Here is a 72089-nt window from a genome sequence, read left to right as displayed (position 1 = left end):
GTGCTCGGTAAAGCGTTATATAGGGTAAACTTGTTGTCCTCACCATCCCCGGGGGACGCTCCTGCCTCCAGGGATGGTGAAGATATGAAGTTATGAACTAGTCACCGCCGCCGCCGTAAGTAGTCACCTGGGCGGGGAGCTCTTCTCATCTACTCCCGTTCTTCGGCCGGCAGCGACGCCCCTCCGCTTGATTGATGGGCCGCGTCATTGTTCCGCTCACTGAACAGACAAAGCAGAGCGATGACGTGGCCCGTCAATCAAGCAGAGGGGGCGTCGCTGCCGGCCGAAGAACGGGAGTAGGTGAGAAGAGCTCCCCGCCCAGGGGACTACTTACGGTGGCGGGGCTTTGCCAATCATTATATAGGGTAAAATCTGATGATTGGTTCCCTTTAAACTTGAACATTCTATCATGGAAACCAAAAGGATAACATTTCAGCGAGATGTGAATGATTATAAGCTCAACCAAGTTTGAGTGGGGTAGATGGGAACGAGTTAATAACACACCTAAATCTATTCTGAAAAGAAATTCCAGTTTCTACAAAAAACTGCAAGAGAAACCGTGAGTCATATTCAGTTCGTCTGAACAGAGAATGTTACAGAGACAGAGACGTGAGACAGAGAATGTTACTTCCCAAATATTGCAACAGCCAAAAAAAACCTCGTACCACCGCAAGCCCAAAAGGAACAAGGCACGGGCAAAAAATATCGTAGAGGGGGTAGAAAACATGCCAACAACTTCAGGAGACACGATACGGCAACTGAGGAATCGAGAAACCCCTGCAAGGGGTCCTAAATTTATCTTCTAAGTCATTGACGGATAATCACATTGCAGTTCTCTCTAAGGGACTTAATTATGCTCCTACTAATAATTTTGATGTATTTTCTTCTATTTGTGAAGTAAACAAATTTATGCGCAATTTAACTGTTAGAAAGCATTTTTTTATTTTCCTTCCTCTGATTTGCCGTCAGTACAAGATAATATTGTGAACGAATATAAAAATATGGATTTTAGGGAACAACAGTCCCTTTGTATATTACAAGAATTAAGTAATGTTCATGACACTCATGAACGCACTGTTAATACCAATTTATATCACAAAAATAAAAATCCATATTTTTATCCTGTTCACACCCGATCTGAATGCATGAATATTTTTCAAGAAAGGGTCATGAGTGAATTCTTAGCATTGGGGGTCTCGCACATCACACAACTCCTTGTGTAAAAATAATCTTAGACCGGGAGAACAAGAGTCCTTAGCAGACCTCAAATCAGATTCTAGTTTGATAATAAGAATGTCGGATAAAGGAGGTGTAGTTACGGTATTAGATAAAACTATGTACATAGCACAGATTAACGAACTACTTAGTGACACACATACTTATAAACTTTTATCTAGTAATCCATCACATAACTTCAAACTAGAGTTTGCTAAGGTTTTACAAGATGGGGTAGTCATGGGTGTACTCACAGAAAGTCAACATGATTACTTAAATGTTCAAGACCCCATGATCCCCATCTTGTATGGTCTTCCCAAAACCCACAAGGGAACTTCTCCCCGCCGATGCGCCCTATTGTATCCAGCACAGGGTCTCTTTTAGAGAGAGCATCTGTCACGATTCGGCTTACAGGTAGTGGATCCTCTGTGTCAGCGAGGGATTGGCGTGGACCGTGCTAGTGGACCGGTTCTAAGAGGCTACTGGTGTTCACCAGAGCCCGCCGCAAAGCGGGATGGTCTTGCTGCGGCAGTAGCAACCAGGTCGTATCCACTAGCAACGGCTCAACCTCGCTGACTGCTGAGAAGGCGTGGGACAGAAGGACTAGGCAGAGGCAAGGTCAGACGTAGCAGAAGGTCGGGGCAGGCGGCAAGGTTCGTAGTCAAGATGGATAGCAGAAGTTCAGGTAACACAGGCTTTGGACACACTAAACGCTTTCACTGGCACAAGGCAACAAGATCCGGCAAGGGAGTGCAGGGGAGGTGATCAGATATAGCCAGGGAGCAGGTGGAAGCCAATTAAGCTAATTGGGCCAGGCACCAATCATTGGTGCACTGGCCCTTTAAGTCTCAGAGAGCTGGCGCGCGCGCGCCCTAGAGAGCGGAGCCGCGCGCGCCAGCACATGACAGCAGGGGACCGGGAAGGGTAAGTGACCTGGGATGCGATTCGCGAGCGGGAGCGTCCCGCTGTGCGAATCGCATCCCCGACGGCCATGTCAGTGCAGCGCTCCCGGTCAGCGGGACCGACCGGGGCGCTGCAGGGAGAGAGACGCCGTGAGCGCTCTGGGGAGGAGCGGGGACCCGGAGCACTGGGCGTAACAGTACCCCCCCCCCTTAGGTCTCCCCCTTTTTTTGTCCGACAAGTGCTTTACCTGGGACGAGGACACCGGGAGTGAATGGAGGGTTTCCTCAAAGGCAGGGAGTACAGCAGGAGTGGGAATGGGGATGGAGGGCAGAGGGTGAAGCTTGGCACGGGGCAGGGTGACACAAGGACGGGGGCCATGAGGAGGCACAGAGGCTTGCCTGACGGGACTGGGAGGGGGGGAGAGGCACTTCCTATGGCAGGCAGAGTCCCAGTTCTTGATCTCCCCGGTGGTCCAGTCAAGGGTGGGAGAATGAAGCCGGAGCCATGGCAGACCGAGGAGGACCTCAGAGGTACAGTTGGGAAGGACGAATAACTCAATCCTTTCGTGGTGGGGTCCAATGCACATGAAGAGGGGTTTTGTGCGGTAACGCACAGTGCAATCCAATCTGACTTCGTTGACCGCGGAAATGTAGAGCGGCTTGACGAGACGGGTCACCGGGATGCAGAATTTATTCACCAAGGACTCCAAAATAAAATTCCCAGAGGCACCAGAGTCCAAGCAGGCCACGGCTGAGAGGGAGGAGTTGGCTGAAGGAGAAATCCGCACGGGCACCCTGAGACGTGGAGAAGCAGACTTAGAACCAAGAGACGCCACACCCACGTGAGCTGGGTGCGTGCGTGCGTTTCCCAGACGTGGAGGACGAATAGGGCAATCCACCAAGAAATGCTCGGTACTGGCACAGTACAGACAAAGATTTTCTTCCCTACGGCGATTCCTCTCTTCCTGGGTCAGGCGAGACCGATCCACTTGCATGGCCTCCTCGGCTGGAGGCCCAGGCGTAGATTGCAACGGATACTGTGGGAGAGGTGCCCAGAGATCTAAGTCTTTTTCCTGGCGGAGCTCTTGATGTCTCTCAGAAAAACGCATGTCAATGCGGGTGGCCAAATGGATAAGTTCTTGCAGGTTGGCAGGAATCTCTCGTGCGGCCAGCACATCCTTGATGCGACTGGATAGGCCTTTTTTAAAGGTCGCGCAGAGAGCCTCGTTATTCCATGATAATTCGGAAGCAAGAGTACGAAATTGGATGGCGTACTCGCCCACTGAAGAATTACCCTGGACCAGGTTCAGCAGGGCAGTCTCGGCAGAAGAAGCTCGGGCTGGTTCCTCGAAGACACTCCGGACTTCAGCGAAGAAGGACTGGACTGTGGCTGTGGCAGGATCATTGCGGTCCCAGAGCGGTGTGGCCCAAGACAAGGCCTTTCCTGAAAGAAGGCTCACTACGAACGCCACCTTAGACCGTTCTGTAGGAAACAAGTCCGACAACATCTCCATATGCAGGGAACATTGAGACAAAAATCCACGGCAGAGTCTAGAGTCCCCATCAAATTTGTCCGGCAGGGACAAGCGGAGGCTAGGAGCGGCCACTCGCTGCGGAGGAGGTGCAGGAGCTGGCGGAGGAGATGGTTGCTGCTGTAGCAGAGGCAGAAGTTGCTGTAACATGGCGGTCAACTGCGACAGCTGCTGTCCTTGTTGGGCAATCTGCTGCGATTGCTGAGCGACCACCGTGGGAAGGTCAGCGAGACTTGGCAGCGGCACCTCAGCGGGATCCATGGCCGGATCTACTGTCACGATTCGGCTTACAGGTAGTGGATCCTCTGTGTCAGCGAGGGATTGGCGTGGACCGTGCTAGTGGACCGGTTCTAAGAGGCTACTGGTGTTCACCAGAGCCCGCCGCAAAGCGGGATGGTCTTGCTGCGGCAGTAGCAACCAGGTCGTATCCACTAGCAACGGCTCAACCTCGCTGACTGCTGAGAAGGCGTGGGACAGAAGGACTAGGCAGAGGCAAGGTCAGACGTAGCAGAAGGTCGGGGCAGGCGGCAAGGTTCGTAGTCAAGATGGATAGCAGAAGTTCAGGTAACACAGGCTTTGGACACACTAAACGCTTTCACTGGCACAAGGCAACAAGATCCGGCCGGGGAGTGCAGGGGCAGTGATCAGATATAGCCAGGGAGCAGGTGGAAGCCAATTAAGCTAATTGGGCCAGGCACCAATCATTGGTGCACTGGCCCTTTAAGTCTCAGAGAGCTGGCGCGCGCGCGCCCTAGAGAGCGGAGCCGCGCGCGCCAGCACATGACAGCAGGGGACCGGGAAGGGTAAGTGACCTGGGATGCGATTCGCGAGCGGGAGCGTCCCGCTGTGCGAATCGCATCCCCGACGGCCATGTTAGTGCAGCGCTCCCGGTCAGCGGGACCGACCGGGGCGCTGCAGGGAGAGAGACGCCGTGAGCGCTCCGGGGAGGAGCGGGGACCCGGAGCGCTAGGCGTAACAGCATCACAGTGGTTGGATCAATTACTCCAACCACTGGTACAGAGAGTCCCAGGTTTTCTTAGAGACTCAAAAGATGTTCTCTGTAGCCTTAGTGATGTTCGGTGGAGTGAGGGGTGGAGCTGGGTGGCATGCGATGTCACCTCGCTCTACACCTGCATTCCATGGTCAGTGGCCATACAAGCCCTTGAATTTCACTTACACAAATACAGCGAATACCAAAGAATTACAAGAATTTATATTACACATTACTTGGTTTCTAATGTCACATAACCATTTTATATTTGATGGTAGACCCTACTTACAAACGAGTGGTGTCTCGATGGGCGCTAGACATTCGCCCTCCTTAGCAAATTTGATTATGTCATATTGGGAGGAAAAATATATTTATTCCATTAATAATCCTTTCTCTGGTGACATTCAGTGGTACGGAAGATACATCGATGATGTGCTCCTTATTTGGAGAGGTGATGTGTCTTACGTACCACTGTTTGTCACATATATCAATTCTAATTAATTCAATCTTAGATTCACTCATGCGATTCACTTACATAGTGTTCCGTTTCTTGATCTTGAGTTGTCAGCCGTGGATGGGGAATTGGTTCAATCTGCAGCATATCGGAAGCCTATATCAGGCAATACTTTGTTACGTGCAGACAGTAACCACCCGCGGCATACAATCCGATCAATACCAGTTGGAGAGATGATTCGTCTCAAACGGAATTGTACTGACCAAAAAGCTTATCTTACACACAAAAGGGATTTGGAAAGTCGTCTCTATGATAGGGGTTTCTCTAAATTTCATTTGCAAACGTGCAGATCCAATTGTAGAGAAAAAAAGTAGACAAGATCTGCTTACACATCGAACTGCTTCGATACAATCAGGTAATACACTGGCAAATAAACCAGTTCTTGCTCTTACTTACTCACCCCAATTTAACCAAGTTAAAACCATCATGAAGCGACATTTACATATATTACATCATGATCCAATTCTATCGAAATTGTTTGAAAATGGGTGTGCCATTGTAGCCAAAAGAGCCACTACACTGGGGGACATGTTATCCTCCAGCGAGGTGAAATCTACTATTGCTTCTGCTCGCACATGGTTACACCATACCGGTTTTCATAAATGCGGCTCATATCCATGTAAAACATGTAATTTTGTCAAACCAGCCACTACTTTTGCAGATGCCAGCAACAATCGTACATATAAAATAAAACAATTTCTCAATTGCAATTCCCATGGTGTTGTCTATGTCATCGAGTGCTCCGAGTGCAATCTGAAGTATATTGGAAGCACCAAGAGAACATTTAAAACACGCATTCGTGAGCACCTCGGTGACATAGAGAACATCACGGCAAAAAGAAATAGATCAGGAGTGTCCAATCATTTCATAGATGTGCACCATGGTTCACACCGCACATTTGTGGCTTATGTGATTGAGAAAGTCACTGTTGGAACGAGAGGAGGCAATGTACATAGGAAATTATTGAATAGAGAAGCCTATTGGCAATTTTTATTAAAAACGCATGCCCCGGCTGGTTTAAACATCAGACAAGAATTCCTGTTACACTATTGATATCATTTTTCTATTTATCTAGAGCATTATATTTCTCTTTTTTTCTTTGATAAATTATTTCTATTTGGATTTTTATAGATTTTTTTTGTTCATTTTGCCGCATTATCGGCATATGCAATGGAATTCTTGCCAGATTAACGGAATTTTGTCGGATAATAAACATAAACACAAGTGTGCATGGACATTTCCAGGTTAATCCGAATTGCATGGTATAATAGAAGACAGTGTGAAAAAATCATAGTCTCACTATCATATTACTATTAACTATTCTATGTTGTGTTTTTACATGTTTTTTTTAAAGTAATTAATGTTATGATGTTCACATGTGAAAGTGTCAGACACGAAGTTTCCACCCCCTGGAATTTTCTCCCAATATAAGGAGCTGATGTGGAGTTGGAAACTATCTGTGATAAAGGGTGGTATACCCACTCGAAACGCGTCCAGATGTTTATTAGATGGTATGTGACATTTTTGTACCTGCTTTTATTGCCGAATAAAGAATACATTGGAGTTTCGTATGCCGGACTTTCCTCTTCTTTTCAAAAACACTTTATATTACCTAAAAACCTCTTTGCTGTTAAACTCAACTCAGCCCACCTTACTGCATTAGAAACCCTTATTCTAGATATCCATTCATCCTTACGGACCTCTAAAGGTATAATCTAGTTAGATAGTCTCTAGGAGGGTGGAATCTTTGTTTCCTTTGACAACTTATGTACCAAATTTGATATCAGTAATAAGGACTTTTATAAGTATGCACACATTATCCTCACTAGATATAAATTGTCACCGTGCCAACTCTGAGCTTTTTATATGGTTTTCAAAACAGTAATAAGAAAGGTATTTTATTTTGTTTTTCCTTACTGCTTTCATCCCACTCATCCTCCACAGAAGGGTATTGCAATCAATGGGAAGCTGACTTGAATGTGCATTTCTCCCACCCCCAGGGGGCGAACACCCTGTCACACTGTAAAACCCACCTCGAGACATCCCCAAAAAAATCATTTTTAGGGTGCGTTCACACTCTATTACTATCAGCGGGTTGCCCGCTGCAGGACTCTCCCTGCGAGTTATGCTACCATTGATTTAAATGGGTCCACAGACAGTCCGCAATAGTGTCAGATTTGTCCACAATAGTGTCAGTCAATGGTAGCGTAACTCACAGCGGGTTTCCCACAGCGGGAAACCCGTTGCTAGTTACTGGCGTGTGAACGCACCCTTAGATGGTATTACACACCCTCTATTCTAGCCGGCTTTATAGACTCTATGGAAAAATGCTGGAGGTGTGGGGAAACGGGCACCCTATTACATATTTGGAAAAGAGTGAAAAAGCTCGGAACTGGAAGCGTACTGTACTCCTCGTGCGACGGGAGGGTCCGCAACTGGGATGACTGCAGGGCAATGCACTCATAATATGATGTGGTGAGCCATGGGGGTGCAATAAGGTAAATGGGGCAGATGTTGTAGCTCAGGGGCAGGTGTTATTGACCCCTAAATGTTCGTGACACCAGGGTGTGGTTTTCCCGGTAACCACCAGAATGGTAGCACTGCTATCCCTAGGTTAGGCAGGGTAATAATAGTCCAAGGCCAGGTTAGGGTTAACGGTAGCTTTACTGAGGTAGACAGATGGAAATATTCTTTACAGCTAGGCCAGGATCCCAGAGAGGTGGCCAGTAACACAGAAGGACCTCGCAGCTTGCTGGGACTTACAGTGTTTGGACAGACTTCAACTCAGCCACGCTGACTATAATAGACTTGACTATAGACTTGACAGTAGGTAGTGACAGCAGACATAGATGTGTGATAGCCTGGGGGATGTAGGGTATGGGGAGTGTAGCTGTGCGGTAATTAAAGAGTGCTTGTTAACCCTTGCTATTCGTGATGCCAGGGTAAGGGCTCCTCAATAAAGCTTTTCCTATCGCCACCCTTCCCAAGAGCGATAGGGAGGTAGATAAGAAGAATAGATTGTCCACAACCAGAGAGTTTCTGAAACAGCATTAACGTTTACTGAAGATTTTCTGCAAGCTTCAATATTACAACAGTCTCTCGGTATAACAACAGCTTTTCTTTGATGATTGACAAAGGTTGGGACTTTAGCATTAAGAGTCTTTTAGTACTATGTGTTGCTCCACTGGATTTAGGGGTTAGTTGCGGTCCAGTAGTCACGCTAGCATTAGCGGGGATTTAGATTTGAACTCACAGTTTCGGTTCCGCTGAGGCCGGAGGTTTTGAGGCCTAGCGTGTCTTAGAAAGTTGCGTAGCACCGTCCTGTTAGTCCGGCATCCACGAGAGCAGCAACCCAAGAGAGCGATAATTGGACGCAGCTCCCTTATATGGGCAGGGGCTGGACTAACGCTAATTGGTCCATACTGATGTCAATCACCATTACAGAGATTTGTGGGTAACACGTGACCCAAGGACCTCCTAAGGTCCTCCAACATACCATAGAGGTTACTAACATGGTCACATGACCGAAGGTCCTGTGACGCTGAACAAGGTAAGTACTATACATTACTTATACATTACTATAGAACTTATATAATTATTAAATATATACATTTATTATTATTAAAGATTAAACTTTAGGAGAGGTGACTAGGGGATGTCCCACCTGAGGAACCCTACCTGAACGTAGTTACTCTGACTTTGGGGACCTCTACACTAGGTACTGTATGCAATACTGTACCGGGACACCACAGATGACTTGACTTACTGGCATGTGGTTGTAGGTGGCTTGAGGCCTCCAGATGTGCTGGACACTGGCTCTGAGATGTCTGGTCTTTACTGTATCTCAGCAGGAGTCCTAAGAGAGAGATTGTAATGGCGGCCCCTCTTACAAAGGGGGGCTGAGCAAGAAGCCCAAAGCTGCACGTCACCTGGTTAGCTGGTGCTCCCTGGGTAACAAACATGTGACAACAACATCATGTGACTAACTCAAAAGTCCTTAAAGGTCCTTTATACCTAAAGCACCTAATATACAGATAACACAATGGGGGATACACTGCAGGAGAGCCCCTAGGACACAGAGGGACTCAACCTGACAGGGCCTAAGTACTGTATGGGACTATATCCCGTACTGGGACATCACAATGAAATGAGATAATATTACAGAAACAGCCAAGAGAAGAAATTGAAAAGTAGACCTTACCCTTTTCTTACCCTTACCCCCCCTGCGGGGGGCAGTTTCTCTGTTCTCTATCCGTGATGTGTATCTGTGTACAATAATGCAGTCTTTCTAATAAAGTTTCTACGACTTAAGAAAAGGCTACGTTTCAATTTTTTCTCTTGGCTGTTTCTGCACTATTACATATTTGGTGGTCATGTCCGAGGATACTTGGACTATGGAGGAGACTAGGCAAATTCTTGTCCACAGTATGTGCTTTCCCTGTGATCCTACAAAGCTCCGCTAGCTTTATTGAATATAGATGTAGACATTCACTCCCGACCCCACAGCACTATATTACTTCATGCTTTGACTATAGCGCGTCAATCTATCGTTAAAAAATGAAACACGAACCACATCCCATCAGTTAACGGGGTAACCACAGTTCTCTCTGCTGACACCTCTGTCTATTTTAGGAACTGTCTGGAGCAGGAGAGGTTTGCTATGGGGATTAGCTCCTACTCTGGACAGTTCCTAAAATGGGCAGATTTGTCAGCAGAGAGCACTGTGGTCAGAAAGAAAAGAAATTCAAAAATAAAAGAACTTCCTGTGGAGCATACAACAACTAAGTACAGGAAGGATTAAGATGTTTTAATAGAAGTAATTTACAAATCTGTTTAAATTTCTGGCACCCGTTGATTTAAAAAAAAAAAAAATGTTTTCCAGGGGAGTACCCCTTTAATACACAATTTTTTTTTTCACAGTTGATGTTTAGAGACTATTTCATAGCGACTTAGATGCGTTAGATGTTTTTTCTAAACTCGTGCAGTGAGTAAGTTTTTGCAGTGGTTTCGAATGTTTTTATGTTAGACATGTTGAACTATTTGTCACAACTCTACAACGGCCCAGACATGGCTTACAAAACTGGTTTTAGGGTACGTTCACACGCGCGGATTTTCAGCGTATTTTACACTGCAGATCCGCTGGTGAAGGCCCCGCTCTATGCTGGCTTTACATGTGCCTGCTCGCAGTGGCAATACGCCGCTACCAGCAGATACACTGCGATGTGCGAGTCGCAGTATACACGAACATCGCGGGAGCTCTCTGCCTAGCTCAGAGCAGGGAGAGCAGATGCGATGGGCGAGTACACCGCGCACATCGCTGCACTGTCTGCTGGTAGCGGCGTATTTCCGCTACCAGCAGGCACATGTAAAGACAGCATAGAGTGAGCCTTCACCAGCAGATCCGCAGCTAAATACGCTGCGAAAATCCGCGCGTGTGAACGTACCCTTAGATAGCATTTGTAAAAAAAAAAAAATAGAAAAAAAAAGGTGCCCATTTTGTCTCAATGGGTTAAAGGGGTACTCCGGTGCTTAGACATCTTATCCCCTATCCAAAGGATAGGGGATAAGATGCCTGATCATGGGGGTCCCTGCGCTGGGGACCCCCGTGATCTTCACGCAGCACCCCAGTTAAAATCAGTCCCCGAAGCGTGTTCGCTCCGGGTCTGATTACCGGCGACCACGGGGCCGGCGGCGTGTGACGTCACGCCTCCGCCCCCGTGTGACGTCGCACTCCGCCCCTCAATGTAAGCCTATGGGAGTGGGCGTGACAGCTGTATAGGGGATAAGATGTCTAAGCGCCGGAGTACCCCTTTAAAAAGTCACAGAGTCGGAACCATACAAAGTGGTATCGTTTCCAAGCGACCCTTTAGGTTGAATTTGGCGCACGTACACATTACCTCCAGACAAATGAAAGGTGTGTAAAAGTCATTCACCTACACCACCATTGATAACCCATCCCCCCCCCCCCCCCCCACCCTCATGTTTGCATGTATCTTGGTGTTTTCTTCTGGTGTTTTTATTTCCAAATTCTTCATTCGAAATCCTTAAGTCGTATGATGCAAAAATAATAAGATTTGTAATGTTAAAAAAAATGCAGAGGATAGAACGCAGAATAAGAAATGGCTCTACACACTATATACTATACACTATATACTATATACTGCATGATAGAGAAAAATAAGAGGGAAAGTTTTTTGTGGTGTTTTTTCTTGTTCCCCAACCCTATGCTCTCCACCTGTTGCAAAACTACAACTCTTATCATGCCCTGACAGCCTTTCTATGCAGGATGGGGGTTGTAGTTTTGCAACAGCTGGAGAGCCACAGGTTTGGGAACACTGCTTTATAGAATACAAGACTGTCAGACGCAGTCTTTCTTAACCATTTTTCCTCCAGTTATTGCAAAATTACCACTCCCAGCATGCCCGGACAGCCGTTGGCTGTCCGGGCATGCTGGGAGTTGTAGTTTTGCAACAGCTGGAGGCATGCTGTTTGGAAAACAATGTCAGAGCATGATGGGAGGAACAGTTTTGCAACAGGCTGAGACACACTGGTTGGGAGACATTGTGTCAAAGTATGATGGGAGTAGTAGTTTGACACAGTAGGGGACACACTGGTTGAGCATGCTGGAAGTTGTTATAGCAAAACTACAACCAGTGTGTCTCCAGCTGTGTCAAACTACTACTCCCATCGGGGGGCATTTACTAAGGGGTTTAGTCATTTTTCTCTGATTTTTTTTTGGCGCAAAATTGTCGCAATTGCGCCTACCCTATAAATTGTGCGACTTTCCCTAGCAAGAGCTAGAAAGTAAAAAAAAAATTCCCGCTTAATTTACGCAAGTTTTCAGTTTTTACTTGCAGTGGTCAGGAATTTATTAACTGAGACAGTCACAGTTGCGCAATAAACTGTCGCAACGGCCATAAAAAATGACTAAATTTACTCCAGCTCCAACATGGAGCAGGAAAAGCTACTGCCTCCCGGGCTCCGACATACTTTCTCCCCGCTACCCTCACTGCGCTACAGGGACACTGCAGTGATTTACATCCCCCCCCTCTCACCTGCCAGCGCCACACAACTCCCATCTGTCTGCTGTTGCAAGACTACAAGTCCCAGCATGGCCTTACAGTGAGGACACGCTGGGAGTTGTAGTCTTGTAGCAGCGGGAGCTGAGTGGCACAGGCGGGAGACAAGGGGGGGGGGGGGGTAGCGGGGAGGCCGTATGAGGAGCCCGGGCGGGAGACAAGGGGGGTAGCGGGGAGACCGTATGAGGAGCCCGGGCGGGAGACAAGGGGGGTAGCGGGGAGACCGTATGAGGAGCCGGGCGGGAGACAAGGGGGAGTGGTAGCGGGGAGACCGTATGAGGAGCCGGGCGGCTGCACTGTAATGTCAGCCCGGGCTCCTGCCCTGAGAGCCATAGGCTTTGGCTGTCAGGGCATGCTGGGTGTTGTAGTTTTGCAACAGCTGGAGGGCCACAGTTTGCAGACCACTGGTGTGTGGTCTGTAAACTGTAGTCCTCCAGCTGTTGCAAAACTAAACAGCTGAAGGGGACCGGCGAAGAAGTTCACTTACCCTTCCGAGGCTCCAGCGACGATCACTGACGGAGATCGTCGCGCGACAGTGTCGCGCGGCAGTGTCGTGCAGCGCTGGATCCTACGGAAGCCGGTAAGTTGCGCAAGCTTCCCAACCAGGCTGCCTCCAAAAGTTGCAAGACTACAACTCCCAGCATGCCTGGACACCCTTTGGCTGTCCGGGCATGCTGGGAGTTGTAGTTTTGCAACAGCTGGAGGCACCCTTGTTGGGAAACACTGGCCTAAAACAGTGTTTCCCAACCAGGGTGCCTCCAGATGTTGCAAGACTACAACTCCCAGCATGCCTGGACAGCCATTGGCTGTCCGGGCATGCTGGGAGTTGTAGTTTTGCAACAGCTGGAGGCACCCTTGTTGGGAAACACTGGCCTAAAACAGTGTTTCCCAACCAGGGTGCCTCCAGATGTTGCAAGACTACAACTCCCAGCATGCCTGGACAGCCATTGGCTGTCCAGGCATGCTGGGAGTTGTAGTTTTGCAACAGCTGGAGGGCCACAGTTTGCAGACCACTGGTTTGTGGTCTGTAAACTGTAGTCCTCCAGCTGTTGCAAAACTAAACAGCTGAAGGGGACCGGCGAAGAAGTTCACTTACCCTTCCGAGGCTCCAGCGACGATCGCTGTCGGAGATCGTTGCGCGGCACTGTCGCGCAGCAGTGTCGTGCAGCGCTGGATCCTACGGAAGCCGGTAAGTTGTGCAGGCTTCCCAACCAGGGTGCCTCCAGTTGTTGCAAGACTACAACTCCCAGCATGCCTGGACAGCCTTTGGCTGTCCAGGCATGCTGGGAGTTGTAGTTTAGCAACAGCTGGAGGCACCCTGGTTGGGAAACACTGGCCTAAAACAGGTGGGAAACACTGGCCTAAAACAGTGTTTCCCAACCAGGGTGCCTCCAGATGTTGCAAGACTACAACTCCCAGCATGCCTGGACAGCCAAAGGCTGTCTAGGCATGCTGGGAGTTGTAGTCTTGCAACATCTGGAGGCACCCTGGTTGGGAAACACTGTTTTAGGCCAGTGTTTCCCAACCAGGGTGCCTCCAGATGTTGCAAGACTACAACTCCCAGCATGCCTGGACAGCCTTTGACTGTCCAGGCATGCTGGGGCTTGTAGTTTTGCAACATCTTGAGGCACCCTGGTTGGGAAACACTGGCCTAAAACAGTGTTTCCCAACCAGGGTGCCTCCAGATGTTGCAAAACTACAAGTCCCAGGTTGGGAAACACTGTGCCCGGCCTCCGCCCCACCTTACTGTAAGGGCATGCTGGGAGTTGTAGTCCTGCAGCTGGGGGCAGGGGACAAGCTTGTCACTTGCCCACACATCTCCTGCACCACACAACTACAACTCCCAGCATGTCCTTACTGTAAGGGCATGCTGGCAGTTGTAGTCGTGCGGGGCGGGAGATGTGTGAGCAGGTGATAATAAATGTACTAACCCATTTTTTTTGTTTTCTTCTCATTTCAGATCTGTGTATCCTGTGGACTCCTTCGGATTTGGTGGACTACTTCGATGACCAGCATTTTTCTTTGTTTGATTTTAATAAAATGGTTAACGAGGGCTTGTGGGGGAGTGTTTTTTGTAATAATAATTTTTTAAAACCTGTTAGACAGAGTCCATTACTAACCTGGGCTTAGCGCTAGCCACAAAAACAGCTAGCGCTAACCCCCTATTATTACCCCGGTACCCAACGCCACAGGGGTGCCGGGAAGAGCCGGTACCAACAGGCCTGGAGCGTCAAAAATGGCGCTCCTGGGCCTAGGCGGTAACAGGCTGGCGTTATTTAGGCTGGGGAGGGCCAGTAACAATGGTCCTCGCCCACCCTGGGAACGTCAGGCTGTTACTGTTTGGTTGGTATTTGGCTGAGAATGAAAATAGGGGGGACCCTATGTGTGTTTTTTTTTAAAAATAAATAATTAAATATATTAAAAAAACGCATAGGGTCCCCCTATTTTTATTCTCAACCAAATACCAACCAAACAGTAACAGCCTGACGTTACCAGGGTGGGCGAGGACCATTGTTACTGGCCCTCCACAACCTAAATAACGCCAGCCTGTTACCGCCTAGGCCCAGGAGCGCCATTTTTGACGCTCCGGGCCTGTTGGTACCGGCTCTTCCCGACACCCCTGTGGTGTTGGGTACCGGGGTAATAATTGGGGGTTAGCGCTAGCTGTTTTTGTGGCTAACGCTAAGCCCGGCTTAGTAATGGACTCAGTCTATAAGACAGCTTCCACTAATAAGCCTGTCTAGTAAAGTAAAATAAAAATAAAACACAACAGGTTTTAAAAAAAATTTAATACAAAAAACACTCCCCCACAAGCCCTCGTTAACCATTTTATTAACATCAAGCAAAGAAAAACGCTGGTCATCGAAGTAGTCCACCGAATCCGAAGGAGTCCACAGGATACACAGATCTGTAGAAGAAGTAACCAAAAAAAAAAAAAAAGTGTAAGTACATTTAGGGAGAAAAAAACTGTGTTAAAAAAATGTAATAAACACACACACACACTAAACGCCGTTTACCACTTCTGAGCCATGACTACAATTTACAGTGATCCCTCAACTTACAATGGCCTCAACATACAATAGTTTCAACATACAATGGTCTTTTCTGGACCATCGTAAGTTGAAACCAGACTCAACATACAATGCTACAGACAGTCCAGATCTGTAAAACGTGTCAATGGCTGGAAGAACCAACCAATCAAAATGGGCATTCACTGGTAAAACCCCTGTATTACTGAAGTGTATGCACTGACTGGTGTCTGGTATTACATGTTCTGTACACTTTACCTGTATCAGGGTTAGCTGCTCTTTTGGACACCAGGTGAGGGCGGCTCCATTACTTGTTTGGGACATTGCCTGTACTGTACAGGACCCCTGAAGAAGCTCCTGTCCTCTACATAGACCAGTGTTTGCCAAGCAGGGTGGCCCCATCTTTTGCAAAACTACAACTCCCAGCATGCCCGGACAGCCTTTGGCTGTCCAGGCATGCTGGGAGTTATAGTTTTACAACAGCTGGAGGCTCCCTGCTTGGGAAACACTGACATAGACAGTGATTTACAGCTCCCAGCAGATCTTTATTACTTTTATATGTAAGGATTTGCTTTATCTATATCAGTTATCTACTTATTTTTCTTTGTCACTTTTTCCTATTTTGGATGACATTTTGGTGCCTTTAGAACCAATTACCCTGTTTCCATAGAGTTATGGTCTCAACATACAATGGTTTCAACGTACAATGGTTTTCCTGGAACCAATTAATATTGTAACTTGAGGGACCACTGTAGTTATTGAATTATTTAGATGTGGTGAAAAAGCTAAAAAAAAAAAAACTCAAAAACAACAGATCCAGAAGGAAACCAGCAGCCAAACCTATTCAGACAGCTGGAAAAAGGAACAGACTATTTTATCTACTACATGAAGTAAATTTCCCACTTTTGCCTATGTGTGCCAAATGTATTAATGCCGTGCAACAATTTAGTAAATTTGTCGCACATAGTCAAAAAAGAAGTAGAAAAAAACAGGGTAAAAACCAGACTACATAGTAAAAGATTAGTAAATGCCCCTCATCATGTTCTGACACATTGTTTCCCAATTAGGGTGCCTTCAGCTGTTGCAAAACTACAACTCCCAGCATTTCCTGACAGCCTTTGGCTCTTTGAGCATGCTGGAAGTTGTTATAGCAAAACTACAAAGAGCCAAAGGCTGTCAGAACATGATGGGAGTAATAGTTTTGCTAAACTCTTATTACCAAGTATCATGATATTCCCATATGACAAAAAAACCCTCATATTGCACCATATCCGCTATTTTTATCATCCTCTGGCTTTATTCAAAAAAAGAATGCATAGTTTGCAGTGTTATTCTGGAACTTGTAGTTCTACAAGAAATGTCATACAGAGCCACTTTCAAGAGGCTGCTGCTGCCACTATGACGTTCTACAGAAGGGTGAGTGCATCTATGTAAAGACTCTGTCCTCTAGTGCGGGCTCCATCTTCCATTTTGTTGAAGCCGGCCAATCCCGTTAGAGGGGGCGTGGCCTCGCGAGGCGCGAACTAGCAGCAGGAGGAGCTCTTGCAAGAGGCTGCTTCTGCCACCATGACGTCCTACGGAAGACAGAGTGCATGTAAGTTAAAATCCTGTCCTCTAGTATGGGCTCCAGCTTCCATTTTGTTGAAGCTGGCCAATCCTGTTAGATTGGGCGTGGCCTCGCTAGGCGCCAACAGCAGCAGGAATTCAGGAGCCATTTTGAGAATTAGTGAGGTGGAGAGAGGACGCAGTTCTGTTGTGTGAGGGGAAATTATGAGTACGCGCTTTGAGAGACACAAAATGACTGGAAATCATAGGAAAAGGGGAAGAAGTTCACTAAAATATAGAAATATACAGGGTCAGACGCTGAAATTGACGGAAATGTGGATGGTCAGACAGTGTATACTACCTATAGGAGGCTGCACAGTAGTAGAGGAGCTGTAATAGAAGATGTTGGATCTGTGGGACTTTTTTTTTTTTTTTTTTACTTTTTACAGTCTGAATTTTATTTTGTTCACATTTTTGTGAAAATCCATTGTAGCTGCATATACATTGTTTAAAAATTGTGGGATAATGTGTCAGTGTGCAAATAGAAGTCGCCAAACCCGCAGTAGAGAGCGATACTATAAAAACACAATTTAATCTTTCCTCCATCAGTGATAAGGTGCTATGTGACCAATTATATTGAGTTATTGGACAAGTTTTTAGGTCGTTACTTGAATGCAGCGTCTAAGGGGGACAATTATCAATGTTTACTTATGTATTTTTTTGTATGTACGACTTATTATCTGGTTTCAGCCTGTTCATAAATTTCTTTCACGTAAGCAGTTCATTTTTGTTGCTTTGTTAGTGGCTTTTTCTGCTCAATGTCTGAGCTGGAGTGATTTTAGTAGGTTTTTCATGCAAGGTGACTTTCGTACTTGATAAATCTGACCTCTGCAAGTCAAAAATCACTTTTTGCTTTGGTAAGTGTTAGGGGCCGAGACGTCTTCTGTCGGCGGATGCCCAATTAGTGTGTGGAAAGCCTGTATGGGGCTGCAGTCACCCAACGTTCCTTCCACACCACCTGCCACTCAAATCAAGACACAGACACATCAGCGGTGACCAAGTCGAGTGCAGTCCCTAAGACTGGCTCTTTACTTAAAATAAACTTTCTTGTACACGTATATGGGGCATGCGCAGTAAACTTTAAATTGTATCAAAGACAGCAAACAGTAAATCTGCGTAGTCAGCAAAAAATTAGATACAAGGATACATTTGCTTAAGCTGAGGTATAATGAACCATTGTTTCGAGGACACATCTGTGGTAGAAAGAGGTAAGATGTTCCTTCATTGTATCCCGTTAGCCTTGAATATAAGATGCTAATTGTCTCTAGTCTATTCACAGGAGTTATGTAGAAAAAAACAAGAATTATAGAATGCAGTAACTTAGACTTAAAAATAAAAATTGATTCTCTAGAAGACAAAATGGAGTCTCTTCTACCCACTTCCGTCAGTAAGCAAGTTTTTTTCTTTTTCTTACGGTACTACACAATGAAATAGTCGCACAAAAAATATAGTCGCGCGGTGCAACTTTTTTGCCACTATTTTAAGCAAAAAACCTACTAAATGCTTTAATAAATGTCCCCCTAAGTGTTAGTGGAGGGTTAGTAGGGCAAAATAAAGCCCATTGGTTCGATTTCTATGGGGAAAAAAAATGTGGTTTTTTTTTGGGGGAATTTTTTTTGCCCCCTTATTCTTTTATAGAAATTCTTGAGGCACATGAAAAAGAAATCAAATGACTCATAATGAGAAAAGTGGAAGGGAAAGAATGCTTATACAAAAAAAAGCCCTATCAGTGGCATTTTGGGAGTGCAAAATGAGGGGGCAAATTTTTGTCGTGTTTTTTCCTTTTAAAATGAAATGTAGCCTTAGGCTCTTTCCTTCTGCATTGTGTTCATTTTTGTTTAAAAAAAGCCTCTTGCAAACCATTTCGTTTTTTTAAATGCAGTTTTGGGTGAGTTTTCTTAAAAACTTGCAGCATTAATGCTTTATGATTTCGTATATTTCTGTGATTTTTTTTTTTCCTTACCTATTTCAAGTAGCGATTTAAAAGATTTCTTTTAATCAGGAACTACAAAACAGTGGAGGTCTGTGGGGAATAAACACCACTAAGGGAGTGTTCACACGGCCTTCGTTAACCTTTTAACATTTTTTTTTTTTTTTAAATACAGCGGATTCTGCTATATTGTGTCTGTTTCCTATCGACTTACATTATAACTAGTAATAGACCATTACATACATTTTTTGGCATACACCTTAGCCTAGTTGTCTTAAGTTTTTGCAAACAGCTAATTTAAAACATTGTAAGGGAAATAGTGAAATGTATAAAGCAGTGTAAACGCACTCAGGCCGCGTTCACATCGCAATTTTTTACGTTCATTGAACGTATTGTTTGAACAGATGGCCTAAAAGAGTGTGCTCAAAAATTATATGCATAAAAAAGTCAAACGTAAGGCAGCATGTTTTTACGTGTTTCCCTTTTATGGAAAAAAAATCCTATACGTTCATAATTGCAAAAAGAATCGCGTACATTCGGAATTTCCCGATCTTTCTAGACTTAGTAAACTTCTGTACAAAAAACTTTTTATTTTTTTCAATCTCACAGGGTGTTTGTTTCCACTTGGATTATTTTTGCAAAAACCAAAAATAAAAAAAGCCACTTTTTTTTTTTTTTTGCGATGAATCAGCTACAAGATGTCAATGGAAAAATAATAGGAATTTTTGAAATGTCAAACCCATTTGCGGATTTTTCTCTCATCGTGGTGAGAAAATGGAATACAATGTTTTATTCCAGGTTTACTTTTAGTTACCATAGGGGACTTGTACACATGATCACATTTACAGTACACTTCATTACTACTGTAGTGTGATTGCACCATTTTCTATCACCAATCCCTTTGGGACATCAGCTATAATATGCAGCAAACACTTGCCGTGTTTAAAATTCAATATATTGTACAATAAAAAAATGCCCAGCATAATAAAATTACCTCTTGGTACATATCGTACATGGTATTTCTTAATACTAACAAACTTTCAAGATTTGGTGCAAAAAGTGGTTAAAATACAAGGACAAAAATTTAGCATGTTTGCCTGGTAAATCTTTACCATTGTACCCCTTTGCATTTTTTTTTTTAACTTATGGTAACATAGGGGGACACACAGGCTGTACTTCACACACAGGTATATTAAAGATTAATTCTACTTTAGAAGCAATACGGAACACCTCAATAATGTGGCATATATTGGTTCATGCCAGAATTTTGTTTGAACATGAATTTGACAGCATTCTGAAGTACATTGAAGCTTTATGTACTTCTATGGATTCTTTATGTACTCTGAACTAAAATTAAATATCAAAAATGTTCAGCACCACTCAGTAGCATCACTGAAAAAGGCAGACCCGTTTTGGACATATAGGGGAAGATGTATCAAAACCTGTGTAGAACAGGAGTGGTGGTGCAGTGGCTCATAACCACTTTATTTTTAAAAAGGCCTCTGAATCATGAAAGAAGCAAACTCCTTCGTTGCTATGGGCAACTGCACCACATTCCCTTCACAGGTTTTGATACATTTTCATGGCTAGAAAGAACATGTACTAAAAGAACACAGGATATAAAACCCATATATGGGTTGACTGCACAAATGTACATATTCAGTTTAAAAATTACTGTTACCACACATGTACATGATGGTGAGAGAAGTCGGATTAGAGTAATAAAGTATTGCAGCTCATTTAATTTAGAGAAGAGCTGGGGGTCTGGATATACATTTTTTTTTAAATTCCTGTGTACCATATGAAATACTTGAATAAAGGCACATGAACCATAAGGGTCTATATGTACAGTATCTCCCATAAGTGAATCCACCCCATTACAGATATATATTTATGTACAAACAATATCCCCCCTGAGTCCCCCCCCCCCCCCCCCTCATATTTATACTGATTTGTAAGACGGGTAGATGAATCCTGGTAGGTATGGTCTTGTCAAGGTATTGAAGCCTTCTCCACCAGGGCATGAACTTCCACCCATGGGAGATTCTTGCAGGATGACCAGAGAGAAAGTAGATCTGAGCTAGGCCTTCCCTCAGCACAACAAACCACAAGTGCAAAAAAAGATTAATGTAACTGTATGTCTCTGGTGGGCCTAACACCTTGGCTGCCAAGCTGCCTCAAGCATTCCAAAGCTACAGGACAACCATTTGTTCTGGGACACCACAAATATATACATGCACACACAGTTTCTGCTATTTATTTATCAGAAAATTTAAAAAAAACAGAACCCAAGAGGGTTAAATAACTCCATACATTGCACCATACATTTTTAAATTTAAATTAAGCATGTATGTATCTAGTCCAAAAATGTAAAGCCCAAGCCCAGAAGCATCAGTAATCCAAGTAGTTCCTGAAAGACACAGTCAGGAAAAGGCATCAGCAGTACACAAGAAGATTTCATAACACCTAAGATTGAAAGATCAATGTTGAAATCTCAATTAAGCATGTATGTGAGCTAGTGCAAAACATCCAAATGTAAGGCCCAAGCCTAGAAGCATAATTAAAGGGGTATTCCGCCCCTAGACATTTTATCCCCTATCCAAAGGATAGGGGATAAGATGTCAGATCGACGCGGTCCCGCAGCTGGGGACCCCCGGGATCCCCCCTGCGGCTCCACACTATCATTACAGCACAGAGCGAGTTCGCTCTGTGCGTAATGACGGGCGATACAGGGGACGGAGCCGCGTGACGTCATGGCGCCGCCCCCCGTGACATCACGGCCCGTCCCCTTTCAATACAAGTCTATGGGAGGGTGTGTGACGACCACCACGCCCCCTCCCATAGACTTGTATTGAAAGGGGCGGGCCGTGACATCATGAGGGGCGGAGCTGTGACGTAACAATGCTCCGGCCCCTGTACCGCCCATTATTACGCGCAGAGCGAACTCGCTCTGTGCTGTAATAAAAGCGCGGTGCCGCAGCGGGGATCCCAGGGGTCCCCAGCAGCGGCACCGCGGCAAGTAGTTCTTGAAAAACACAGTCAGGAGAAGGCATCAGCAGTACACAAGAGGGTTTCATAACCCCTTACATTGAAAGATCAAAGTTGAAATTTGTATTAAGCATGTATTTATCTCGTGTTAAGCATCCAAAAATTTAAGGCCCAAGCCCAGAAGCATCAGTAAGCCAAGTAATTCCTGAAAGACACAGGAGCAGGCATCAGCAGTACACCTGAGGGTTTCATAACCCCTTACATTTGAAGATCAATGTTGAAATTCGCGTTAAGCATGTATTTATCTACTGGCACAAGGCCAGAAGCATCAGTGAGGCAAGTAGTTCCTGAAAGACAGGATGAGTAAGGAGCAGGCATTCGCAGTACCCAAGAGGATTTCATAACCATAATTGGGAAGTGTTGGTGTAGCAGCATGGTCAATCTACTCTGAGGCATCTGGCATTGCTCCTGGCTGATCCATTCTTGATTCATCTTGACAAAGGTCAGTCTCTCCACATTTTTAGTGGACAGACAAGTTCGCCTTGGGGTGACTATGGCCCCGGCCACACTAAACACCCGCTATGATGGCACACTACTAGCCGGGTAGGACAGCTTTTCCAGGGCAAACTCTGCTAGTTGTGGCCATAAATAAAGTTTGGCTGCCCAGAAGTCCAGCGGATCTTCAATGTTTGTTGGCATGGCCATGTCAAGGTATGCCACCACCTGCTGATTCAGGTTCTGCTCCATGTCTACCTGCTGCTGATGAGTTGCTTCATTATGCGGGTGAAGAAAGCTACTCATGTTCTCCTCGTTATCGGTCACCATGGTTCCCATTTCCAGATTTCGTGGAGTAAGCCATACTCGGATTTCTTGACGAATGAATTTTAGCAGTTCCACCCCTGTGTGACTCCGTTCGCCAAGGCAAACCATGTGAAGAACAGCTTGACACCGCCGTGCCCTACACACATGGTACGATGAAGGGCCACCGAGATTTGTACGTGCAGTGGAGGCCGAGGACACCGTGGAGGATGAGGAGGCGGAGTTGCAGCACCAGCAACTTGAACAGGAGCACATTCAACTTCTGCGCCGTTGGATGAGTGGGCGCATACTGTTGTCTCTTGGACATGGCTTCGCCGATGGATTGTTGGCAGAATGGCTGACTAAAAGCGGGAGAAGCAGGAGCATCTGGAGCGACAGGAGGAGGGTTTGACACACAGCTCCCTTCGGCTGAGGTGGTGGAGCCTTGGCTGGATGAAGGAGGGAGCGGATGGCCACTGGGTGATGCAGCAGGCTGGACCACTACTTAGGAGCCACGGTTCTCCCAGGCCGCTTTATGGTGGCGAAGCATGTGTTGACGCAGGGCTTTGGTGTCGACATTGGGACCATGGCCACGCTTCACCTTCTGCCAACATATCTTGCATGTGGCTACGTGAACCTCCTCCGGATGCCTGATGAAAAACTGCCACACCGCCGAGTACCTGATTTTCCCACCGACAGTCCACACCAATTGACTGTTACTGGCGCCGTCTCCAGAACCCCTGTTCCACTACCTCCCGGAAAGGTAGGCTGCCGCGAAGCAGGTGGTCTCCCCCGGGCACGTTTGGCTCCAGAATTTCCACTCCTGCCACCATGCTGACTGCCAACTGTGCTACCGCCTTGCTGGCTCAGCTGCTGCCTCAAGGGCAACCTGCAAATCTCTTCTTCTGATGATGATGAAGCCCCTTCTGCACCCGGCTCCCAATTGCGATCGGCTTCATCATCATTAACAGGTGTCTGCATGTCACTGATGTCCTCCTCAGGATCCCCAACAGTGTCTGCTTCAGGACCCTGAACCCTGGCAACACCGCCTCCCACGTCACTCCGCATCACGACTTGGCCGCCTAGCGGAGCAAGCGTCACATGTCTCCTCCCCTTCTTGGCTGGGCAGTAGCTGCTGACTGTCCTCTATTAGATCGTCCTCTGTGAATAGTAGAGCTGAACCCACAGCATAAGATACTTCTGTGGGAGAGGGAACAGCATAGGACAAAGACAGTGGGAGGACAGGGACTGCTCCCGGGCCATGCCAACTGAGGGTTTTGTCTGAGGAACCCACCAACTGTTGACAGTTACAGTGTCACTTGTGATGAAGTGGATGAGCGTGTTAACCAATCGACGGCAGATGGGTTGCTGGTCAAGACACGACCGCTGGCTGATAACGGGAGCTCAGGCCTCTCGCTGCGACTCCTGCTGCCACTCGCCCCTAGTCTGCTGCGAACTCTGCCTGAACTATTTAGGTGCCTCTGCCACTCCTCTGTGCACGTCCTGGCACTTCTCTGCCTGACATACTTAGTGCGTATATGAGGGTATTACAATACGCTTTACTACTCTTTAAACAGTATTTGTCTAGAACAGCAGCAGGTGATTACTTTTGGCTGTCCTTTCACAGTATGTAGGCCCTTGACAGATTAATAGGTACAAAATGGTACATTTATTAGATGTATGTATGTGGTATGCACTGATGAGGGCAGAAAAATGCGCAACAATACGCAGAAAAAAATCTGTATATTTGTAAAACACCAGCAAGCGATTACTTTTGCCAGGACTTTCCCTGTATCTAGACTTGTTACAGATACAAAATAGTAGACTGCTTTGATGTAGGCATGTGGTATGCACGTAAACGTATTTGTGAACAGCAGGACACAACAGTGCAGCACCACAAAAAAAATAAAACATTTATTAAACCCTAAATTGCACTCTGTCACAGAGTGTTAAGAATGGTGTGCACTGGTTTTTATACAGTCTACACGCAATTATAAGCAGCAGGTAATTTGTTGAGCAAAAGAATCACAGAATTGTGCTGAAAAATAAAGTGATAAGATGGTTCATAAAGTTCAGTCAGCTTGTGGATATGTATGAGGCGACGAAAATCTATTTGCCCCTCTCTGATAAAATGCTCAATAACGCGAATAGGAGGTTTATATATGATAAGATCCTTCTCAGTGAGAACACCAAAGCACTGCACTCCTGTCTGTCCACAATGCTGATGTGTCTAGCAGTTGCCAGTGGTACGCTGTGGTATAAGCAATTCACACACACGCAGTCTGTCCTCTCTCTGAGTGCATGGATGAAATGAGCAGCAGCAAGATGGCTGCCGATTATATAGGGCCGTGACATCACAGGGGTCAATGAATGCTGATAAGCTGCATCTCGCATGTGATTCAGGGTCATCCCGCCTACCTCCCTTCCCGCCGTACTTACCTGCCCTCCCATAATCCCCTGCCCCATGTACTCACATGTGGATCTGCCATTTTAGGTCTCCTTTAGCCGGGAACGCTGTAAAATGGCATTTAATGAAGCGATTCGCGCAATATTCACATTCATTGCGAATCGAATATTTAATTAAATTCGTAACGAATTCGGGTTCGTCAGCTTCGATTCGCTCATCTCTACTGACAGGATGTGTATAACCCTCTAGAAGATTGCGCCATTCTTCTAAGGCTAGTTTGATGGCGAGGAGTTTCCGATCGCCAATAGAATAATTCCTCTCTGCAGGAGAAAAGGTCTTGGGGAAAAAAAAAACACAAGTAAAATTTTTGCCATTAGGGGTTTTCTGAGTCAAAACTGCGCCAGCTCCTACAGACGATGCATCCAAAAGAACAGGCTTTCAGGATCAGGTCTTGAGAGAAGAGGTGCTGAAGCAAAGTCAGATATTAACCAAGAGAAAGCCTCCTCAGGAGACCAATTTTTGATGTTACTGACAGAGAAATAGGATAAAGCCACTCAGCTCACTCACCATACAGCCCAATGTGATCCTTGTAGGGAGACACCACTAGTTCTTAACCGCTGGAGCTCGGAGAAGTGGGCCGCCTGCCCATGTCAACTTGTAGAGATAAGGGAGATCCAGCTTCACAGCATAACTGTTAAAATTCCAGGCTTTATTCAATCCATTAAAACATGAAAGTACAAATAAAAACAGGCGCACCGACGCGTTTCGGACCTAGAATGGGTCCTTAGTCATGGCAAATAGCTAACAGAACTGTGCTGATTTATATAGTGTATCTGATATGATGTTAGATCGCGGTCTTTCCATCTTTCCATCCACCTGAGCTGGCGTTTGACGGCAGTTCCGGTGGATGTCAGGTGAGCGAGGCTTCGGACAAACCGAGCCAAATGCAAAACCCGTATTGGACCCATAAATACAGATAGGCATATCACTATATGACGGTACTGCACAAATGTGAACGCATATCAAAAATAAATATACATCAAGGCTTGTGGCAACAAACAAGGCATGTGAACATACACCTAGAATTCAGTAGTGGTTTTAGACATTAAAAGTTATATTTAGAAGAATCACAAATAAAAAAATATTATTCATATTTATAACTATAATTAATTAACAATGATTCCAGTACGATAATCCCACAAATGTGTGTGTGCAAGTACTCACGGTGGAACATAATTATAAGACATCTATGTAACATGTCATCTAAAGAAAATTGTATAACTGCACACGAGTGGGAATACCACCGATCATGTAACCGCTTAGTGTGAATGGGGTATAAAGCCAAAAATCTAAAAAATATAATATAAATGCTAATAAGACCCACACATAAATGCAATATATATATATATATATATATATATATATATATATATATATAATTATCACCTATTGGGTCAATATATCAATGAGTAGTTGCAGCCCAGACACAAAAGCCATAGTATGTGTGTGTGTATATATATATATATATATATATATATATATATATATATATACACATAGTGTACTCAATATATGTACATAAGATCATTTTGATAATTTAAGCCTCTAGGGGCATGTGTATCCAGAGATAAAATCCAAAAGGCTTCTCTGGACTGCACCAGACGTGTCCAATCACCGCCTCTTTTTGGTTGATGCACTTTTTCAATGCCACAAACCGTTATGTCTGAATGGTTACCTTCATGGATTTCTCTGTTTACTCAATCCTGATGATGCTCGGGTGTTATTAAACAAGTGTGTAGATGTGGCTCCTCTCAGGTGCTCAGCTATTCTAGTTTTAAATTTTCTAATAGTGCAGCCTACATACTGAAGTGCACATTTGTGGCATGTGGCTAGGTAAATTAAATGATGTGTGTTACAGTTCATGAAGGTTTTTATGGGAAAAGTCGACTTGTTGGCTGTAGAGGTGAAACTACAGGTAGAATTAACAAGTTTACATGTTGGACAATGGGGTTGGTTGCACTTATGAAAACCAGTACATGAAAACCACTTTCCTGATCTTGTATTGTCTCTATATTCACTGGGGGACAAACTATTTCTGAGAGATTGTCCTCTTCTGGCGACAAATCTGACACCCGTGTGCAAGATTTTGGCTGTAATTGAATCCTGATACAGAACGGGTATATGTTGCTGGATAATATTTTGAAGTTACTGTTCTTTTTGGTAAGGGCTACAATTGGGGCAACCAAGAAAGAGAAATGAGGAATTAATTGACGGGTAGTATTTGGCAAACCCCAAAAATTGTTGAATAGCCCGTAGACCAGAAGGACGTGGCCAGTCCAATAATGCAGAAAGCTTGGCAGGATCCATCTGTAGTCCTTGATTGGAGACACTGTAACCCAGAAAAGGAAGACTTGTCTCAAAGAGGCATTTCTCCAGCTTGGAGAAGGCCCTGCAGAGCGCCGAGAATTTAAAGATCATTGTTGAAATTTGCATTAAGCATGTATTAGCTACTGCTAAACTTCCAAAAATTAAAGGCCCAAGGCCAGAAGCACCCATGAGGCAAGTAGTTCCTGAAAGACACAGAATGAGTCAGGAGCAGTCATTCGCAGTACCCGAGAGGGTTTCATAACCCCTTACATTTAAAGATCAATGTTGAAATTAGCATTAAGCATGTATTTAGCTACTGCTAAACTTGGAAAAATTAAATGCCCAAGGCCAGAAGCATCAGTGAGGCAAGTAGTTCCTGATAGACACAGGATGAGCCAGGAGCAGGAAATCGCAATACCAAAGAGGGTTTCATAACCCTAATTGATAACCCAAGAGGGTTTCATAACCAAACATAATTGGGAAATGTTGGTGTAGCAGCATGGTCAATCTACTCTGAGGCATCTGGCATTGGTGGCTGGAAATCCTGGCTGATCCATCCCTGATTCCTCTTGACAAACGTCAGTCTCTCCACATTTTTAGTGGACAGACGAGTTTGCCTTGGGGTGACCATTGCTCCGTGCCACACTAAACACCCGCTCTGATGGCACACTACTGGCCGGGCAGGACAGCTTTTCCTGGGCAAACTCTGCTAGTTGCGGCCATAAATCAAGTTTGGCTACCCAGATGTCCAGCGGATCTTCAATCGTTGTTGGCATGGCCATGTCAGGGTATGCCACCACCTGCTGGTTCAGGTCCTGCTCCATGTCTACCTGCTGCTGATGAGTTGCTTCACTATGTGGGTGAAGAAAGCTACTCATCAGTGACTGTAGACTCAGGCTGCTGCTGATTGAGCTGGTACTGCTCCTGCTACCACTCCCCTCCCCAGCAGCCATGGCAGTGGAAGGTGAGCGCAGAGGGCCCCCAAAGTCAGATCTGTGAGTGGATGGACCATGTGGCCAACTGACTACCTAGAATCTCTCTGTAGTAGGTCAGTTTGTCCTCCCTCTCAGTGGGTGTAAAAAAAAGCCCCCCATTCTGGAACGGTAGCGAGGGTCTAATAAGGTGGAGATCCAGAAGTCATCCCGCTGACGAGTTTTGACAATTCTGGGGTCACTACGCAAGCAACTGAGCATGCATCGTGCCATTTGCGCCAGTGACCCGGAGGGACTACCTGCCTCCATCTCCACTGGATACTGCCACGGTGTGTCTGGGTCCTTTGTCTCGCCTTCCTCATAACCCTCCAGCTCCTCTGGCTTCTCCTGCTCCTCCTCTCCTGTCCGATGACTAGAAACACCGGCCATCTCATCCAACCTAAACTGTGCTCCGCTCTGCCCCTCATCATCCTCCTCCTCCAGTTCAGCCCCCACAGGGCTCATGTAGCCTATAGATGTAGGCGCAACGTCTCCATTGCCATGACCAGCCATGGTTTCAATCATTTGTTGTAGGAAATGTAGGAGTGGAATTACGTCGTTCATGGCGTAATCCAGGCGACTTGCAAATAATGTGGCTTCCTCAAAGGGCCTCAGCAAACGGCAGGTGTCACGTATGAGCTGCCACTGGTTCACATTGAAGTTACACAGGGGAGTACTCCTATCTGCTTGGATCATCAAGAAATCGGTGATGGCTTTTCTTTGTTCGTATAGTCTGTCCAACATATGGAGGGTGGAATTCCAACGTGTGGCAACGTCACAAATAAGACTATGTTGTGGGATACCGTTCTGACACTGCAGCTCAAGGAAGGTGTGCTTGGCGGAGTATGAGTGGCTGAAGTGCATGCACAGTTTCCTTGCCATTTTCAGGATGTTTTGCAAATGGGGTGAACGAATTCAGGTTAGCAGTTCCTCCCCTGTGTGACTCAGTTCGCCAAGGCAAACCATGTGAAGAACAGCTTGACACCGCTGTTTCCTACACAGCGTGCAGTGGAGGCCGAGGACACGGTGGAGGATGAGGAGGCGGCATCGCACACTGTAACAGGACCAACTGCCTGTGAGCGAGAGCGTGGAGGAGGAAGCGGTGTGACCTGTTCAAGTTGCTGTTGTGGCTGTGCAGGAACCACATTTACCCAGTGAGCCATAAAAGACAAGTATTGTCCCTGCCCGTAGTTAAAGCTCCACACGTCGGCGCTGCCTTGCACTTTTCAACACACAGACAGGCTCAAGGACTGGCCCACCTTCTCTTGTACAAACTTATGCAGGGCTGCTACTGCCTTCTTCGCAAAGAAATGAAGGCTTGGGACTCTCCACCTCGGCTCGGCCATCAATTCTCTGAAAGGTGCAGAGTCCACCACTTTAAAAGGGAGGGACTGCAACACCAGCAATTTGGACAGGAGCACATTAAACTTCTGCACCGTTGGATGAATGGGGGCATACTGTTGTCTCTTGGACATGGCTTCGCCGATGGATTGTTGGCGGAATGGCTGACTAAAAGCGGGAGAAGCAGGAGCGACAGAAGGAGGGTTTGACAAACAGCTCCCTTCGGCTGAGGTGGTGGAGCCTTGGCTGGATGAAGGAGGGAGCGGATGGCCACTGGGTGATGCAGCAGGCTGGACCACTACATCGTAGCCACGGTTCTCCCAGGCCGCTTTATGGTGGCGAAGCATGTGTTGACGCAGGGCCGTGGTTCCGACATTGGGACCCTGGCCACGCTTCACCTTCTGCCAACATATCTTGCATGTGGCTACGTGAACCTCCTCCGGATGCCTTATGAAAAACTTCCACACCGCCAAGTAGCTGATTTTCCCACCCGCAGTCCGCACAAATTGACTGCTATTGGTGCCGTCTCCAGGAACCCCTGTTCCACTACCTCCCGGAAAGGTAGGATGCCGCGAAGCAGGTGGTCTCCCCCTCCCACGTTTGGCTCCTGAATTTCCACTACTGCCACCACGCTGACTGCCAACCGTGCTACCGCCTTGCTGCCTCAAGGGCAATTTGCAACTCTCTTCTGATGATGATGAAGCCCCTTCTGCACCCGGCTCCCAATTGCAATCGGCTTCATCATCATCAACAGTTGTGTGCACGTTACTGATGTCCTCCTCAGGTTCCCCAACAGTGTCTGCTTCAGGACCCTGAACACTTGCAACACTTGCAACTCCTACGTCACTCTCTGCATCACTACTTGGCCGCCTAGCGGAGCAAGCGGCGCATGACTCCTCCCCTTCTTGGCTGTCCAGTAGCTGCTGACTGTCCTCTATTGGATCGTCCTCAGTAAATAGTGGAGCTGAACCCACAGCATAAGATACTTCTTTAGGAGAGGGAACAGCATAGGACAAAGGCAATGGGAGGACACGGACTGCTCCCGGGCCATGCCAACTGAGGGTTGTGTCTGAGGAACCCACCGACTGTTGACTGGGTGTCAGATGTCACTTGTGATGATGTGGATGAGCGTGTTAACCAATGTACGACAGCAGATGGGTTGCTGGTGGAGACACGACCGCTGGCTGATAACGGGAGCTCAGGCCTCTCGCTGCGACTCCTGCCGCCACTCGCCCCAAGTCTGCTGTCAACTCTGCCTGAAGTATTTAGGCCTCTGCCACTCCTCTGTACACGTCCTGGCACTTCTCTGCCTGACATACTTAGTGCGTTTATGAGGGTATTACAATACGCTACACTACTCTTTAAACAGTATTTGTCTAGAACAGCAGCAGGTGATTACTTACGGCTGTCCTTGTACAGTATGTAGGCCCTTGACAAATTAACAGGTACTAAATGGTACAATACTTGGATGTACGTATGCGGTATGCACTGATGAGGGCAGTAATATGCCTAACTATTACCAGAAAAAAAAGTATTTTTGTAAAACACCAGCCGGTGGATACTATTGTTTGGACTTTGACGGTTTGGAGCACCTTGACAGCTACTAAATGGTACAATACTTGGATGTACCTATGCGGTGTGCACTGATGAGGGCAGTAATATGCCTAACTATTAGCATAAAAAACTCTGTATTTTTTGTACCTATGCAGTATGCACTGATGAGGGCAGTAATATGCCTAACTATTAGCAGAAAAAAAAATCTGTATTTTTGTAAAACACCAGCCGGTGGATACTATTGTTTGGACTTTGACAGTATGGAGCACCTTGACAGCTTAACAGGTACTAAATGGTACAATACTTGGATGTACCTATGCGGTATGCACTGATGAGGGCAGTTATATATGCGTAACTATACGCAGAAAAAACTGTTTAAAAAACAAACAAACAGCCGGTGAATAGTATTTTTTGGACTTGCACAGTATGTAGCCAGCCCCTTGACAGATTAACAGGTACAAAATGGTGCAAATGCACTACAGTCCACTGAACAATCACGTATTTCTGAACAGCAGCAGGACCCAACAGTGCAGCACCACAAAAAAAAAAAAATCCAGGGATTAAACCCTAAATTGTACCCTGTCACACAATTCTGAGCAGCAGAAATTTTGTGGAGCAAATAAAAATAAACTCAATTGGGCTGAGGAGATAAGATGCTTCAGAAAGTTCAGGCAGCTTGGAGATCTGTATGAGGCAGCTGACAGCTATCTGCCCCTCTGCTGCAATCCTCAATAACGTGAATAGGAGGTTTAGCAATCAATGATCCTTCTCAGAGTAACAGCAAAGTACTCTGCACTCCTGCCTTTCCCTAATGCTGATGTGAGTAGCAGTTGCAGTGTAACACTGTGATATGAGCTATTCACACACGCAGTCCCGTCCTCTCCATCTGAGTGCATAGATGAAATGAAGAGAGGCAAGATGGTCGCCGATTATATAGGGGCTGTGACATCACAGGGGTCAGTGATCACTGATAGGCTGCATCTCACATGTGATTCAGGGTCAGCCCGCCTACCTTCATTCCCTCCCATAATCCCCTGCCCCATGTACTCATATGTGGATCCGCCAACTTAGGTCCCCAATAGCCTGGAACGCTGTAAAATGGAGTGTAATGAAGCGATTCGTGCGATAGAATCTCGGCGATATTCGTATTCGTTGCAAATCAAATTTTTCATGAAATTCGTAACAAATTCGGGTTCGTCAACTTCTATTCGCTCATCTCTAGTCCGCAGGTTGAAGACCACTCATGGGAGGAACATGATGGGGGGGGATGATGATACGGGGAAATGATGAGGGGGGGGGGATGATGAGATGGGATAATGATGAGGGGGGAATGATGGGGGACATGATGAGACAGGGGAAATGATGGGGGACATGATGAGACAGAGTGGGTGGATAATGATGGGGGACATGATGAGACAGGGTGGGGGGCATGATGAGAAAGGGTGGGGGGCATGATGAGACAGGGTGGGGATGAGGATGAGACAGGGTGGGGGGATGAGGAGACGGGGAAATGATGAGGGGCGAATGATGGGGGGACATGATGAGACAGGGTGGGGGATGATGAGACGGGGAAATGATGGTGGGGGAGGCACTAAATGCTTAATGTCTGTATGGTGGTGTCTGTAGTGGTGGTCTATGACAGGGGGAAATGATGAGACATGGGGGATAATGAGACATGGAGGGTGGCGATGAGAGGGGGTAAATGTGGCACAGGGACTGATAAAAGGGGAGGAATTATGTGGCACTGACGGTGCCAAACTGAGGTGCAGAAGAAAACAAAGTTGGGGGGAGAATGTGGCATTTAATCCAAGTCATTTATTTTACATTTTATTTTTTTAACTTAAATTTCCCAATTAAAATGGGGGTGCGTGTTATACGCCAGTGCATGTTATACGCCGATAAATACGGTAGCTTTCTGAATTAAGGAACATTTTTATTTATCTAATTTATCTGAATCATTTAAAGATATATATTCAATAAAAACAATTTATGGAATTGGAATGGAATTTTTCTCTGTTGTGGTTGTTGCACCTGTTCCTACACCTCTGCTTCAGTGCAGCTTATTGAGATACATGTGCCTGTTGTTCAATGTCTACAACTTGTGACTATGAGCTTTCTAAATTAAGCTAGGAAAAAATAAAATTTCTCTAATTTATTTGAATCATTAAAAACTAAAAAACAGCTTATTGAGATACATGTGCCTATTGTTTAATGCCTACATCTTGTGACAAAGTAGTATTTTGAGAAAATAAACATTTTTAATTTCTATAATTTATCTGAATCATTAATATATAAATATATATATAATATATATGTATATATAAAAAGCAAAATTATAGGAAGTTGCAGTATCTTGTAATACCTTTTTTATTGGACTAACAAGATTATGTAGAGACAAGCTTTCGGGATTCCTCCCTTTATCAAGTCATAAGCATAAAGGGAGGAATCAAGGTAGGATAAAGGTGGGAATCCCGAAAGCTTGTCTCTACATAATCTTGTTAGTCCAATAAAAAAGGTATTACAAGATACTGCAACTACCGATGATTTTGCTTTTTTTACCACTGGACTATATATATATATATATATATATATATATATATATATATATATATGCAAGAAAAACTGTCACTTTTTTTTCTTGGACTTTTTCTCTGTTGCTATTGTTGCACCTGTTCCTGCACCTATGCTTCAGAGCAGCTTATTGAGATACATGTTCTGGTTGTTCAATGCCTACAACTTGGACAGAGTAGCTTTCTGAATTAAGGACAAATTTTAATTTCTCTAATTTATCTGAATCATATAAATGTGTGTATATATATATATATATATATTTTTTTTTTTTTTCTTGGACTGACTGATTCTATTCTGTGGTTGTTCCTGCACCTCTGCTTCAGTGCAGCATATTGAGATACATTTGCCTATTGTTCAATGCCTACATCTTGTAACAAAATAACTTCCTGAATTAAGGGAACAACATTTCTCTAATTTATCTGAAAATTAAAAAAAAAGAAAATATTTAATAAAAATACTGCAATTTAAAAAAACTGGGAACATTTAAGGTGCAACTCAATATTTAGGGACATGTCACAGATCTAAACACAAGACTCTAGTTTTATTATAGCACTTGAACAATATAGCTACAAATGCAATTTCGATACATATGTAACTGTATAGATGAGACAAAGTGCTGCAGCAGTGGGACTAGGAAGAGAACAGAATAGATTTATTACTAGAAGGGAATATAAATAAGGTCTATTATGTGATACAATTTATGTATATAGGCTTGCATACCAGGCACTACTTCCCTTTATAAAAGGGGGAATGTCCTGGCTCTAGTCAAAGGGGGCATGTCCTGGCTTTAGTCACATGACTCCTTTTGGGGAGTGTTTTATAGAAGCAGGAAACTATGAAGTAAACTATTCATGGGTTCCCAGGATCTTTCTGTGTTTCTGTGGCTGCTCTGTACAGTGTTGGTAGCTGAGGGCAGGAACGTGCTGCTGATAATCGGTGAGTGACTGCCTTGGGCCGAATGGTTGTTATAATGCACATGATTCTGAACAAGAGATTAAGGGAAGCTAAAGGAGTTGTATTCAGCAGATAGTCACATGATACATACAAAGAGATACAAAGCATCATGGGAGATGTAGTTACTGGATGAATGTGTTTTGAATAATTAATTAGCTTTATTGTCATGGCACACTGTTTAAACCCATGAACTCTGCTGAATTGCAGTGCTGATGCCATGTAGTCTAGAATGTCTTGATTTTATACAACATGGTATTAGCTTCATATTTAACTTTTTTCAAAATCAGGTGACGACGCCGGCTTTGAGACCAATGTCTATAACAACACAGCCATACAGACTCCACACCTCAGAGAGCTGGCAAAGAGGAGTGTGATCTTCAAGAATGCCTTCACTTCCGTCAGCAGCTGTTCCCCCAGCCGGGGCGCGATCCTGACGGGTCTGCCTCAGCATCAGAATGGTATTTATGGCCTCCATCAAGACGTTCATCACTTCAACTCTTTCGATGAAGTCAGGAGTTTGCCATTGCTTCTCACCCAGGCTGGCATACGGACGGGCATTATTGGGAAAAAGCATGTGGGACCAGAAACCGTTTATCCATTCGACTTCGCCTACACAGAAGAGAACAGCTCAGTTTTGCAAGTCGGACGTAACATAACTCGGATAAAATTGTTGGTCAGGAAGTTTTTGCAGAGCAAAGATGAAAGACCTTTCTTGCTTTATGTTGCCTTCCATGACCCTCACAGATGTGGACATTCGCAGCCTCAGTATGGCCCTTTCTGTGAAATGTTTGGAAATGGGGAACCTGGAATGGGAAGAATTCCAGACTGGATGCCACAATATTATACACCTGAACAAGTTAAAGTTCCCTATTTTATTCCAGACACCCCAAGTGCAAGGACTGACTTGGCTGCACAGTATACAACAATAGGCCGTATGGACCAAGGCATTGGCCTTGTTCTTAGTGAACTGAGAAGTGCAGGATATGAGAATGACACCTTGGTAATATTTTCCTCTGACAATGGCATTCCTTTTCCCAATGGACGTACCAATCTTTACTGGTCGGGAAGAGCTGAGCCCCTACTTATTTCTTCTTCTGCTCATCCAAGATGCAATGGACAAGTCAGTGAGTCCTTTGCAAGTCTTCTTGATATAACTCCAACCATTCTAGACTGGTTCTCCATTCCTTATCCCGACTACAAGATCTTTGGTAAAAGTGTAAAACTTACCGGAAAGTCACTCCTTCCAGCTCTGGAAGCTGAACAACCATGGACCACAGTGTTCGGAAGTCAGTCTCATCATGAAATCACTATGTATTATCCAATGAGATCAGTCCAACACATGCAGTATTTACTTATACACAATCTGAATTTCAAGATGCCTTTCCCCATAGATCAAGATTTCTATGTATCTCCTACATTTCAAGATTTACTTAATAGAACGATATCTGGTCAGCCCACAAAGTGGTTTAAGACACTTCATAGCTACTATTATAGAGAGCGTTGGGAGCTGTATGACCGCTCAAAAGATCTTAGTGAAGTCAGGAACATAGCTGGGGACCCAGACTACTATAAGGTTTTCCTAAGTATGCAGACAATGCTGAAGAAGTGGCAGTGGGAGACATCTGATCCTTGGGTGTGTGCTCCTGATGGGGTTTTGGAAGAGAAGTTAGATCCGCAGTGTAGACCGCTTCACAATGAACTATAGTGGCAAATCATATAGACTGATGCATCTGAACAATATGTAAACAGCTGTCTGTATTCTGGAAATAAAATGTTTTCTTACATATATAATGTGCATCTTTAACTTAGTGTTCTCATTTACCACTATCTAGTTAACCCTCTAAAGACTAGCTTATTTATGTTTTTTTAAATTACTTTAGTTTTTCCTCCTCTCTTTGTAAGAACTATAGGGGAGATAATCAAAATTGTCTGATTCTTAGAATATGTAGTCTTAAGATTAAACCAGATTTCTACCAGTCTGCACAAAACCAAAAAGTGTGGGGACCACCTAGAATAAGCTTAATAGGGTGCATTAAAGTAGTACTGCAGTGTAAGTCACTTAACCCCTATCTGCAGGATAGGGAATAAGTGTCTGATTGCAGGAGGTCCGACCACTGGGACCTCCCGCGATCTCCCATACAGAGACACGGCATTGCCGTGCCTCTGAACGACTAATGCGCATGTCGTCAACTTCATTGAGAAAAGGACTGCTTGAGAAACTTGAAGTGAGGGGCATAGTGGTATGGGGTCGGTCAGTGCCCCCCCCCCCCCCACACACACACACACAGCTACTTGCCTTTGAAGTCTCCTGCTGATAAACACTGTAAATCATTTTCTATACTCACATGACAGTGTCTCCCCCCCCTCCCCGGGCTTCTTCCTGCCCATCATCTTTACACTGAAATAAAAAAATGAGTGATGTCATTACAAGAACAGATGGTCAGGCATTAAACAAGGCCTCATATGGCGATGTAGCAAGAAAAACACTGTTACTGGCAAACAGGCACTAACAGTTCTGCGCCTAATCTGGACTACGTACCCCGGACTACGTACAGTACTCCGTAGGTGTTGCAACATTTTCAGATTTCTAAAACTGAGAGAGAATACACAATAGGTGAAAATGATGCCTGCAACATTCCATGAGATCACTGGTATGCATGTTTTGCCTGGCCGCAGGGTATCACAAATCACCCCGCGCGATACAAAAACTGTGTAAAGTCATATAACTGTGTAAACTGAGTGCACAAGTGACTGTAACCCTGACAATCCTAGATTAAAGCATGTGTCAGGATTCGGCAGGCTGGAGGTGGATCCTCTGTGTCAGAGAGGGATTGGCGTGGACCGTGTCGGTGGACCGGTTCTAAGTTGCTACTGGTTTTCACCAAAGCCCGCCCCAAAGCGGGATGGACTTGCAGCGGCGGTAGCAACCAGGTCGGCAACTGCTCAACCTCTCTGACTGCTGAGATAGGCGCGGTACAAGGGAGTAGACAAGAGCAGAGTTGGACGTAGCAGAAGGTCAGGGCAGGCAGCAAGGATCGTAGTCAGGGGCAACGGCAGAGGTCTGGAACACAGGCTAGGAGCACACAAGGAAACGCTTTCACTGGCACAATGGCAACAAGATCCGGCAAGGAATTGCAGGGGAAGTGAGGTATTATAGGGAAGTGCACAGGTGAAGATACTGATTAAAACCCATGCGCCAATCAGTGGCGCACCGGCCCTTTAAATCGCAAAGACCCTGCGCGCGCGCCCTAGGGAGCGGGGCCGCGCGCGCCGGGACAGCACAGACAGGGAACGAGTCTGGTAAGCGAGTCGGGATGCGCATCGCGAGCGGGCGCGTCCCGCATCGCGAATCGCATCCCGGCTGGGGACATTATCGCAGCGCACCCGGTCAGCAGGTCTGACCGGGTCGTTGCGAACAGGAGAACGCTGTGAGCGCTCCGGGGAGGAGCGAGGACCCGGAGCGCTCGGCGTTACACATGCACATGTACACATAAAATAGTCTAATAAAGTGAAAAACGGTAACCTGCACTCACCGCAAGGCTTAAGCCAGACGACTCCGCTTCACATCCTCCAACAGACCCGGTTCCAGACTTCCTGCAGGGCGCTCAGAGGCCACTGCCGGTGGTTTCACACTGGTGTGCGCTTCTTCCGGCCTCGTTTCCATCATAGCGCTGTGCATGTGATAAAGAGGAAACACCTGTCATGTGATCAGTCCGTACTAACAGATCAGGAGAAGGGACAAAAAGCTACCAAAAGCAAACCATAGCATACACAGTGATTACCTCTCCTATGTGGGGTTATTTACTTAGAATTCTACAGAAACAGGGAGGGAAATTATTATAAGTCAAAACCTGAAGTTCCCTAGAGTGAAATGGCTCATTATAAATGCGATGACATTTCCACTCTGTCATTGAGACCGATCGGACCAAGCGCATTAGTGCGCATGATCCAATATGTCTCTGCTCGTAACAGGCAAGTATTCTTATCATAACCAGCCTTGGTTTCTCTCAGCACTTCTAAGCCACCGAATTTCAAGCCACCTACATCGCCATGCATGTGTTTCTCTGATGTGTTCAATTAGCCGTGGGGCTCCAATGCCAATTTGGATGGAATGCAGATGTTCACAAATTCTTATTCGAAGCCGTTAAACTTACACTGTGGGCAGCTGCCACACTTTTTGCTGCTGACCGGAGCTGCTTGTCTTAGCCAGTTGTTGTGTGATTTATATCTTAGGCTGGTTATGATAAGAATACTTGCGCACATCTAGGCCATATTTAAGTGGTTTACGTGTGCGAGATCGTTTTGCAGATTATTTTTTGTCTCCTGAAGGTTCGGTGCCCTGGCAACAGGCGTATCTTTCTGGGAGTTAATCTTAATGTTTTTATTTTGGGGTTAGTATGAAGCAATACTATTTATGTTTTTTATAGGGATTACCAGAAAAAATAAAGAAACACTGGACACTGGAGTTTTGGGAAAATATTTTTTTTAAATCAAATTAAGTGAAGCGGTGAAGTCAGAGTAACCTTCACCATGTTGCTGGTGAGGAGGTGGTAGAGGAGGGTTTGTTTGCTGGTATTGTGGTGTTGGATGGCTCTGAGGATATGGCCCATACATCTGAGCTTCGTTCTGAATAGCATACTGTGAAGCATCTGATGAATAAAAAAAAATGAGGTCTTGTAGGGGGGAACATAGTGTGCTCCACGTAATGCCACTCTGTTTGCGTAGCAGAGTCCCTGCATGCAGGTTCTTCACCTCTCCTGTTCTGGTCTGATGGAGTGCACTTGGACATCATGTGAAGCAGTAAGTTTGGTGCGGAAGGGGGATGGTATGGTGGGACAAAATACTCGGTGCAGCCTAGTATGAAGGTCATGCAGCGTGTTTTAGTAGGTAAATCCATTACCCGCAATCTCTGTGCTAGCGCCCTACCAAATGCGTCACTGTCATCCTCCGTCCGCCGACGGTGTACCAGAGATATGATTTCATTATTTAAATCCTGATTGAGTCCGGACTCTGCGACACATACTTGTGTGTTGGTATGGCCTTCTTGTTGCAGGTAAAGTAACCCGCATAATAGGGGATGTTGACCTGGGAACTTGGCTTTCACTGTGCCCTGCAACCTCACCGTCTTCCCCTACATCTGTTGAATCCAACAACACTGGTTGTGGCATGGGCTCATTTTCTTCCAAATTGAGGGATGGTTCTTGTTCCTCAGAAGTTAACTGGCCCTCATCGGTAGTGGTTTGTGTGCCCTGTTCATCATGGGTTTCTTGTGTGGCAGCCAAACCCTCTTCCTCGGACACAAAATCCATGTTGCTCTCTGTTCTACAATGTAACAAAAAAAGGATGAAATATTTAATTTTTTTGGAACACTGACACACTTATTTGTTTGGTTATTTAATTTGTTTGGTCTTTCATGGATGATTAACCAAGTATTGACAGTTACTTACTGTCTGAGCTCTCTGTCTGTAATTTGCTAGCGTTGTTGCTCCACTCCCACTAGCTCCATGCTTGTTATATTTCTTACAAAATTGATCACACAGGGACCGCCATCTTTTAGCGACAGTTTCCTCTACAAAGGTAAAATAAAATAAAAATTGGACCCATGTTTGTGGAATATTTAATGAATTAGCAATTGGATATCAAGTGATGAACCAAAAATTCAAGTCTCTGGATTTTCAAATGACTAACAAGGCATACTTCACATTTCTAATGCTATAGTAAAATTTTACTAAATAAACTTGCATTTTTGTCATCATTATACACATTCCAGGACCACCATAATGTGGTTTATTTGGATTAGTAGATTTCTTGATCACATTCTCTATTCAAAATAGTGTCCTAAATATAACAATGGACTAAAATAATATGTGTATGTATAGAACATAACTAATGAACTGATGTCAGACACAATCAGAATGTTTCATTCATTATGTAGAGACAATATTCAAAAATAAATAAGCAAGGTAATTGGTTGCTATGGGCAACAGTACTTGCCTTAAAACAATGTTGGACTAAATATGATGTTAAAAAATTAAAGTAGAGAACACAAACCTATTGCCCCTTTGCTCCCGGGCATTTTTGCTGTCCCATGTGGGAAAAAGACCCTTGAATACCTCGGTCCATGCCTCCTCCTTCAAAAACGATCCTTATGTGCCTCAAGGGACTTGTCCCATAAAATGGAATGTGCTTCCACCTATAATTTGTGTAAGTAAGCTATTTTAAAATTAAATAACGCAAGAATTATGAGAAGTAAAACACACATTCGCAACATTGCTTTGGTAATGAGCACACACAAATATACATAACTGTAATGTTCACATAGTCTCAAAATAATAACAACACACATGACATTATAAAAGTAAGCATATTGTCATGTGTGTACTTTAAAAATAAAAAAACATTGGGATGATCATTTGTAGCTTTGCTTTTTGTAAAATTTTGCAAAAATGCGCTGGGTAACTAAATATACATTAAGGTAACTCTTTTGGTACTTAAAAATTAAAAACAAAATAGAAGGACCCACTTTACCTTACCCACCCCACACACACAAGAAACAACAAACCCCATATAACACACACTTAAACATACACTAATGGTCCAAAATAACAACCACACACATACAGCAGGAAGTATACTTACAAGCTGAATAAGCTTGTCTGCATTAAATGAGACGCGGGGTGGCATGCTGCTACAAAATCTACTCACACCCAACAATGTCCAGTCTCTGAATAAAACTTTTGGCTGACTAAAGAGAAAATGGCTGCTGTTCCTCTTGCTGGGAACAGCCCCTTTTTTTCATAGGAGAAAAAACGCCAAATGCAAAACATACATGGCGTTTTTCTTGGCGTTTTCTCACTCCCATAGACTTCTATTGGACCAAAAGGCCACGATTTTGACTAAAAACGCCGGTTTGAGCGACATACAGCGTTTTTTTTTAAACGCCAAGGAGCTGAAAAAAACGCCAAAAGGATTAAAAAAAAACGCCAAATTGAAAAAACGCCAAGTGGAATTAGAAATTTGCGATTTCTCATTGATTTACAGCTAATATCTGGCCACAGCGTTTTTAGACCCAAAAAAACGCCATGCGGCAGAATTGGCGTTTTTCTGGGCGTTTTGCAAAAAAAAAAAACAAGTGGAAACTTAGCCTTACAGAAAATAACCTGAATTAGGATAAGCAAGATAAACAAGGAAACTAAACTTGCTTAACACACTTTAACCCCTTAAGGACCACGGGTTTTTCCGTTTTTGCACTTTCATTTTTTTCTCCTCACCTTTTAAAAATCATAACCACTTCAATGTTGCACCTAAAAATCCATATGAGGGCTTATTCTTTGCGCCACCAATTCTACTTTGCAGTGACATCAGTCACGTTACCCAAAAATCTACGGCAAAACGGGAAAAAAAATCATTGTGCGACGAAATTGAAGAAAAAATGCCATTTTGTGACTTTTTGGGGCTTCCGTTTCTACACAGTACATTTTTCGGTAAAAATGACACCTTATATTTATTCTGTAGGTCCATACGGTTAAAATGATACCCTACTTATATAGGATGGATTTTGTCGGACTTCTGGAAAAAATCATAACTACATGCGGGAAAATGTATACGTTTAAAATTGTCATCTTCTGACCCCTATAACTTTTTTATTTTTCTGCGTATGGGGCGGTACGAGGGCTAATCTTTTGCGAAGTGATCTGAAGTTTTTATCAGTACCATTTTTGTATTGATTGGACTTTTTGATCGCTTTTTATTCATTTTTTCATGATATAAAAAGTGACCAAAAATACGCTATTTTGGACTTTGGAATTTTTTTGCGTGTACGCCATTGACCGTGCGGTTTAATTAATGATATATTTTTATAGTTCGGACATTTACGCACGCGGCGATACCACATATGTTTATTTATATTATGTTTATATATTATTTATATGGAATTTGGGAAAAGGGGGTGATTTAAACTTTTAATAAGGAAGGGGTTAATGTGTGTGTTAAACTTTTTTTTAACCTTTTTTTTTTTACACTTATAGTCCCCTTAGGGGACTTTTAGGAGGAATCATTAGATTCCCCATACAAATCACTATGGTTGGGGCCCCCTCCGATCTCTCTGTACGGGGGCCAGGCTCTCCGGCCAGATAGCGGGTGTCGACCACCGCACGAAGCGGTGGCCGACACGCCCCCTCAATACATCTCTATGGCAGAGCCGGAGATTGCCGAAGGCAGCGCTTCGGCTCTGCCAAAGAGTTGTATTGAGGGGGCGTGTCAGCCGCCGCTTCGTGCGGAGGTCGACACGCCCCCATCCCGCGGGCTGTCGGGGCTCCGTACAGGAGATCGTGGGGGCCCCAACGGTCGGACCCCCCGCGATCTCAAACTTATCCCCTATCCTTAGGATAGGGGATAAGTTGTTCACAACTGGGTCACCACTGGACTACTCCTTTAACACCGGCCCCCAGCTGCAGGAATCAGCTGGGGGCCGGGCGGTATGACGCGGGCTTGAGTCAGGAGCCCGCGTCATACCCGGTTAAGGGCCATTCGACGTGTATACACGTTCATGGTCCTTAAGAGGTTCAACAACTCCTAAATTAGGGTCTTGGACACAAACACAGCGATCCCGAATAAAACTTCTTGCTGTTTCCGTGAGTGCCGTCTGCGATCTCTTCTTTCAAGTTAGTAAAAGTTTGCAGTTGACATGCTTTTGCGCAATTAATGTGATGTTTGCTGTTGTATAGACGCCGAACATATGTCAAAACCTTGGTTCATGCTCCGTTAGTTTGAGAGCAACTCATGCAGGACTCAAATCATGTTAGTCTGTTTCTGGTATCAGATTTTATATAATTGAAAGCTGAAAACAGCTGCTCACAAGAATAAGATGACCCAAACAACGAAAGAAGAGCTATTCCAAGTGCTTTCATTGACTTAAAATTATTGGGTAGAGAATTCCTCACTTTAATGATTTCATTTTCAGAACTACCAACTGTGCTATCATCTGTACCTCATCAAGAAGTACTTGAAACTGTCAAACATTAAGAGCATGAGCCATGATGTAATTCACCATTTATGTGACATCTTTGAGGATATCTTCTAATTTTCTGCTGCGGTTTCAGATCCCTCCTCCTTCATTTCTGGTAGAAAGCAGAGTATGCTATGTGGCGCAGCGACGCTCCACACAGCCTGCTCGCAGGAGGACGGATCTTTTCCGATTCCTCCTCCAGTATTCCGGGTAGTATAACGGAAGTCCTGCATGTTTATGTTGACTCTTTTTGGCGTGAGAATCACTGACATATTTAAAATAACTGTCCCGTACTGAGCGCCACCTCTTTTGGACTAGTTTACCTTCAATAAAAAAATAAAAATGTATAATATATTATGAAGAAGCATAATTGAACCTATTGATAACAATTAGAGATGAGCGAACTTTTCAAAAATTCAGTTTGGCCGATTTGGCGAATTTTGCAAAAAAGTTTGTTTCGATCCGAATTTATTATTATTTGCGCGTAATCTATATTAAAAAAGGCTATTTCTAGCCTACAGAGAGCCTCAATAGGGGTATAGAACATTTTGTTGTGTTCTAACATGCATATGGAGTGTGCTGGGGTAGTGAAATATTACTGTTATTAACATGCAGATAACCGGCATCGCTTTTAGAATCACTGCCGCAGAGCAGCACAATGACAGAGCCTGGAGGTGGCATCAGTGTGAGGAGACCATATAGTGGCTGAATATGTAGGGGAGAAAAAAGACAGACAGATGCGGCGCTAATAGTGCCAGTTATCCGTGGATAACAGATGGTAGGTAGATAGATAAGAGCCTGCTCACCTTTATATGTTGCGTTAATGTCAGGCGCAATGCTGATTGTAAGCCTTAAGCAGGTATCTTTTCTGTAGGTGTGTCGGGAGCAGCTGGTCGTCGGTCCCGTCAGAGACGGTGGGTGCGATCCTTCCCTTGGGTAACAATTTCGGCGCTGCAGCGCTACACCGGCGGGGTGATATTAGCAATCGGAGATGGTGCAGAGGATGGTGATAACTTTTTATTGTATAGCCTTAAAAAGAATCAGTGTCGGATGGACTTTTATTTTTTATTTTTTGATGGTGATAACTTTTTATTGTATAGTCATAAAAAGAATCAGTGTTGGATGGACAACTCATTTCGGAGGGGCTCCCTCCTTCGTCAGGTCCGCATTACAGTGTGCTCAGACAGTGTACAATATATACATTCATACATTAACATTTGGACATTTGAAAATTGGCGGGTTAGATTTCCATTGGAGGCTGGGTCTGTGACGTCAGCCTCCCCTTTCTGTAGTGGTGTATAGGACAGAGTGGGACAGCTCCATAACAATGTGATTTTTTTTGCCCCTTGAAATACATGGGCCCATTGTGGTCTATGGAGAACTCTCGGCAGAGGAGATGAATGCTGTACAGGAGGAAGGGGGTTCGTGGAGTGGATGGGAGACCCCGCTGTGTGTGTGATTATTCTTTAGTTTATGTATGACAGATCTAGGTCAATTGGCGTGGGAATTGGGTCAATAGGATGCCTTATAAGGTGAACACATTAATTGAATTAGGATGTGTTGAATTGAGGTTTGTTGTGTGAAGTAAAAGGAAATGAATGAATGGTTTGTAGTGTGAGTAAAGCTATGAATGGATGGTTCGTAGATAATATGGTTTGTCAGTAGGTGGCAGCAGTGTATTGCGTGATAGCCAAGTATGCCACAGTGTGAAGTATACCACAGCGTAAAGTGGGCACATTTTGCAATGGTGTGGCAGTGGGTTGGTTTAAGATGTGTCCTATAATGTACATTGAGACAAACAGGAGGGTAAATGCATTAGTCACATAAACACCGGTCTTAATAGATTCTTAATAGATGTATATTCATATACAACTGTTTATGTTGTTCTATTTGGTGTCAGCTGTATTGTTAGTGTTCCAAAACAAAGAGAAAGATAGCTCCGGCACAGCTTAGTGTTAAGATCTTGTTCACACTGCGGTATCGCACACCGCTAGGTAAGCACAGTCTCTGAATCCTGATATAAAGAGTCCAGTGAGTGTGAACTGTGTCAGATACTGGTGGTGCTACACGTGTAGTAGAATCATAATCACATCTTCTCCAGAGAACAAAGAAAACGGAGCCCTCACCTCCAATTTGCAGACACAGGTACGACTTTATTGGAAACTCACAGTGTCCTGTTGATCTGTGAGGAGAAGCTGTGTATTGTTAGTGTGTTCAATGTTCATTATGGCTGTTGTAGGGACCTGTTTGAGGGAAGAGTTGATATTTGGGCATGTGGGAAATGTGGGGTATTGGGTGGGTGTAAGGCTATGTTCACACTGAGGAATTCGCGAGGAATTCACGCTTACAAAAATTTGTGAGTAAAGTGAAAAATCTTTCCGCGTGAATTCCGTGCGGAATTCACGCGGAAAGCGCGCTTACATTAGGCGCGAAAAACGCAAGGAAACTAGAGGGAAGAAGGGGAGTGGAAAAATCAGTGGGAGGGCCTAATCGGCCATTTTCTGTTATCACAAGTCAATACACCTGTTGTGAGCTCCCTATATAAATGCTGCAAAATGTCCAAAAAAAAGACATCCAAGAGGATGCAAGTGGATCTTGATGTTCTGATTACTGAGTTAAGTGTTAACTATTTTATCAAACTTGTTCTCTGTAGTAGTTTAGTCAAACACGGTGGGAGTTGCACTTTAGCTTAGCTGTGGCCCTGGGTGGGAAAATGGAGGTGCCCCTGGGTTGTAACTGACCTATACTATATACTACGTTATGTTCCTCCAGCATGGGGGTCATAGTTTAGCAACAGCTGGAGGTGCCCATGTGTGGCAAACACTGGCCTATACTATATACTACAATATGTTCCTCCAGCATGGGGGGGTTGTAGTTTAGCAACAGCTGGAGGTGCCCATGTGTGGGAAACACTGACCTACACTATATGCTACTATATAGTCCAAAATGCTGTGGGTAGTAGTTTTTGGTTGGGTTATCCGCTCTATAGGGCTTGATGGAAGTAGTAGTTTGTATCTTAGCTCCTGAATATCATTTTGATTTGTAAAATATGAATTTCCAAATTTTTTTTTAATTAACAGGTTCAGTTAAGACCACTGTTGTGGGACAGATCAGACCCCAACCACAGCAACAGAATGCTGATCCAAAATGCTTGGGAATCCATAGCTAACGCTATGTATGATAACTTCCGAGAAATGACTGAACATTCAAGAGAAGAAATTTGTAAGTACTGTATATCTATTTATTATTATATTTATATATATATAGAGTGTATGTAATTTTATGTAAAGTTATTTAATTTAGTTTACCCTTTTTTAATCTGACAGTAAAAGAACTACATACCAGATGGAAGTCCACCAGGGACTACTACATCAAAATGTCGAATAAACAGGAGACTAGTGGATCATCCCCGGCAAAGCGGGCTAAAATTCCTTATGAGGAACAACTGACTTTCCTGCAACCAAGCAGACAGCTTCGTAGGTAAGTTTTTAAATATTTCCTTAATTGAAATGCCATTAATGTTTTTTCTTTTATTAAAGACTATTTTTTTATTTTGTTTTTTATTAGAACAAGTGGAAATTACCAGGTGGAAACACCAGCTGAAGAAGCCATGGATGTCCTCCAAGAGGATATCACGCCACGTACATCTGGAACAACTACTCCAGTTCCGGAAACTTCCACCGAGAGTGATGGAAGGGAGAGGAATCCTCAAGATCCGGATCCCTCCCAGGCTCCTCCCTCTCAGGAGACTCCCGATCCCTCTCAAGCTACTACATCCCTGGATACTAACCCCCCTTCATCACAGTCTACCCAACGTCGTCCCCTCCGGATAAGAGATAAACAGTTGGAAGTAGAAGAACAAGCTTTATCTCTTATCCGCAGGGTCGACGGGAACGACGACTGTGATTATATCTCATACACACTGGCCACACACTGCCATAAAATTCCAAATAATGTTAATCGGCAAGATTTTATGTCATATTGTTTTGTTGCAGCAACAGTGTTTGCCTCTGTGGAACCTCTGCCTCCAGTAGAGGATTTAATTAAAGACCTGAAAATTAAAGTTGGACAGCGTTCCCTCTCACCACATGGAGTTCATGTGTCCACGCAAACAAAGCCACACCATTTCCCAACCCATACCACACGTCCCAACCATTTTATCAGTCTATTTAGGTTGTGTTTACATGGGGGGGGGGAGTTGTTTTGGGGGGGGAGTGTTTTTTTTGGGGGGAGGCGTTTGCTGTGGGGGGGGGGGGCTTTTTTATTTATGTTTATGTAATAAATATTTTTTCCTATGGAAATTAATTGTGTTTTGATTTTTATTGCATTATTGTCAAGACATGATTATAGTTTAGGAACTGCTGGAGCCACCCCTTTTATGGAACACTGGTGTCACTAACTAACCTATTTGTACTCCAAACTTAGTTCATCACATACAATAAAAAAATTCAAATGAAAAGAATTGTCACAAAATTTGAGAACAAAAGTTTTATTAACAAACAATAATTTGTAATAAAATAACTAAACGTGTGCAAAAGGTAGCACAGAACATGATTTTGCAGAGGGAAGGGGATGACCACACCGGAAGGTAGATGACTTGCTTGAAGGTATCCCACGAGGTGAGGACATCTATGGAGACCGTTGACAAACTGCTTCAGGTCCTTAGCCATCAATTACAGAAAACGTGTGATGATCACCAAGGCTGAGTAAACTTGCCAAGGCATGACATGAAAAAGGCAGCGAAGGTTTCACTTACAAGTACAGCACGGTTGGATGGACGGCCTGAGCCCCAGTTGATGGGCTCATCATTCAAAGCCTCGTGTGTGTCCACTTCTATGTCCGGGCTATCATAGTCACAGACATAGTTGTGGAGGACACACGCGGCTTTGATGACTGCATCAACTGTGGCCTCATCCAACTGCACTGCACAGGTGAAGATCCTTCACTTACTACTCATGATCCCGAAGGTGCACTCCACGAAGCGTCGTGCCCGGCTCAGCCTTGTGTTGAAAACCCTCTTTCGGGCATTCAGTCCCCTCTGTGGGTATGGGCGCAGCAGGTTAGTCATCAGAGGAAAAGCCTCATCCGATACCAAGACGAAGGGGACTGGATGCGTGGTACTCGGAAGAGGTATTGGTGGAGGCAGAGTCACCTGATCTTGCAAAACTTGCCGCCCAAATTCAGATGTCCTCAGCACCCGTGAGTCCCCAGTACTACCATAGGCGCCGACGTCGATGGCAATGAACTTTTAATTGGCATCAGCCACCGCCATCAGGACCACAGAAAAGTACTTCTTGTAATTGAAGTACTGGGATCCTGATCCCGGTGGCTTCTGCACTCGTACATGCTTCCCGTCGATGGCGCCTATGCAGTTTGGGAATTGTGCTACAGACTGAAAGCCTGCTGCTGCCTGTAGCCACGTCTCCTGGGTTGGACTGGGCATTGAAATGGGCTGCAAGTGTTGCCAGATCACGTGGCATGTTGACTTCACAATTCCAGAGATGGTTGATTTACCAACCCGGAATTGGAGGTGCAACGATGCAAAACTCTCCCCTGTTGCAAGAAATCTGAAAGAGAAAAAAAAAAACATTAGTACAGTATCCATAAAAACATGGTAAAAAAATTATAATTACAGTGTTCCCTCAACATATGATGGTAATTTGATCCAAATGAACGATCGTTAGTTGAAACCATCGTATGTTGAGGGATACGTGCAATGTAAAGTATAGCACAGTGGTCTCCAACGTGCGGACCCCCAGATGTTGAATAAACTACAACTCCCAGCATGCCCTGACAAACAACTAATGGCTGTCCGGGCATGCTGGGAGTTGTAGTTTTGCCACTTCTGGAGGGCCACAGGTTGAAGAACAACCTCTGAGAGGCCATCGCATGTTGAAATTATCGTATGTCGGGGCCATCGTAGGTCGGGGGTTCATTGTACAGCGTACACCAAAAGTCAAAATCAAAGGCTGTTGCAACAGTACATTTTATATGGTGCGACATGCTGGGATTTGTAGTTTTGGGTCAGCTGCAGAGGTGTAGGTTGCATCTGGGCATGCAGAGTGTTGCATGTACCAAAAATATTTGAAACAACCTATGGCTTTGCATCTGTCCCCAAACTACAACACCATGCAAGAAACATTGTCCCCTTTTTGGAATATAATATACAATCATTTGAAATAGAAAAAAAAAAAAAAAACTTACCGCAACGTGATCATCAAACGTTCTCTGGGACTGATGGCTTGACGCATTCTTGTATCCTGAAGCTGGAGGGGAGGATCAAAAATGTCCAGCAATTTGTCAAAGGCCTCCATAGGCATCCTCATAAAGTTTTAAGAACTTTTCGGGATACCTATAAGTATATTAAAATAAATGAATTATGATTTCATTTACAATAATAAAAAAAGACTAGTGGGGTGTGTAAATTCATAGAAACTTACCTTCTAAGCTCATCATATAGTTTTCCGATGTGGCCACGGGAATCTGAGTGTGTTGATAGGGTGCACCCAGTATCTTCTGCGCCTTCTCTGAGTCTAAATACAAAACATTTGAAATATTTTTTAAAATCATTTGAAACATATAACAAAAATATAAAGGTCGGCATATTAATTAAAAATGCAAAACTTGCTTACCATACGTTGCCGGCGACGACGGATGACATTCACCATGATGGTCAATAATAGTCGCAGTTCAGGGGGTGGGGAAGTCTGATGCGACATTCCTCCATGCTGCTTGGTTGGGACATTACAGGGAGATGGAAGCACAAGCTTTGTCTGTAATGTGTCCTGATACACAAAATGGCTGCCGAGTCAAAAATGGGTGGAGAAATGGGTGTTGAATGGGCGTAATTTTTTTATCCAGGGGCTGGATTTGAAAAAAAATTCTGTGCGAATTCCGCTCAAATTACGCGCGAATTCCGTGTGAATTACGCGTGAAAATGTTGTCGGGCGGAAAAACATATTTCTATTGATTTCAATGGGATTCTATTAGCGGATTCCGCTTCAAGAATGAACATGCTCTATCTTCACGCGGAGATGAATTCCGCCTCGGAATTCCGCGAGCGGAATTTCTGCAGTGTGAATGGAAAAGCAGAAAATTCATTAAAGTCAATGCCAGAAGACATGTTCAATGTGTGGAAGCGGAAAATTCAGGCGGAATTACTCGAGTAAATTCCGCGCTAATTACTCTGTGTGAACGGGGCCTAAGGATAGCGTGTGTTTTGGGTGGGTTTGTTTTGGGGTGGGTATAGGTGGGTTATGGGTGGGTGGGGCGAGGTGGAGGGGTTTAACGTATTAGTTCGGTGGCTTCATTGAGACCTTGCGGTTGTAGTGTATCCAGGCGGAAGATCCAGAACATTTCCCTTCTTATTAAGGTTTCAAATCTGTTGGGGATGTGGTCGATGGGACAGATAGTAAAGGGGTCTTTGTCATCCGGATGTAGTTCAGTGCAGTGTCTGGAGATGCTGTGTAGTCGAAATTTCTTCTTGATATTGTTCCTGTGTTTGTTTAGACGACAATGTAGTTTCTGTGTGGTCCTTCCTACATATTGTTTGTTGCATTTACAGGTGATGAGGTATATGATGTAGGTTGATTTGCAGTTGCAGAGGCCTTTTATTGGGGATTCTTTCCGCTGGTAGTGCTCTTGAAGGATTCGCAATTGTGTGCTATGTTTTTGCAACACAGGCATTTGGTCTTGCTGCATTTGTATGCTCCTTTGATGGGGGAGATGCTGATGTCATTCTTGGGTTTGCTGTGTTGTTTGAGTTTACTCGGGGCCAGCATATTCCGTAAAGTTGGTGCTCTTCTGAATGTTATATTGGGTTTTTCTGGAAGAATGGGTTTGAGTATTGGATCTGTTTGTAGTATGTGCCAGTGTTAGTTTAGTGCCATGCGGATGTTTCGGTGTGCGCAGTTGTATGTGGTGATAAAGTTTAGTCGGATATTTTCTAGTGCGTCGGAGGGCGTAGTTGTAGGTTCTTTTGGTTTCAGACAATCATCTTGGGTGAGGTTCTAACCCGCCAATTTTCAAATGTCCAAATGTTAATGTATGAATGTATATATTGTACACTGTCTGAGCACACTGTAATGCAGACCTGACTAAGGAGGGAGCCCCTCCGAAATGCGTTGTCCATCCGATACTGATTCTTTTTATGACTATACAAAAAAAAAGTTATCACCATCCTCTGCACCATCTCCGATTGCTAATTTCACCCCGCCGGGGTGGAGTTGTTGGCAGCATGAGGAGACCATATAGTGGCTGAATGACACAGCGTGGAGGTGTTGGCAGCATGAGGACACCATATAGTGGCTGAATGACACAGCTCGGATGAGGCTGAAGCATGAGGACACCATATAGTGGCTGAATGACACAGTGTGGAGGTGTTTTGCAGCATGAGGAGACCATATAGTGGCTGAATGACACAGCGTGAAGGTGTTGGCAGCATGAGGACACCATATAGTGGCTGAATGACATATTGTGGAGGTGTTGGCAGCATCAGGACACCATATAGTGGCTGAATGACACAGCCAGGAGTTTCCAACAGCATGAGTAGGCACTAGGCCTTCACAATCCCTAAGATTAAAAGATGAATTTAGAAATTTAAGCCGAAGATTTGGGATATCTGGTGCTACCTACCACAACAAAATTTTTATTCCCAGACCCAGGCACAGCAGCATTAGTAAACCATATATTGCCTGAATGACACAGCCTGGAGTTGGCTGAAGCATGAGTACACACCAGGGCTTCACAATCCCCAAGAAAAAACACAAGAATTTTAGAAATGTAAAATGAAGATTTTGGATAGCTGGTGCTACCTATCATAAAATTTTAATTTCCAGACCCAGGCCCAGCAGCGGCATCAGTAAACCATATATTGCCTGAATGACACAGCCTGGAGTTGGCTGAAGCATGAGGAAACCATTGAAATGTCAGATTTTTTTATTTGAAATTTAAATCAAAGTTTGAGTGTCCCGGACCCCGGCGTGTGGGTACAAAAGACCTAATCTAACAAGCCCCCACAGGTCTCATGTGGCCGTGAGATGTAGGCGCAACGTTTCCATTTCCCTGACCGGCCATTGTTTCCAAGACTTCGCCAAGGCAAACCATGTGAAGAACAGCGTGACACCGCTGTACCCTGCACACGTTGTATGCTGAAGGGCCACTGAGACTTGTCCGGGCAGTGGAGGCTTAGGACACAGTGGAGGATGTGGAGGCGGTCACAGGACCAACAGGCTGACAGAGTGGAGCAGGAAGCAACATGAGTACACAAGAGGGGTTCACAACACCTAAAATTAAAAGGTGAACGTTGAAATCTCTATTCAAGATGTATGTTAGGTAGTGCTACCATCCAAAAATGTAAGGCCCAAGCCCAGAAGCATCAGTAAGCCAAGTAATTCCTGAAACACACAGGAGCAGTCAGGAGCAGGCATCAGCAGTACACAAGAGGGTTTCATAACCCCTTACATTTAAAGATCAATGTTGACATTCGCATTAAGCATGTATTTAGCTACTGCTAAACTTCCAAAAATTAAAGGCACAAGGCCAGGAGCATCAGTGAGGCAAGTAGTTCGTGAAAGACACAGGATGAGTCAGAAGTAGGCATTCGCAGTACCCAAGAGGGTTTCATAACCATAACTGTGAAGTGTTGATGTAGCAGCATGGTCAATCTACTCGGAGGCATCTGGCATTGGTAGCTGGAAATCCTGGCTGATCCATGCCTGATTCATCTTCACAAAGGTCAGCCTTTCAGTTTCAGTTTTGTCTGAATTAATTTTATACCCTGAAACCAGAGAGTAGGATTTAATGGCTTTTAAAAGGTTAGGCAGAGATATATGAGGGTTAGTCAACGTTAGGAGTATATCATCTGCTAACATGGAAATGTTATATTCTTTAGGTCCTACCATGACCCCAGAGATATCTATATTTGAACGAATGCGAGCCGCAAGGGGTTCCAGATAAATAAAAGGGGGGAAAGGGGCACCCCTGTCTCGTGCCATTTGAAATCGATATGTATGTAGATGTTGCATGTTTGAGACGAACCTGGGCTGATGGAGCTGTATAAAGGCTGGAGACAGCAGAGAAGAACGGACCAGTGATACCATATGATTGGAGGGTAGATAGTAGGAATGGCCAGCTCAACCTATCGAATGCCTTTTCGGCATCTAGGCTGACTACTACCCCAGGTATATTAGTTCTATTTAACATATCTATAATGTTAATGACTCTTCTCGTGCCATCTCCCGCCTGTCTACATCTGACTGTCAAGATTCGGCAGGCTGGAGGTGGATCATCTGTGTCTGCTGAGGTGGACCGGTTCTAAGTTGCTACTGGTTTTCACCAGAGCCCGCCGCAAAGCGGGATGGACTTGCAGCGGCGGTAGCAACCAGGTCGTATCCACCGGCAACGGCTCAACCTCTCTGACTGCTGAGATATGCGCGGTACAAGGGATGAGACAAGAGCAAGGTCGGACGTAGCAGAAGGTCAGGGCAGGAAGCAAGGATCGTAGTCAGGGGCAACGGCAAGGAGGTCTGGAACACAGGCTAGGAACACACAAGGAAACGCTTTCACTGGCACAATGGCAACAAGATCCGGCAAGGAAGTGCAGGGGAAGTGAGGTGATATAGGGAAGTGCACAGGTGAAGACACTAATTAAAACCCAATCGCAAAGACCCGGCGCGCGCGCACCTATTGAGCGGGGCCGCGCACGCCGGGGCAGCACAGACGGAGAGCGAGTCTGGTAAGCGGGCCGGGATGCGCACCGCGAGCGGGCGCGCCCCGCATCGCAAATCGCATCCCGGCTGGGGACATTATCGCAGCGCACCCGGTCAGCGGGTCTGACCGGGGCGCTGCGAACAGGAGAGCGTTGTGAGCGCTCCGGGTCCCCGCTCCTCCCCTAACAGTACCCCCCCCCCCCTTGGGTCTCCCCCTCCTTTTAGAACCTGAGAATTTATGGATAAGGTCCTTGTCAAGGATGTTGTCCTCTGGTTCCCATGACCTCTCCTCCGGGCCACAATTCTCCCAATTTACAAGAATTTTTTTTTTACCTCTGACCGTCTTGGATGCCAGAATTTCTTTAACCGAGAAGATGTCAGAGGACCCGGAAACAGGAGTAGCAGCAACAACCTTAGGAGAGAAGCGGTTAAGGATGAGTGGTTTAAGGAGAGAGACAGGAAAAGCATTAGGAATACGGAGAGAAGGAGGAAGAAGGAGTTTGTAGGAGACAGGGTTGATTTGGCATTTGATTTTAAAAGGACCAAGATAACATGGTCCCAGTTTATAACTGGGGACACGAAAGCGGACATATTTGGCGGAGAGCCACACTTTGTCTCCAGGAGAAAAGACAGGAGGAGTTCTTCTTTTTTTGTCGGCATGTTTCTTCATCCGGGATGAGGCCTGTAGGAGAGATTTTTGAGTCTCTTTCCAGATGGTGGAGAAGTCCCGAGTCACCTCATCAACAGCGGGCAAACCAGAAGGCATGGGAGTGGGGAGGGGGGGGGGGAAGAGGGTGACGGCCGTACACCACAAAGAATGGGGATTTAGCAGAAGACTCAGAGACTTTGAAATTGTACGAGAATTCGGCCCATGGTAGGAGATCGGCCCAGTCATCCTGGCGGGAGGAAACAAAATGTCGCAAATAGTCACCAAGAACCTGATTAACTCTTTCCACTTGCCCATTGGATTGGGGATGATAAGAAGACAAGAAGTTTAATTTGATTTTAAGCTGATTACAGAGGGCCCTCCAGAATTTCGACACAAATTGAACGCCTCTATCTGAGACGATATGCGTAGGAAGCCCGTGAAGGCGAAAAATGTGCACAAAAAATTGTTTCGCCAACTGAGGCGCAGAAGGAAGATCTGGAAGAGGGATAAAATGTGCCATTTTGGAGAAACAATCAACAACCACCCAAATAACTGTGTTGCCATGGGATAAAGGTAGGTCTGTAATAAAGTCCATAGCAATCTGAGACCTTGGTCGCTCAGGAACAGGCAGAGGATGGAGGAGACCGGCAGGCTTCTGGCGAGGGGTCTTGTCCCGGGCACAGACTGTACAAGCCCGAACAAAATCAGCAACATCAGCTTCCAGGGTAGGCCACCAATAAAAACGAGAGATGAGCTGGACGGATTTTTTGATGCCAGCATGGCCGGCGAGGTGTGAGGAGTGTCCCCACCTGAGAATCCTGAGGCGCTGGCGTGGAGGGACGAAGGTCTTTCCTGGAGGAGTTTGTCTGATGGAAGCTGGAGAAGCGGAGATCAGACAGTCAGGAGGAATAATGTGTTGCGGGGAAGCTTCCATTTCAGAAGCATCCGAGGAACGAGAGAGAGAGCGTCAGCCCTAATGTTCTTGTCCGCGGGGCGAAAATGAATCTCAAAGTTAAAACGGACAAAGAACAACAACCACCTAGCCTGGCGAGGGTTCAGCCGTTGGGCAGACTGAAGATAACAGAGATTCTTGTGATCAGTGTATATAATAACTGGGTATTTGGATCCTTTCAGCAGGTGCCTCCATTCCTCGAGAGCCAGTTTTATGGCCAGTAGTTCTCGATCACCAATGGAGTAGTTTTTCTCCGCCGGAGAGAAGGTCCTAGAAAAGAAACCACAAGTAACAGCATGTCCGGAAGAATTTTTCTGTAGGAGTACAGCTCCAGCTCCCACCGAGGAGGCGTCTACCTCCAGTGAGAAGGGTTTAGATGGATCAGGTCTGGAGAGTACGGGAGCTGAAGAAAAGGCATTTTTGAGATGGTTGAATGCTTCCGCTTGAGGAGGCCAGGACTTAGGGTTGGCGTTTTTCTTGGTTAGGGCCACAATTGGGGCCACAATAGTGGAAAAATGTGGAATAAATTGTCTGTAGTAATTGGCAAACCCCAAGAAACGTTGGATAGCTCGGAGTCCGGAGGGGCGTGGGCAATCCAATACGGCTGATAGTTTGTCCGGGTCCATTTAGAGTCCCTGGCCAGAGACTAAATATCCTAGGAAGGGAAGAGATTGACATTCAAAGAGACATTTTTCCATTTTGGCATATAATTGATTGTCCCGAAGTCTCTGAAGAACCATGCGGACATGCCGGCGGTGTTCCTCTAGGTTAGAAGAAAATATCTAAATATCGTCCAGGTTGACCACAACACAGGTATATAATAGATCACGAAAAATTTCATTTACAAAGTCCTGGAAGACGGCAGGGGCGTTGCAAAGCCCAAAAGGCATAACCAAATATTCAAAGTGTCCATCTCTGGTGTTAAATGCGGTCTTCCACTCGTCCCCTTCCCTGATGCGGATGAGATTATATGCACCTCTTAAATCCAATTTGGTAAAGATGTTGGCGCCACGTAGGTGATCAAAGAGTTCCGAGATAAGAGGTAGGGGATAGCGGTTTTTTATAGTGATTTAATTAAGACCGCGGTAATCAATGCAAGGCGTAAGGAGCCGTCTTTTTTGGAGACGAAGAAGAATCCAGCTCCGGCAGGAGAGGAAGACTTGCGGATAAATCCCCTTTTTACATTTTCTTGGATGTACTCCATCATGGCTTGTGTTTCCGGAGCAGACAGAGGATAGATTCTGCCCCGGGTTGGAGTAGTACCAGGGAGGAGGTCAATAGGACAGTCATAAGGCCTGTGAGGAGGTAAAGTCTCTGCTTGTTTTTTGCAAAAAACATCAGCATAGTCCAGATAGGCCTTGGGGAGACCTGGTATCGTAGGAGCCATAGGGTTTTGACTGACAGTACTGGGAGCAGACATAAGACAGTTCTTGTGGCAAGTAGTACCGCAGTTCTTGATCTCCCCGGTGGTCCAATCGAGGGTAGGGGAATGGCGTTGAAGCCAAGGTAGTCCAAGAAGAATTTCAGAAGTGCAGTTAGAGAGGACCAGAAATTCAATCTTTTCATGATGGGGTCCTATGCACATTAAGAGGGGTTCCGTGCGGTACCGCACAGTACAGTCCAATCTTTCACCATTAATTTACTCAACAGCCTGTTTTGGCCTTAATGACCAAGGCCTTTTTTTCAAATCTGACATGTGTCTCTTTATGTGGTAATAACTTTGGAACGCTTTTACTTATCAACCCAATTCTGAGGTTGTTTTTTCCTGACATATTGTACTTTACATTAGTGGTAAATTTTGATTGATATATTCAGCGTTTTTTGTAAAAAAATGAAAAATTTGGCGGAAAAAATGAAAAATTTGCATTTTTCTAGACTTTACATTTTATGCTTGTACCATAAATAGTCATATCGTACCAAATTAATGATTAATTCACATCTACAATATGTCTACTTTATGTTCCCATCATTTGATAAACATAATTTTACTTTTTTAGAATGTTAGAGGGTTGATAAGTTTAGCAGCAATTTTCCAGATTTTCAAGAAAATTTCAAAATCTGATTTTTCAGGGACCAGTTCAGTTCTGAAGTGGAATTGAGGGGCCTGTATGTTAGATACCCCCATAAATCACCCCATTTTAGAAACTGCACCCCTTAAAGTAGTCAGAATGACATTAAAGAAGTTTATTAACCCTTTCGGTGCTTCACAGAAATGAAAGCAAAGTGGAGGCTGAATTTAAAAATTTAATTTTTTTTGCAGATTTTTCATTTTTATCCATTTTTTTCTGTAACACAGTAGGCGCTGACAAAGAAATAAAACTCAAGATTTATTCCCTGAATTCTGAAGTTTTTAGAAATATCCCATATGTGGCCTTTGTGCGCTACGTGTCTCTCATGCCGGCCTCAGACATGAAGGAGTGCTATGTGGATTTTGGGGCACCCTTTTAGTTTAGGATATTTTGTTGGCATCATATAAAGTCGCAGAGGCCTTGGGGTGCAAAAATATTTTTGGGAGACAAGTTGACGCTTTTATTGGTACCATTCTGGGACACATGTGACACTTTGATCGTTTTTTATTTTATTTTTTATGAGGTGCTATACATAAAAAAATCTATTCTGCAGTTGTTTTTTATTAAAATAATTTAGGTCGTTCGTCATGCGGTATAAATGAAGTGTTAACTTTACTCTGCAGGTTGATACGGTTACGGCGATACCAAATTTGTATGCTTTTTTTATATTTTAGTTCATTTATAGCATAAAAATGATTTTTGTAAAAAAAATCACGTTTTTAATTCGCCGTATTCTGTGAGCCACAACTTTTTTATTTTTTCACTGACGCAATTGTGTGAGGACTCTTTTTTTGCGGGACGTGTTGATGTTTTTGGGGGGACTATTTTTGGGTTTGTGTTGGGGGTGTATTATATATATATATAATTTATTTTACAAATTTTTTCCAATTTTTTTCATTTTATTTTTCCCCTTTTTTTATTTTACATTTTTTTCACATTTTTAATTTCTTTTTCACTTTATTTCACATTTAACTTTTTTTTGTTTTACTGTTATACACACAATTCAATGGAGTACACATCAGTACTGACAGGCATAGGAAAGATCAGTCCCTATCTTAGGTAGAGACTGATCACTCATGTTGCCATGGCAACGGAGGTTACTGTCAGTCCTCCGGTTGCCATGGCAACCATCAGCGCTCTGCTTTCACTTTGCAGAGCGCCGATGGTGACAGTTGGAGCTCCCTCCCTCTGTAATCCTAATAGACGCCGCAGTCACAGTGACCACAGCGTCTACAGGGTTAACTCAGGATCGGAGCTGCGCTCCGATCCTGAGTGTTGCGGGCGGCCTCCCCCGACGGGGCCCCTCTCACCACCGATCGCTTCACTGAATGAAGCGAGGGAGGAGAGGGGGAAGGAGGAGACCGCCGCCAGATCACTGCTTTCGGTTCGTCTGAACTGACGGACCAATAGCAGCGATCGCCGGCCGGGGACCGCTGCGATTGGTCCCTGGCCGGCTTCAGGGAGATCCTGCTGTGTAGCACAGCAAGTTTCATAAAACTGTCACAGCGCGCGGCGGCGCTGTGACAGTTTATGTCCATCAGGTACATGTACCTGATGTTGCGCGAAGTCACCGCTAATCATCAGGTACATGTACCTGATTTTGCGTAAACGGGTTAACAGAGGCGATGTAGAGGGGTCTGGCGAGACTGGTCACTGGGATGTTGAACCTGTTAATGAAAGAGACCAAAATAAAATTTCCTGCAGATCCGGAATCCAAGAAGGCCACAGCTGAGAAGAAGGTAGAAGAAGAAATCCGCACAGGCACAGTAAGACGTGGAGAAGCAGAGTTCACACCTAGAGCTGTCTCATCTTTGTGCGGAATCGGAGTGCGTCTTTCCTGACGTGGAGGTCGGATAGGACAATCCTTCAAGAAGTGTTCGGTACTGGCACAGTACAGGCATAGGTTCTCAATGCGGCGGCGTGTCCTCTCTTGAGGTGTCAGGCGAGACCGGTCTACTTGCATAGCCTCCACGGCGGAAGGCACAGAAACGGATTGCAGCGGACCAGAGGAGAGAGGAGCTGGGGAGAGAAACCGCCTAGTGCGAACAAAGTCCATATCCTGGCGGAGCTCCTGACGCCTTTCGGAAAAACGCATGTCAATGCGGGTGGCCAGATGAATAAGTTCATGCAGGTTAGCAGGGATGTTACTGGATAGGCCTTTTTTGAAGCTCGCGCAGAGGGCCTCGTTATTCCAGGACAATTCGGAGGCGAGAGTACGGAATTGGATGGCGTACTCGCCAACAGAAGAATTACCCTGGACCAGGTTCAGCAGAGCAGTCTCGGCAGAAGAGGCTCGGGCTGGTTCCTCGAAGACACTTCGAATCTCCGTGAAGAAAGAGTGTACAGAGGCAGTGACAGGATCATTGCGGTCCCAGAGCGGTGTGGCCCATGACAGGGCTTTCCCAGACAGAAGGCTGACCACGAAAGCCACCTTTGACCTTTCAGTTGGAAATTGGTCCGACATCATCTCCAAATGCAGGGAACATTGCGAGAGAAAACCACGGCAAAGTTTAGAGTCCCCATCAAACTTGTCCGGCAATGATAAACGGAGGCTGGATGCGGCCACTCGCTGCGGAGGAGGTGCAGGAGCTGGCGGAGGAGATGGTTGCTGAAGCTGTGGTAGAAGCTGCTGTAGCATCACAGTTAGTTGAGACAGCTGGTGGCCTTGTTGCGCTATCTGTTGCGACTGCTGGGCGACCACCGTGGTAAGGTCAGCGACAACTGGCAGCGGGACCTCAGCGGGATCCATGGCCGGATCTACTGTCAGGATTCGGCAGGCTGGAGGTGGATCCTCTGTGTCAGAGAGGGATTGGCGTGGACCGGTTCTAAGTTGCTACTGGTTTTAACCAGAGCCCGCCGCAAAGCGGGATGGTCTTGCAGCGGCGGTAGCAACCAGGTCGTATCCACCGGCAACGGCTCAACCTCTCTGACTGCTGAGATATGCGCGGTACAAGGGATGAGACAAGAGCAAGGTCGGACGTAGCAGAAGGTCAGGGCAGGCAGCAAGGATCGTAGTCAGGGGCAACGGCAAGGAGGTCTGGAACACAGGCTAGGAACACACAAGGAACGCTTTCACTGGCACAATGGCAACAAGATCCGGCGAGGGAGTGCAGGGGAAGTGAGGTGATATAGGGAAGTGCACAGGTGAAGACACTAATTAAAACCCATGCGCCAATCAGTGGCGCACCGGCCCTTTAAATTGCAAAGACCCGGCGCGCGCGCCCTAGGGAGCGGGGCCGCGCACGCCGGGGCAGCACAGACGGGGAGCGAGCCTGGTAAGCGGGCCGGGATGCGCACCGCGAGCGGGCGCGTCCCGCATCGCGAATCGCATCCCGGCTGGGGACATTATCGCAGCGCACCCAGTCAGCGGGTCTGACTGAGGCGCTGCAAACAGGAGAACGCTGTGAGCGCTCCGGGGAGGAGCGGGGACCCGGAGCGCTCGGCATAACACTGACAAAACCCACTGGCTCTTTGTGTATCAATGTTGGAAGAATGTCACTCAGTCTATTGACTTAGTAAAAACTTTTAAGTCTGAGTTTAAGAGGGATATAGGCCTATATATAGCTAGAACATCCTGTGGGGTCTTTGTCTTGTTTTGGCACTACAGAGATAAAAAAGGATAACATAGAATTTGGAATTGGATTACCTGACATAAATGAGTTAAAGAGGGACAGCATGTGAGGGGATAGTGTATCTATAAACGTTTTTTTAGTAAAAAAAAAAAAGGTCAGCCCATCAGGCCCTGGGGATTTCCCATTAGGAAGCTGTTTAATGGTATTTTGCAATTCCTCCAAAGTAATCGGAGCATTTAGCACATGTAAATCAGTATCTGTAACTCTGGGCAAGTCACAATCAGCCAAATATTCTTGAATCATCCTATCTGTGTCTGCAGTGTTGGAGGGGAGAGGGGATTTTAGATTGTAAAGTTTCGTATAAAAATCTCCAAATAAATGAGCTATAGTATCTGGGTCATAAATAAGTCTTCCTGCATTATTTTTATTAGCAAAGGGATTTGTCTATAGTGTTTGGGCATTAAGCTGAGAGGCTAAGAGGGTATGGGGCTTGTTAGCTTTAGCATAATACTTAGGCCTAGTATATGTAACCAACTTTTCCGCCGTTGCAATCTCTATGTCCCTGAGTTTGTTGCGTATTTTTGTGATGTTACGTAAAATCGGAATGGTGGGCAGGGTCTGCATCCTGTGTTCCAGGGATTTTAGTTTAATCTCCAATTCCCTAGAGCTTTTCAACAGGTTTTTCTTAATTTGAGTAGCCAATGCTATACATTGGCCTCTTACAACTGTCTTATGGGCTTCCCATAAAATAGAAAGGGAGGAGACCGAACCCTCATTCTGCTCAAAGTATTCCTTGATACATGTTTCTAGTTGGCTCTTGTTAATTTCCCCTTTTAGCAAGGACTCATTCAACCTCCAATGGCATCTCCTACGGGGTATGGAGGGATCAGATAAATTCAAAATAATAGGGGCATGGTCGGACCATTTAATGGGGAGTATTGCAGAAGTGTTGGAAAGTCTGAGTGCTAAAATGTTACCGAAGAACATATCAATCCTTGAGTGTGTGGTGTGTGGATGAGAATATAATGTAAATTGTTTAGTGTTGAGATGATGGATTCTCCAGAGACCGTATAAATGGTGTTTCCGTATTAGTTTACGAAAAAGCTGTGAGACCCGGGTTGCTGTATGAGTAGGATGAGGATGATTAACTGAGAGCCTATCCATTGTTGTGGAAAATGGCATGTTAAAATCTCCCCACAATATCAAGGTGGTAGAGGGCATATTAGATATTTTATTAAAGAGTCTTGTAAGGAATGGGATTTGGTTATGATTGGGTGCATAGACATTGCATAGCGTAATTGGATTATTAGCGAGGCGGCCTGAAATAATTAATCTTCCGGATATGTCTGAATAAGAGGAATCTATTTGGAATAAACATTTATGGGAGAACATTATTGCCACCCCCCCCCCTCCTTCTATATTGGTTAGCTGAGTATATGTGGGGGTAATGTCTTAAAGCAAAATTGAATGAGCTGGAATTGTCGTGGTGTATCTCCTGTATGAAGGCAATATCTGCGTTGTGCCTTTTCAAGTCTCTTAGCAACAATCTGCGCTTTATGTCTGTGTTGAGCCCTTTAACATTATAGGACATCAATTTAGCCATTTTGTATGTGGTATATAGGAGACAATCGATTGTGAATACAGGGAGGCACCAAGACAACCCGTCCGGACAATATCAATGTGATTAATGTCCCTGTATGCAGGTGTGTATACCTTAGAACCAGAGATATGGTATTGGCGATGGAAATATCATGCTTCGTAGAAATTTTGCACAAGTGATCTACGGAGAGGACCATGCTAATAAGACATTAGAGTCAGGAATAGAGGAATAAAAATAAAGAGACAACTGATATGGTGAAACAAATCTTAAATAGTATCCTATAAATTTCTTGGGATACAGAGCTGAAGAATTTCCAGTAGTATACTCCCTCCCGAAACCGGATGGAATCAGGGATGAGAGAAATTCTTCAAACTCTGGGGAAAAAGCAGGTGTCAACTATTGTATTCGGTACTGCAGAAAGCCAGTCCATGGCTGCATAAAACTAGAGAACTCGTTATGAAAACAGTAAACATTCTATATTACTATGCAAAACAGAATCAAATAAAAGTTATGCGGTCTTATATTATACTATAAACTGTAGGTAGGCCCTGCCCAAGGCCTAAATTTCAGTGTATCTAAAGGCAAATCTGGTATATTATTGTAAATTAAACAATTACTCCTAATGTCCTCATTCAGGTCTTAGAAGTTCCCGGAGGGGACCCACACGACTCAGGGGGGTGGGCATGGTATTTCCGGTTTCTCCTCTGTGAAACTTTCGACCAAACTGGAGGCGGTACTGGAGGTGGAGGAAGGAGCTCCCAGTTACTGAGTTGAGGTATTGGAATAGCCAAAGTTTCACAGAAGGACTGCAAGTCCTGAGATTTTTTGAGTGTGGCTGTTTTCCCTTTATTCCTTGCAGATAAGCTAAATGGGAAGCCCCACCAGTAGATCATGTCGTTCTCCCGAAGGATCTATAAGAGGGGCTTCAGTTGTCTCCTCTTCTGCAAGGTCAGCCAGGATAGATCAGGGAGGAGTTGGATTGAAGCACCGTCGAACTCAATGGTTTTTACATTTCTTGCTTTAAACATTATTTTTTCCTTCAGGGAATAGTCTGTAATGCAACATATAACATCCCTAGGAAGAGGTGAAGAGCCTTTTGGCTTCAGTGCCCTGTGAGCCCTGTCCATCTGGATTTTGTTATCTGGTGGAGCTTTAAGGAGCATATTGAATATCGCCTCCAACGTGGCCCTCAGATCCTCTTCCTGCGTAGCCTCCTGCAATCCTCTTATTCTGATATTATGACGGCGGCCTCTGTTGTCGAGGTCCTCCAAGTGGCGTTGATATTCACTGAGCGTATCATGTTGTGCAGATACTGTAGATTGTAATGAACTTATGTACTTGCGTCTATCATCATGGTCGTTCTCAATGGGATCTACCCTCTGATTAACCGATCTGATGTCATGTCTTCGATTGGCAATTTCTGATTTGAAGGTTTGCTTGATGTCAGATAGGAAACCAATCAATTGTAGGTATTTGGCTCAGGTGAGTGTTCCATTGTCCACCATCAGAATCATGGAGCACTTCTTCCTGTGACTCAGTTCCCTGTGGCGACCACAAGGTTAAATCAGTTCTCTTGCGCATAGGCGAGATCGAGGGAGTTGTCGGTTCTATGTCCCATGTAGACGTGGTAGTCAATGCCCGTTTTGCATTTGGTTGAGATTGTTTAGAACTCCTCTGTTCCTTAGGTTCTATGTTGATGCTGTGCACCGGTGGATGTACATTGGTAGAAATAACGTTAGTTGCAGACACAGTCTTATTGAAAGAAGATAAGGGTTCTGTAGTAGTCATGTTGACTACAAGGGGATCTTTACTTAGTAAAGAGGAATTATCCAGGCATGACTTTTTGTCCAGTTTTTTATGGGTCTTGGTCATAGTAGTGTTAAATTCCTGATCCGGACTAATCGATTGGAATCTATTAAAAAGTCTCAAAGGCCTACAACTTGCAGGACCAGAAGGAGTATCAGAGAACTGTGCGGATTCACCACCTAGCCAACCAATATTTGGACGGTTCTGATGTGACACAGAGGCGGATCTAGAACGTAAAAGTCTCTGTTGGGGTGATGGATTTTTCTGCCTTGTTTGTCTTGCCATGTGAGACTTAGGAGAATAGATAATAAGCGGCTGGGTATGATCACCAATATGTCAAAATGAGGGCAGAGGTGCAATACAAAGTTCACTGAAGTAATGGAAAATTGATGATGAGATATAAACAGTCCATCAAATATGAGCAATATAGATGGGGATGACGTTTCTTCAGCACCAGGAATATTTTTCTGAAAACCTCAGTGTAGACAATATCAGTTGGATGCAGAGAGTAGTTTGAGCTTCCCCCACTAGGTGGCGGCAGAGCACTGTTAGTAAAATCCCACAGGAGCTGTATACAGTGGTCCCTCAAGTTACAATATTAATCGGTTCCAGGACGACCATTGTATGTTGAAACCATCATATGTTGAGACCAGAACTCTATGGAAACCTGGTAATTGGTTCTGAAGCCACCAAAATGTCATCCAAAAATAGGAATAAGTGGGGATTAAAGAAAAATAAGTAGATAACTAATACAGATAAAGCAAATCCTTACATATAAAAGTAAGAAAGAGCTGCCGGGAGCTGTAAATCACTGTCTATTTAAGTGTTTCCCAACCAGGGTGCCTCCAGCTGTTGCAAAACTACAACTCCCAGCATGTCCGGACAGCCGAAGGCTGTCCGGGCATGCTGGGAGTTGTAGTTTTGCCACAGCTGGAGGCACCCTCTTTGGGAAACACTGGTCCGTGTAGAGGACAGGAGCTTCTTCAGGGTCCTGTAAAGAACACGCAATGTCCTAAAAAAAGGAAAAAGGAGCCGCCCTCACTTGATGTCCAATGGAGCAGCTAACCCTGGCACAGGTAACAAGTACAGAACATGTAATACCTCCCTGTACTGTAAGGGGCGCTACCAGACACCAGTCAGTGCATACACTTCAGTAATACAGGTAACGAGTACAGAACATGTAATACCTCCCTGTACTGTAAGGGGCGCTACCAGACACCAGTCAGTGCATACACTTCAGTAATACAGGTAATGAGTACAGAACATGTAATACCTCCCTGTACTGTAGGGGACGCTACCAGACACCAGTCAGTGCATACACTTCAATAATACAGGTAACGAGTACAGAACATGTAATACCTCCCTGTACTGTAGGGGGCGCTACCAGACACCAGTCACTGCATGCACTTTAGGAATACACGGGTTTTACCTGTGAAATATCCATTCTGATTGGTCAGTTCTTCCAGCCATTGACACGTTTCACAGATTCCATTAGCATTGTATGTTGAGTCTGGTTTCAAGTTACAATGGTCCAGAAAAGACCATTGTATGTTGAAACTATTGTATGTTGAGGCCATTGTAAGTTGAGGGATCACTGTATATGCGAATATAGAAGACCTGTTGTATAAGACTTGTAATAAATGTTAGATAGTTTATGCAGTATATCACAGCCAGTCCTTAGTAAATGAAGAAAACCAGGCACTCAATCTTTATGTGCAGTTCCAGAAAGTCCTCTAGTAGGCGTTAGTTAGCCGTGAAGGAGATCTTCAGTCACATTAGTAAAACATGCAGCAGGAGTCTCTTCATAGAAGGAAACCCTTTATAACTGGATTAGTATTACAGGGCTCAAGGTAGGGGAAATGTAGTTGCCTGTTATCAGGGAGTATTCAAGTAGCCTGTCGGCTGCACAGTCTGGACTCCGGACTATGCTCCCTCTCACCCCCCAGGAAGCGTGGGTAGCTAGAAAGATGGCGTGCTATGCACGCAGCAGGAAGTTGAGAGGCTCTCAATGAAGCTGGGTCTTCCTCCCAGTACAATCCCCATTCCATTTTGGGGCTGGTATGGTCTGTGAGATCAAGTTAGACAATCTTTGCCCCCATGGGAGTTTAGTACTCACTGTCCTGAGGTGGTGTGATCGCACTCCGCAGCCTCCCACGTGGCTCGAGGTAAAGGCGGCAGCACACTGTAATGGTGGTCAGTGTCAGGTATGTGCAGTTCCACCCAGCTACTACTGCGGTAATGCCGCAAGCAGGTCCTCTCCGGACTGTCGAGGCAGGAGGTAAGTGTGGCAACACTCCCTCTGTCTCGCCGCGCTGTCTCTCTTCCCCACTCAGAGTGCCCGGCTAGCGCAACTGTAGCAGCGAGTTCTCCTCAGCGCTGGGAGTCACGTGACCTGGGGTAATGGCGGAGACCCGCAGTAGAGACTACCAGGTCTGTCTTCTATACAGGAGCCAGTCGTGTCCGGTATTAAACCGCGGATTCAGCAGCCATGGAGCGGAGCTCTGAGGACCAGCGTCTCACTTCATCAACGTCCGGCCACGCCCCGATTTTTTTTTTTTTTTATTGCAAACTGTTTATTGGAATTTTTTGAAGATTGGAAAATGAAGCAAAACGAAATTTAACATTATCCTCCATCAGACACATCAGCCACCACAGCCATTGAAAACTAAACGTGCAGCATCCATTCCAAAGACCTGTGTTTTTCAATAAGGATTTCACAAGTTGTTGCATTAGTTGCAGTTTAACTCTTTCCCAGCAAGCAATTGCTCCATCCATTGAAGCATACTGGCTCCCTCTAAGCAGCTGACTATTGTTGACCGTCATCTGGTCCGCGTTATTAAATTTGAATAAAAAATATTTAAATAATTTTGTATGCTGTTTAAACTACATATTGTATGTTAAATCCCACCCAAAAAAAAGATAAAACTCAAGCAAACAGGTAACTACACTATCTTTCAAACCCATCTAGCATATCTGACATCAAACACAAACAACTTATTTTGGATAAACATTTGTGTCTTATAATAAAGACTAGAAGAAAAAATTATATTTAAAAAAATAAAATACAAAAATAAAATATAATATATATGAAAAAAAAGGAATAAGTAAGACAGTATTACCTTCTTCATCAGTCATTGCCATCACGTCCATCCGGCCAATGCCTACCACTTGTGCTCTAGTGCAGTGTTTCCCAACCAGTGTGCCTCCAGCTGTTGCAAAACTACAACTCCCAGCATGCCCGGACAGCCAAAGGCTGTCCGGGCATGCTGGGAGTTGTAGTTTTTCAACAGCTGGAGGCACACTGGTTGGGAAACACTGCTCTAGTGTATGTAGCAGCCACTTTGTCCTCCAGTCTATTAAAGGTTATTCTTTGACCTTGACCACCATCTTGATTAGTGGCTTGCTTATTTTGGCGTGATTCTTTATCTGTTTGATAGTACGCTCGTCCACACCTAAAAGCATTTACAGAATGGAGGATATCGAGCCATATTTTATTTCGGACATTCAGCATAGAGCATTTTTATATTTCTTTCCGGAAAGAAGCTGAAATCGCTCAGAGACCTAAATCAAAGTAAGAAAAAATTACAAAAAAAAAAAGGGTTACGTAATTTGAACATTTTAACAAAAAAAAAAAATTAAATAGTGTTGCTCGCGAATATTCGCAATACGAATTTTATTTGCGAATATCGCATATTTGCGGATTCGCGAATATAGCACTATATATTCGTAATTACGAATATTCGTAATTTTTTTTATTTATTTTTTTATTTTTTCACAGTACACATCACAGTGATCATCCCTCTCTGCTTCCAGCTTGTGTGGTGTAATGAAGGCTCTAATACTACTGTGTGAGACTGGCGTACGAATTTTCGCATATGCTAATTTTCGTTTATGCAAATTTTTGCATATGCAAATTTTTCACATACGCGAAAATTCAATGTGAATATTACGAATATGCAAATTTTGCGAATATATGACGAATATTCTTCCATATATTCGCAGAATATCGCGAATTCGAATATGGCCTATGCCGCTCAACACTAATATTAAAAAGGGCAAATTAATATTATTATTGTACACCTAAATGTTAAAGAGTGAAAACAAGGTAAATGCATGAGAGACATTACTCAGAAGGTACACTTTGACAGTGATCCTGTGTTAGTTTTTGGAGTATTCCTGTGCAAAATAATTTATCCCTATCTAAAGGACAGGGGATAAGACCTAGATGGGGGGGGGGGGGGGGGGGTTATAGTGCTGGGGCCACACGGGATATCATTGACAGGACCGCGGCAGTCTGCAGGAAGTGGCGTTTCGTCCACAGCAGCAAGCAACAGCAGACACGACCCCTCCATGTATGTCTATGGGTTACATGGAGGGGGCGTCTCGGCTGCCGAGTCATGCGGAAACGGAACGCACCTTTTCAAGCATATTGCTGCGGATCCATCCAGGAGATCCCAGGAGGCCACAGGACTGGGACACCCCACAATCTAAAAATTATATTGCAATACAGATCTCCTGTTGAAACAGCTGTATTCACCGTAATTGACACCGACAGATCTTGTGAATGCATACACCTCAATTATGTTTCAATGTGGCGGTAGTGGATGATGTATTGGAGGGTAACTTTTTTTTATAGATCATTGTAAAATAGGATATAAACCATTAAAAACAAAGGACATTCTAAAGGGACAGGTTTTGAGATACAAGACAAGCCAAGATCCCTCATAACCAGGTCCATTAATCTCGGCCATGAAATTACATGAAATCACCACATGGTGGATCACCTACTCTCAACCAATAATGAAAGAAACAAAAAATATATATAATTTCAGTCTCTTGATCTGAAAAATTCCTTTGTCTTACACCTCTACGTCGCCCTCTGCGTCGCCCTGGGAGAGGTATCCGTAAGTTCTTCCTCAACTTCATCCTCACCAAACTCCTCAGCAAATGAATCAACCTCCATACTATGAGGGATAGCATTAGCATTCGAGGTTGAAGGTGTCGGCTGGGTACGTCTAGCTCCTGAATGTGCCACAACCTTATCAACACTAATTAATAAATTCACGCTCAAGCTGAATGGTAAACTTGACACTACTTTTATGATGTAAAAATAGCTTAAGGAACTTGGCTGCGCACGGAGCGAGAAAAGGTGGTGTGAGGGACAATTTCCCACTGGTGCGAAAAAAATCATCAATTTCGTTGCGCCATAGTGATGAATTTTGCGCACGCTGTGCCAAATCAATAGCACCAAAAAGGTGTAAAGCAAAACATGGTAGAAAGTCTGCTTGATAAATGCCAGACATTAACTTTCCAGTTTATCTAAAAAATAAGTGTCCAGCCTTTAGAGTAATGGGGTAAATAGTGTTACTCAACTTCAACCTTCCTAAAATATGATTAATGGCAACCTCATGTGCCTAGCACATTACATACGTAAAAGAGCCCTAATCCTTATGTGAAATCCAGCCATTACTTTTTTTGTATTATTGGTGTACTCCTCCCTTTGACATCTATTCCCCGATTCCAAGGATTTTGCATAAGATGTCAGAGTATGGCGTTCCCGCCGCTGGGTACCCTCGCGGTCTTGGCTGCGGCACTCCACTCATCACTGCAGAGAGCAAAATTGCTCTCTGCAGAATAATGGACCAGACAGGGTCTGTTGCCTCGTGACGTCATGTCTCGTCCCCCTTGTGATGTCTCTGTCCACCCCCTTAATGCAATTTTAGTGGAGGGGGTGTGAGGGCTGCAGCAACCCCTCCAATGTACTTGTATTGAGAGGGCATAACGTGACGATACAAGGGTGCGGATACGTGATGTGGCGATGCTCCAGCCCCTGTATCGGCCATTATTACACACAGAGCAAGTTTGCTCGGAGCAGTGATGACAAGGGTGTGTCGGGGGGACGCTGGGGCAAGGGTCATTTCTCCGGCAAAGGAATCCGGCAGAGCACTGCCTGGGCACTCGTTCATTGTGCCGCAGGGGGGGAGGGGGACTCTGGGGCACGGGGCACTACACCGCCAGGGCGCTCACTCACTGGGCCGCAGGGGGATGCAGTGGGACGATGTGTGCACACGCACACATACTTTCCTTCCCCCCTGCGGCGCCATGAGTCACAGGCGCGCAGGCCGGTGTGGGAAACAAAAAAAAAATAAAATATTATTTTTAATGGCAAAATCCAGCTGTACCCGGGCAGTGCCGAACGGCACCCCAGTGTGCCGTAGCACCCCGGTTGGGAATCACTGATATACATATAGGCAGCTTGCTTACCCATCTCTCTGCTGCCACCTGGGGACTAAAATTGATATCTATGCACTGTCACATTTTCTTGATACACAGTTGGGGAGATTTATCAAAACCTGTGCAGATAGGGTTGCCACCTTTCCCTCAGAAAAATACCGGGCGTGGGTGGGGCTATGTGGGGTGGAGCTTTAAAAAAGGGGAGGGGCCCGGTTGCACAGAGGAAGAGGGATCAGGGGTTTAAGAAATGGGAGGGGGGTTTAAGAAATGGCATGGGGGATGGGAGGGGGGTTTAAGAAATGGCATGGGGGTTGGGAGCGGGGGGTAAAGAAATGGCACAGGGGATGGGAGGGATAAAATATATATGCGGGGAACTTTCCTATATCGCACAAAAAAATAACATCCAACAACAAAAAATAGGATGAAAAACTCATCAAAACCAAATTGATACCGATAAAGCCCTCATATAGCTCTGTAGGTGGAAAACTGAAAATGTTATGGGGGGAGATTCCTCAACACCTGTGCAGAGGAAAAGCTGACCAGTTGCCCATAGCAACCAATCAGATCGCTTCTTTCATTTTTAAAGAGCCCTGTGAAAAATGAAAGCAGCGATCTGATTGGTTGCTATGGGCAACTGGTCAGCTTTTCCTCTACACTGGTGTTGATGAATCTCCCCCCCCCCCCCCCCCATGATAAACTCTTATTTTATTTTTCCTCCTCTAGAGGACTTTGTCTCTATCTTT

General features: G+C 44.9%; 2 protein-coding genes across 3 annotated transcripts; both read left to right on the top strand.

Annotated features, from left to right (window-relative positions):
- Positions 1-16836: 16836 nt before the first annotated feature.
- Positions 16837-48958, top strand: LOC130361084 (uncharacterized). Its single transcript, XM_056563651.1, has 5 exons — positions 16837-17117; positions 46836-46977; positions 47082-47235; positions 47323-47928; positions 48571-48958. Exons 2-5 carry the CDS (start codon positions 46890-46892, stop codon positions 48956-48958), a joined length of 1236 nt encoding a protein of 411 aa, XP_056419626.1. The 5' UTR covers positions 16837-17117; positions 46836-46889.
- SGSH (N-sulfoglucosamine sulfohydrolase) lies at positions 17116-36928 on the top strand. 2 transcript variants are annotated; one of them, XM_056568474.1, is made up of 2 exons: positions 17116-18075; positions 35036-36928. In XM_056568474.1, the coding sequence occupies exons 1-2, from the start codon at positions 18036-18038 to the stop codon at positions 36451-36453; spliced, it is 1458 nt and encodes a 485-aa protein (XP_056424449.1). In that variant the 5' UTR covers positions 17116-18035; the 3' UTR covers positions 36454-36928. The 2 variants fall into 2 exon arrangements, with proteins under 2 accessions (XP_056424449.1, XP_056424448.1); XM_056568473.1 differs by lacking the exon at positions 17116-18075 and adding an exon at positions 34566-34730 and having other exon boundaries at positions 35036-36923.
- Positions 48959-72089: the final 23131 nt, after the last annotated feature.

The sequence above is a fragment of the Hyla sarda genome, chromosome 3 (genome assembly GCF_029499605.1).
Source record: "Hyla sarda isolate aHylSar1 chromosome 3, aHylSar1.hap1, whole genome shotgun sequence".
Taxonomy (NCBI): Eukaryota; Metazoa; Chordata; class Amphibia; order Anura; family Hylidae; genus Hyla; species Hyla sarda.
Note: the sequence above shows the minus strand (reverse complement) of the source record. Positions and strands in the feature narration are given on the sequence as shown.

Bases quoted from the DNA above. Each gene is read 5' to 3' on its own strand.
- LOC130361084 (XM_056563651.1), top strand. From the start codon at position 46,890: ATGCTGATCCAAAATGCTTGGGAATCCATAGCTAACGCTATGTATGAT. The intron at 46,978-47,081 runs GTAAGTACTGTA...TTAATCTGACAG, and splicing joins ACATTCAAGAGAAGAAATTT to TAAAAGAACTACATACCAGA. The intron at 47,236-47,322 runs GTAAGTTTTTAA...GTTTTTTATTAG, and splicing joins CCAAGCAGACAGCTTCGTAG to AACAAGTGGAAATTACCAGG.
- SGSH (XM_056568473.1), top strand. From the start codon at position 34,646: ATGGGTTCCCAGGATCTTTCTGTGTTTCTGTGGCTGCTCTGTACAGTG. The intron at 34,731-35,035 runs GTGAGTGACTGC...TTTCAAAATCAG, and splicing joins GAACGTGCTGCTGATAATCG to GTGACGACGCCGGCTTTGAG.